At 38.9% G+C, this 72,089-nt stretch overlaps 2 protein-coding genes and 2 non-coding genes across 4 annotated transcripts; 1 reads left to right on the forward strand and 3 right to left on the reverse strand.

Annotated features, from left to right (window-relative positions):
* The first annotated feature begins 8,284 nt into the window (after positions 1–8,284).
* LOC141650156 (small nucleolar RNA R71) lies at positions 8,285–8,391 on the forward strand. Its single transcript, XR_012546209.1, has one exon. It is a non-coding gene; the product is annotated as a small nucleolar RNA R71 (small nucleolar RNA).
* Positions 8,392–20,947: 12,556 nt separating this feature from the next.
* LOC141650646 (small nucleolar RNA R71) lies at positions 20,948–21,054 on the reverse strand. Its single transcript, XR_012546667.1, has one exon. It is a non-coding gene; the product is annotated as a small nucleolar RNA R71 (small nucleolar RNA).
* Positions 21,055–42,821: 21,767 nt separating this feature from the next.
* On the reverse strand, positions 42,822–43,295 carry LOC141649106 (putative mitochondrial protein AtMg00310). Its single transcript, XM_074457804.1, has one exon. It carries the CDS (start codon positions 43,293–43,295, stop codon positions 42,822–42,824), a length of 474 nt encoding a protein of 157 aa, XP_074313905.1.
* Positions 43,296–60,100: 16,805 nt separating this feature from the next.
* On the reverse strand, positions 60,101–61,809 carry LOC141647658 (large ribosomal subunit protein eL42-like). The gene is made up of 4 exons (XM_074455942.1): positions 61,682–61,809; positions 60,733–60,912; positions 60,565–60,639; positions 60,101–60,372 (listed from the first exon to the last, which is right to left on the reverse strand). Exons 1-4 carry the CDS (start codon positions 61,784–61,786, stop codon positions 60,313–60,315), a joined length of 420 nt encoding a protein of 139 aa, XP_074312043.1. The 5' UTR covers positions 61,787–61,809; the 3' UTR covers positions 60,101–60,312.
* Positions 61,810–72,089: the final 10,280 nt, after the last annotated feature.

The following is a 72,089-nucleotide window of genomic DNA, read 5'->3' on the forward strand; positions in this document are numbered from 1 at the left end:
TTCTTTGTTTTTAATCGATTAGAACCATATAAAGTGTGAGATTTTATGAAAAATTTGGTGTATGCTCATGCTTGTTTATAATTGTTGGAAATTGGTATAATTGCTTTAATTTGTTGATTATTGATGCTAGAAAAGGGAAAATCAAATTAATATGGGGGTATATATGTGGGAACCGAAATTTCTAGGGTTTGGGATTCAAATTGAATTTTTGGTTGTCTTTTGCATATGGAAGGGGGGAAATTGAGTAATGTTGGTCGGACTTATCGTGTGTTCGGTTACTTGTCATTAGGAGTACCTAGACCAAAACAATATTTATAACTTCACAAACTAATCTACTATTAGTAAAGAGGTAAGTAAAGGTCGGATCCCAAGGGACGGGTATTGATGTAGGATTTTCGATTGCAAATGGTCGTGTCTAAGGGTGTCACAATTTGGGTTGAGATAAGAGATCACTAAACTAAATAACAAGGTAAATAGTCAAGCAAGATGATTAAAATGAGATGTAAACAATTGATTAAAAGCACTAAGGTGTCATGAGTTCATAGGGGATTCATGGGATTTGATCATACAAACATGTTTTCTACTAGATGCAAGCAATTATTGTTGTGATGGGATCGAGTTAGTGTATATCTTACAATCCCTAGGAAGGTTCGAGTCCCGGAACCGAATCGATTAGATTGTACAACACCTACAAGTCGACTTAATCCTCCCTATCCAACTATATGCATGGTCTAATGAGACTCGAGTTGGTTTATGTCTTACAAGTCTCATTGAATAGATAAGTGATGGGTAAAAAATGCAAGGATTCATAGGCTCGCATTTCATCAAACATAACATGTGCATAATTTGAAATTACAACAAGCAAGCAAATTAATTATGAAAGCATATTAGATTAAGCATGAATCAATCCCCATGTTGGTTTCCCCTAATTCCCCATTAACCCTAGTTAAGGTAACTACTCACTCATTATCAAGTTTAACATGCTAACAAGAATGTCAATCATACTAGCAAGACAAAACATGATGAATAAATGAAGATGATTAACAATAATTAAAAAGGGATTAAGAGAATTATACCTAAAGATGATTCCAAAATAATAAGCAAAGAATAATAGAAGTACTTGATGATTGATGGAAGGTTGTCAATCCTCCAAAATAAACCCCAAATAATCTTCAATTACCCAAAATAAATGATGAACAATAGAGAAATTAAGGAAATGAGATTTGTATTAATGCTTAATTAAGAGTTGATTACAAGATTAAGATGAGATTAAAATTGGATTAAAAGAACATAAAAAGGACCTCCTCATCTAATTAGTACAATGGGGTAATTATACTAAGGATTAGGTACATAAATTAGGGTTACTAAGGGTTTAAATGACGATTAAGACCCTTAAGAAAAGTTAAGGAAGTGCTCCTCTCGAAGGAGATGCTCATCTCCGCTTTTCTAGTCTTCTTGGAATATGCTCATCCCGAGCGGCTTGGCTGAGGGACGGTCTGTACTGGAGAGGAATCCGAGCGGATTGGGGAGGGCGACGCTCAGATTGTTATTGGCCAGGACGAGCGTCTTAACCACGGGACGCTCGGATTGTGGCAGGTCAGGACGCTCGTCCCGTGCACTGCGACGCACGGATCAGCAGCCAGTCACATCTTCTTCTTTTCTTTCTCCAACAATCCTCAAGGATCTTGTTGGAGATGCAAGGATCTTTTCATCATTGCCCATTTACTTCATTATTTACATAGGCCTTCTAGTCTTGTCTTCCCTTTGATGCTTGGTCATTAGATTCGATCAATTTAGCTCCATTTTGCCATGAAAATGCAAGGTTCTTACTCCTTTCTTACCAAGGGATCAAAATCTCAAAGAATATGCAAAACGAAAGACTAAAGATAGTAAATGACCCAATTATGCACTAAAAATCATAGGAACGAGGCTAATTCGGGGACTAAATATGCTCTAAAATGAGTCACATCAAATATTCCCAAACCGAACCTTTGCTCGTCCCGAGTAAAGAGGTGACAAAACTAGGACCCTTATTCAAACTAACCTACTAATATAGCCGATATGAAACAATTAGCAGGTCTCACTCCGCCTCTTCAACTCACAACAAGACAACCATGAGGTAGGATGCCTTCTTGCAAGGCAAGGTGAGGCTTGCCAAAATGGCGATACATCCAAGGATTAAAGCACACAAAATCAAGTAATGGATGCATCTACAAAAGAATAGCCACTTTCCTCATCTAAGTGGCGGAAATTATCTAAAGGGAAAGCAATCTAAGGGTACACATTCCATTATAGATATGGTTTCTTCAAACTACTAAGCCTAGAAGGATACCAATAAATCACCTCCAAGTTGTGTCAAGCTAGGGTTCCTTTGTCCTCAATCGTTAAATGCTTTTGTCAAGAGTAGACTCCCTATGCTTTTGTGCCCATTCCCTTTGATGACAAAATGTGGTAGAACATGGATGATGGATAGTTGCATGGTTTCAAGGGTCACCTTGGAATAAACGGTAGCCAAGGAGTTATCACACCACAAGGTACTCTTGACTAGACCTTAATCCATGGGTCAAAGGATACTAGCATGACACATCCTAGGGTGTTTTACAAGTATTCTAACAAGCAAAGTTTTAAGAAAAAAAAGTATCTACAAGGGCCTATATACACTTGTCAAGCTTCCCAAATAGACGGTTTCACAAAATTTTTCTCCTAAATGCAACTATATGCCATGATGCAACTAACATTTATACAACCTAATGCATATGATTCTACCAACTAGTATGCCAAATAATCTAAATGCAATCCTAATTTCACATTGTTTATACCACATCAATCAAAATAGAGCCACATAGTCATTAACATAAAGAGGAAAAAGGAGATCGGAAAGATCATACCATGCGGTTTTCAATATCCTTATGTCTTGGATGTGGCGTAGTCGATCAATGTGCGAAAGGATGGACAAGCACAATATATACAAAATAATATATACAAGACTACACTACAAAGGAAATGAACATGTTTTTGGGTTATTTTTTCAATTTTTCAAATTTTTAAGTATTTTTCAAAAAATTTCAATTTTTTTTGATTTTTGTTTAAAAAGTCAAGTTAGAATTTCCCATCCCCACACTAGTATGGGCATTGTCCTCAATGGCCAATACGATAGGAAATTATGCAATTTATATGAAAATGCATGATTTCTAAGCTAAATGCAAACTAAACTACATGATGCATGGGTTTTTGTTATGGTGGAGAGCATAATTTAGATTAGCTCCCAATGCATATGCATAAACTTCCCCAAACCAAAATAGACACTATTTCTAATGTCAAAATGTTTGGGGGAGTTCATGCATAGAAATGCTATGCATGAAACTAGAATTTGTCATTTTGGATTTTGAAAATGGGAACAATAAAGTGAACACCTCAATGGAACCGAGGTGTGAGTCCTCTAGACGATGCTAGGACTCCAAACTATGATCAAGATGCAAATTATATGAAAAACAAGAGAAGTAGACAAACCATAAAGGAGGTGTAGGAATGTAGGATCCTCCCAAGAGTTTTCTAGTCCTCAATCTTCGCCCATGGCGTCATCATCGTCATCATCATCAACCTCCTCACTTGAGGCATCATCAACCTCCATGGATGTGGAGTCATCACCACTCTCACTTGCACTTCCCTTTTCTTCCTCTTCACCTTCTTGCCCACCACTCTCAACAACAACCGTCTCCTCTTCACCCGATCTACCACCTCTAGAAGTGCTAGGAAAGAAGACCTCCTTATCCGCCCAACTAGGCAAAGGACAAGATGGATCGAGAAGTCCTTGCCTAGCAAGATGTAGGAGGGGCAGATATTGTGCTTTGTAAGCATCGACTCTATCTTCATAAGCTTGTTTGTGCATTTCTTTCATCAAGAGAGTCAAGTAGTCATCTCCCGCCTTAACATTTTCGGGTTGAAATTCGTGGTAGAGAAATGGGTAAGGTGGGATGATAATGGAGGATGAGGGCTCGGCAACTTCTTCCCCTTGGTGTTGAATAATAAATTCGGCTTCTTCGGAGAGTGGGTGAAGGTAGTTTGGCCTATGAACATTCAATCGGCAAATCTTGCTTGGCAATGTGAAGGATTTAGCATCGTTTGTCAACCACCCAAATTTGTTATCAAGAGTATCATTCTTGACCCTTTTGAACTTTTGAACCATGGTGTGCAAATCAATGATATGGCCTCCCTTTACCGGTTTATATGTATCATCCTTGTTGAAATCCCGGTTAAAGTGCTTAGCCAAATAAGTCACTAATCCTTCATTGACAATAAAGGCCGTGCCTTCTTTGCCATAATCAACATTGAGCCACCTCTCAATCAAAAGTCGGAGAGCATTGTACCTCTTGGTGAACTCTCTTCCAATGTTCAAAGTCGACTCGAGAAGAAAAAAGTCAAGTTCGGTGAGATGATTTGTACCTTTCCTAGCTATCAAGGTATGCCCAATAACCTTGTGCCATACTCTTATGCCCGGATGATGGACTAAGAGAGCACGACAATCATGGTAAGATGTGAATTCTTTTCCGGAAATGGCCTTCCATAAAGGCGGGGCCATTCTTAGTAGGCTTCTTTGTGTAAGTCGGGCCATCACTAAGGCCAAATATTTTACTAAACTCTCCATAAGACAAACATCTATCAACATTCTCGAGACGAAACTCAATATTGGTTCGGGTCTCCACCTTGGTGACTTTCAAAGAGCTCAAAAACTTTAAGGTGAGGGAAGAGTAGGTCAATTCTTGCATTTCAAACAATGTACTCAATCCCATAGACTCGAAAAAGGTCTTTGTTTGCTCTAGGACACCCAATTTCGACAAAGTATCTTGACAAATGAACTTAGTGGGCAAGATAGTTTTCTTAGCAAAGGAAATAAATTTCTTCCTATGAGAGTCGGAAGTGAAAATTACCTCCGGATAATCGTCTAGTTGTTCAACAACCGGAGTAGTAGAAGTAGTAGCTTCCATAGGAGGATTTTGCTCTTGAATTTCCAACCTTGTATTATGAACTAACAATGCCTTTGATGCTTGAATAGCTTGAAGAGCTTGTTGTCTTTTAGAAAGGTTCTTCTTTTGGGTTGCCTTACTTCCACCTTTTGTTCTTGCCATGCTCCTTTATGTAGTAACACCAAAGATAAGCTTGATTTCTTCAATTTCAAATAAGACCCAAATCAATTTAGGATAGTTGAATGTTGCCTTGTATCCCAAAAATCGACTTAAACTTTGAAGATGTTTGTGTTTTAATCACTTGTTATTGGTAAAGGAGTGATTTAATTGAGTTTTTAGGAAGTTTGGATTTGATTTGGGTGATTTTGGTTGAGAAATTTGATGTTGGTTGATGGAGAGGATGAGGGTTTTGGGTAGTGTTTATATTTGAATGAATGAAAAGAATTGGGGAAGTTGGGTTTTAAAACACGTTGGATTTGAAAATCAGAGGGGGAGACGAGCGGATAGGCGTCGGGACGAGCGGATTTTGCTGCTTTTGGCTTCAGGAAAAGACGCGCTGGGGACGAGTGTCTTATAGGGAAGACGAGCGTCTTTGTGTAATGGGACGAGCGTCCTAAGTTGGAGACGCTCGGATTCCTTTCCAGGGAGAAATCCCAAAATTTGCCAGTGAAAAGACGAGCGGATTTTCTCTGGGACGAGCGTCCTGACTGAGACGAGCGGATTCTTCAGTGGGACGCTCGGATTCTTAGTCAGACCCAAAAATTATTTTTCCCAGCTTCACAGGACGAGCGTCTTTGACCCTGGACGCTCGGGTTTTCTTTAGGACGAGCGGATCCTCGTCGGGTCGCTCGAATTGTCCCTCTGCCACACGGATTCAGGTCCATCCGTGGGTGCTTCGTAACCCGTGTAATTCATTCTTCATTTCTTGTGGTCTTCATTGTGGGGGCACTACAAAGGCTTGGATAGCCTAGGCAATTGCTATCCCCACACTAAGGCAAAACACTACACATCAAAAAACAATTGAGTCCCTCCCTCACTTCTCTCAAAATGATGAAAATCTTGATCAAGGCATAAAAATGTAAATCTAAAATTGACAAAAATGCAATACAATAATTAAAATACAAGTTAGGGAGTTAGAATATTTATAAGTGGTGGTTTAGGGAGGACTCCACCAAACTCTCATCCAATAATGAGATGTCAAAGGGGCATGTTCAAGGTGTTATTGATGTTGCTCAACACCTTGAAGAAGTAGTCGAAAGCTTGTTCATTGTCATGATAAAGATCTTCAATAGACCTTTGCACTTGTTGTTCTTCATGGTGGTCTTGGGCCATAGCATTACCGATATAGGGATTGAATATCCCTTCAAACTCATCATCCCAAAGACCGCATACTTCGTCTACTTGATCCCTTAAAATGTCATGAGTTGATGAAGACAACTCTCCTTCTTTCTTGTCTTGGCCAATGAGGCCTTCTTCTTCACTTGTCATGGGTGATCTTTTCAAGCTCTCTTTGTTGCAATTTCCTTGCTCTTTGGATGGAGCATCATCCACTTTCTTCTTCCATTGAAATGCCAACTTCTTTCTATCATCTTACCGGCTATAGTGATCAACCATAAAACATGGCTCATGTAATCGTGGAGCTCTCATTATTTTGTCAAGATTGAAAGTGATGGTTTCATCTCCCACTTCAAGGGTGAGCTCTCCATGTTTCACATCGATCACCGCTCCCGCGGTATACAAGAATGGTCTTCCTAAGATAATAGGAATGTTAGAATCTTCCTCCATGTCAACAATAACGAAATTTACCGGGATGAAGAATTTGCCAATTCTTACGGGCACATCTTCCCATACCCCTAAAGGTGTCTTTGTTGATCTATCCGCCATTTGAAACGTGATATTGGTGAACTTGAGCTCTCCCATTCCTAGCCTCTTGCTTACCGAATATGGCATGACACTAACACTTGCCCCAAGGTCACATAAAGCTTTATTGATTGTAGTGTCACCAATAGTGCATGGAATGGAGAAACTTCCCGGATCCTTGAGCTTTGGAGGTGAAGTTCCTTGAAGAATAGCACTACTCACTTTAGTGAAAGCAATAGTCTCAAGCTTCCGGATGGATTTCTTCTTTGTAAGAATATCTTTCATGTATTTTGCATAGGCCGGAACATGATTGATTAATTCCGTAAATGGAATTGAGACTTCTAAATTCTTCAAAATCTCCATGAATTTTCCAAGTTGGTCATCAAACTTAGGCTTAGCTTGACGACTCGGGAATGGAAGTCTAATAACAATAGGCTCATTCTCTTTGGCCTTTTTTTCATTCTTCTTTGAAACTTCTTGAATGGTGGGTTCTTCTTCTCTAGAGTTTTTCACAACTCTTTCCTTATCACTAGTGTCCATAATGTCATCCTCAATTTGCTTCTTTGGCCCTTCATAGCTTGTACCATTCCTCAAGTGGATGGCACTCACCGATTCATGTCTTGGGGGATTACTTTGAGGTGGTAATTGCCCCTTTTGTCTTTGAGAGCTAGAATATGCTAATTGAATCATTTGGGTTTCCAACATTTTGGTGTGGGCTAGGATGTTGTTGATGGTGATGTCTTTTTCTTGGCTATCTTTTTGCATTTGAGTGAAAAATTCTTGTTGGTTCTTTTGCATTTGGAGGACCGCTTTTTGAACATCAAAACCTTGGTCATTTGATTGATTGTATGGAGTTTGATTTTGGTAACCTTGGTTTTGGTTGTAAAAGGGTCTTTGGTTTTGGTTTCTCATTGGAGGTGGAGTGTATGTTGTTTGAGGATTTTGAACATTTTGGCTTTTGTATGAGAGATTTGGATTGGAATTTGGTGTTTTTATTGTAATAATTGGAATAAGGGGTACCACTCTTGTATGCTTAGAAAGCATTCACTTGTTCACTTGTTCCCCTACATTCACTTTGGTCATGTCCCAAAGTTCCACAATTCTCACATACTCCACTTGGAATTGATGAAGATGCCACCATGGCATTAACATGTTGCTTAGGTGATTTGGAGGCTTCTTCAAGTTTAGCCATAGCCTTCTCAAACTTCAAGTTAATGGTGTCGATATGAGCACTAAGTTGAGCACCCAATTGAGTAATAGAGTCCACTTCATGCTTTCCTCCTCTAGTAGCCTTCCGAGGTCTACTATATTGTGAGTTATGGACCGCCATTTTCTCAATATTGTTCCATGTTTGATTATCGTCAACTTTGGTGAACATACCATTTGATCCCATGTTGAGAATATTTCGGGAGACTTCATAAAGACCATTCCAAAATTGTTGTACCAAGAACCACTCGCTAAGTCCGTGATGAGGATATGAGCCGCAAGTTCCTTTGAATCGCTCCCAAGCTTCATACAAATATTCTTCGTCCCTTTGTTTGAACCCCGTGATTTGGGCTCTTAACATGTTAGTCTTTTCCGGAGGATAGAACTTTTTGTAGAAAGCAAGTGCCAATTTCTTCCAAGAGTCAATACCAAGAGTAACTTTATCAAGGCTCTTTAACCATTGTTTCGCGGTACCAATCAAAGAAAAAGGAAATAAGACCCATCGAATTTGGTCTTGAGTCACTCCGGTTTGTGAAATCGCATCACAATAGTCACAAAAAGTCTCCATGTGAGAATGAGGGTCTTCACAAGGCATCCCCCCCAAATTGGCTTCTTTCTACTAATTGGATAAATGCAGATTTTGCAATGAAATTACCGGTCAAATGTTGTGGTATGGGAGTACCATTTGGTAGGTTCTCCTCGGTTGGTACGGAATGTAAAATTAGGCATTGTGGGTTGATTTTGTGTTAGGTTATCTTCTCCTTCTCTTGCAAAAGGATTGATGAACTCAATAGTATTTGATTGAATATCCACAACCTCACCAATACCTCTCAAAGTATTTCTAGAAAGTCTTCTATTGTTGGTCAAAGTTCTTTCGATTTCAAGATCAATGGGTAACAAGTTACCTTGTGATCTTCTAGACATGCAAAATATCAAACAACTCGAAAAAAATTAGAACAAACCTTGAGGAGTTTTACTTCCCCAAGGCAAAGAAAGACACAACTAAGAACAATCAAAGAAAATCAAATCAAGTTAACACCGTCCCCGGCAACGGCGCCATTTTTGGTCGGACTTATCGTGTGTTCGGTTACTTGTCGTTAGGAGTACCTAGACCAAAACAATATTTATAACTTCACAAACTACTCTACTATTAGTAAAGAGGTAAGCAAAGGTCGGATCCCAAGGGACGGGTATTGATGTAGGATTTTCGATTGCAAATGGTCGTGTCTAAGGGTGTCACAATTTGGGTTGAGATAAGAGATCACTAAACTAAATAACAATGTAAACAGTCAAGCAAGATGATTAAACTGAGATGTAAACAATTGATTAAAAGCACTAGGGTGTCATGGGTTCATAGGGGATTCATGGGATTTGATCATACAAACATGTTTTCTACTAGATGCAAGCAATTATTGTTGTGATGGGATCGAGTTAGTGTATATCTTACAATCCCAAAGAAGGTTTGGGTTCCGGAGCCGAATCGATTAGATTGTACAACACCTACAAGTCGACTTAATCCTCCCTATCCAACTATATGCATGGTCTAATGAGACTCGAGTTGGTTTATGTCTTACAAGTCTCATTGAATAGATAAGTGATGGGTAAAAAATGCAAGGATTCATAGGCTCGCATTTCATCAAACATAACATGTGCATAAGTTGAAATTACAACAAGCAAGCAAATTAATTATGAAAGCATATTAGATTAAGCATGAATCAATCCCCATGTTGGTTTCCCCTAATTCCCTATTAACCTTAGTTAAGGTAACTACTCACTCACTATCAAGTTTAACATGCTAACAAGATTGTCAATCATACTAGCAAGACAAAACATGATGAATAAATGAAGATGATTAACAATAATTAAAAAGGGATTAAGAGAATTATACCTAAAGATGATTCCAAAATAATAAGCAAAGAATAATATAAGTACTTGATGATTGATGGAAGGTTGTCAATCCTCCAAAATAAACCCCAAATAATCTTCAATTACCCAAAATAAATGATGAACAATAGAGAAATTAAGGAAATGAGATTTTTATATGCTTAATTAAGAGTTGATTACAAGATTAAGATGAGATTAAAATTGGATTAAAAGAACATAAAAAGGACCTCCTCATCTAATTAGTACAATGGGGTATTTATACTAAGGATTAGGTACATAACTTAGGGTTACTAAGGGCTTAATTGATGATTAAGACCCTTAAGAAAAGTTGAGGAAGTGCTCCTCTCGAAGGAGATGCTCATCTCCGCTTTGCTAGTCTTCTTGGAATATGCTCATCCCTAGCGGCTTGGCTGAGGGACGGTCTGCACTGGAGAGGAATTCGAGCGGATTGGGGAGGTCGACGCTCGGATTGTTATGGGCCAGGACGAGCGTCTTGACCACGGGACGCTCGGATTGTGGCAGGACAGGACGCTCGTCCCGTGCACTGCGACGCACGGATCAGCAGCCAGTCACATCTTCTTCTTTTCTTTCTCCAACAATCCTCAAGGATCTTGTTGGAGATTCAAGGATCTTTTCATCATTGCCCATTTACTTCATTATTTATATAGGCCTTCTAGTCTTGTCTTCCCTTTGATGCTTGGTCATTAGATTCGATCAATTTAGCTCCATTTTGCCATGAAAATGCAAGGTTCTTACTCCTTTCCTACCAAGGGATCAAAATCTCAAAGAATATGCAAAACGAAAGACTAAAGATAATAAATGACTCAATTATGTACTAAAAAGCATAGAAATGAGGCTAATTCGGGGACTAAATATGCTCTAAAATGAGTCACATCAAATGTATGTTATGGGTATCATGTTTAGTGTTGATTTTGACTAGTTTTACCCAAAATTTTGTCTTAAAGCTCCATCTTAAAAGTGCCCCAAACTGAAATTCGCCCCAATTCTTTTCATGAATATCTATTTGTGGAACTCTTTTGAAAAGATTAATGCCTTAATTTCGCAATTGGTTTGTTAATTGATGTTACAATTTTCATATTTTGATAGCTATAAAGACCGTCTGTTATTGAATTTTTGAAGTAGCGTGTTTAAAACTTTTGGATTGTTTGGTGAAAGTGTGTATATAGTTGTTTCTTCTTCCATGAGAATGCGTGAAAATTTTATTTTTTATCTTCAAGTAAGTGTTGTTCGTGTGCCTAAAGACATGTGTTGAAACAGATGCCGAGACCTGCAGTTGGTACCCGTCAGAGTAAGAGGGGGAGGGCTTCTGAGCCTGAGATCTGTGAGGGGAGTCAGGGACCCACGGTCCCACCTGTGCCTGAGTACCCTATCATCGTCTTTGCTGATTTCAAGCAAAGAGATGCTTTTGTCGAGTTACAGAAACGTCGCATGAAACCAACCCGTTGTATCGACACCACAATCTTAGAGGACCTAGGGGTGGAGACGGATGTGAGGCATATATTTGAGACTTTGGGGTTGACCAGTTTATATCGTCTTAGGAAACATTCCTATGCCTTGTTAACCTTGAGTTCATGAGCTCTTTTCTCTATGATGCGGCGGCTAAGACCGTCCAATTTCGTCTCATAAACACTTATTTCATCTTGACCATGGACTTGTTTGCTAGCCACCTTGGCCTTGACCGACCGGAGAAGGGAGCCCTTAGGGATATCCCGACTGAGTATGGAGCCAGTAGTTACATGCCTTGCGTTACCGGTAAGCACGCCCCCACCTCTAGCAACATGTTGATAAATGATGTGCAACACATCACTTTGAAGATGTTTCTTCGTGCTTTGACTTGTCTACTCTATGATCGGAAGGATGTGAGTAAGATTAACTCACATGAGGTGATGTTGCTTGTTGCCTACCTTAACCCCACCCGAGCCCCAAGAGTTTCCTACAGTGCCCCGACCATAGTTTGTGCTAGCTTAGCTTTGATGGCCACCTCTGGGACCCGATACTTGAGTTGTGGCGCCATTTCCACACGGTTGGCGGAGCATTTGACTACCTTTGAGGCTTCCTCGGCCCTTACACCTTTGGCCCCGTCTGTGCCTACCTTGGATCGAGACTACTTCCTCGACTAGAAATGGTTGAGAACTTTGGAGGGTGGTGGTTTGGCTTGGAGAGTATGGGGGATGAGTTGGATGAGGATACCTGACCCTGAGCACCTTCCTGCGACTGAGCCCTTGACGACGGCGGTAGTGGCAGCGAACTCTGATGATGAGGAGGAGGCTCCTGCGCATCAGTATTACCTCATTGATGATGATCTTTTGGAGGTGATGCAAGAGCCGAATAAGAAGGAGCAGGCTAGACCCGAGGATAGGCAGCCTAGAGTGGGAAGAGGACCGAGACGGGTGAGGTAGAGGGTTGCTGAGACCCAGCCAGAGCAGCACTTGCCTCCACAGTATCAGGTTTCCAGCTACTCTGCGTTCTTTAGTCCTGAGATGAGGGTGAGTGAGCTCACGGAGAGAGTGTATGCCACTTTGACACTCCGGAACCTCCATTAGATGACTTATGTTCAGGGCATTGGGACCAAGGCGGCCCAGCCGGTGTGGTGGAGAGGTGTTGGAGATGACAGCGGGGTCTTTCACTCCTTTGGCGTGGCTCGGACTACTTGGGAGGGCCTCCGAGTTACCCCTACGGTTTCTTGGCACCATGGCGAGTGGGAGCAGATTCCAGCATTAGTGCCGCGGGTGAAGGTGCAGCTGGAGCAGGCACATCCGGAGGAGGTGGTGGCGATGAGGAGATGGAGGAGCCGACCGTGGAGTTATGCTTGTTTCTTTGGTCTTGTTTTATATATACTCATTCCCGTGGATTTGTCATAGTTAGTACTTGGTTTGATGGTTTGTTGGTACTTGGTTTTTTAGTACTTTTGTTACACTTTCGGTTTGTATTTGGCCATAAGGCCGTATTTTGGATGTTTTTAGGACTCGTTATGCAGGTGGTTGGTGTCGGAATTGAAATTCCGACTTATATAAGTTTCTTTGGTTCGGCAAAGTAATCATTTGGAGAATTTCGACCTGTGGCTACTCGATCGAGTGCCCCTCACTCGATCGAGTAACTGCAGGGGTGATTTGGAATTGCATTCTGATCTCGACGTACTCGATCGAGTAGCTGATGAACTCGATCGAGTAACGTCAACTCGATCGAGTATCTTCCAAGCTCGATCGAGTGCCCCTGTAAGATGTTTATTTGGTTTCAAAACTTGTTTGGATCGTCAAGCTTGTGGTTCTTGTGATAAATGTTCCTTGTTTTGGGTGAGTAATAACATCGTCGTGTCTCAAGTGTGGTTTATGAGGTTGTACATACATATGTGGTTTAAACAATTTGAGCATGGTTTATACAATTTGCATACTAGATCGAATTACCTCAAGTAACATGTCGTATGGTGGTTATAACTCTTGTTGCATAATTTTTTGTATGGTTGCCTAAGCAATTATTTGATGTCATGTATGATAGTGGATGACAGAATGCGCAACTGTATTGTTCTCTATTCTAATGGTTTTCACATAAATGAATCATATCTATGTAATGTCATGGGAGTATCATGGTCGTTGTGAGTCTCAATGTATAATATGATTTGTTCGTAATGTCAATATGGAATACAAATTTATCGCCTTGCGTAATAGTTACAGTGGTTTGATGGTGAACTTCGGGGACGAAGTTCCTTTTAAGAGGGGAAGAGTAATGTCGCATGGAAAATGACTTAATTATGACAGTTTTATAGAATTTTAAGTAGTTGTTTGAGTAATTAGCAGTGGTTATTGTATAATTGTTGGCAATTGATTATTAAATTATCATATTGTTGTGTTTCGTTTCTAAGTAATTGTTCACAAAGTTGTTATATAGTTGAATGATAGTTGTTAAATAACCGAATTGTTGTTGCATGATTGATTAATAGAAATGACTTAAAGGAATTAATATAAAGGAATGATATGTTGTTGTGTGTCAGTAATCAATAATCTATTGCTTTTGGGTGTTTGATGAATGGTTGATTGGTGACAAATAATTGACGGAGTAATAAACAAATAGTCGTATTGGTTTATATTTGAGCAATGACATGAGATAAGTACAAGTTATGGTAGTCGAGTTGGTTGTTCTTTTATATAATGTAAGTTTGGTGATTTGATAAGAAGTTTAGTGATTTGATAGGAAGTCGTGTTGTGTAATGTGTGCTAAGGTAGATGATGATGATCGTTGATGAACATTCATATCGGGGTGGTATTCATGAACGGTTGTGGTGGCCCGTATCGGGATGGATAGTGGTAGGTTGCCTTGGTTTCTTTTTGCCTTATGTCATGGGGGGAAGGATGAGTTGAACTTCGGGGACGAAGTTCTTTTTAAGGGGGGAAGACTGTAATACTCGTCCATTTAGAGACCCGTTGACCGTCGTTGACTGACCTTAGACACCTATCTAAACCTTCGGAAACCTTACGAGTTAGCCTTGTGACGTTATAACACTTTGGAGTTGTTGTTACTCGATCTAGCGGAGGCTACTCGATCGAGTAGCCTAGTCACTCGATCGAGTAGAGGCCACTCGATCAAGTAAGTTGCCTACTCGATCGAGTAACGTGTTTTCAGCGGGGAATTATATATCGTGAAACCGTGAAACCCCAAATCATTTCTCCTTTATTCCTAAACCTATATGCCGCCATTTCACTTCTCCTTCACCCTGGTTCATCTCCTTGAGGCCTTTGAGAGTGGTTACACCATAGAGATGGGATGCTTGAGTCGGATAGCGGTCTTGACGCCGGATTGCTTTTCTTAGGTTTGTTGCCATCATCATCATCATCGTCTCCCTTGATTTCAGTCATGATTATAGTAGTAGTAATAGATGGTTATGCTGGTTGTTATAGGTGGTTTTGGTGGTTGCTTGTTATCTTATGATCGTGCGCGAAATCGCTGCGGTTGCTAAAGGTAGGTTTTCCTACTCAGTACTATTGGTTGTCTAGAGTGTCTGTTGTTGTTGTATAGTTGGCTTAGTGTCATTGTAACATTAAAATATTTTCAAAACCTTTAGTTCAAAAATTTTTTATAATAAGGGTAATAACTCCATTAGCTATAGATAAGCTCACGGTCATTGATCCAAGAACGCAACAATTATTAAATGACAATCAACAAACAGGTTAGTACCTAACAAAGAGCAAACACAAAGAGACTACAACATAAGGTCCTAAGTCTACCCATCTTACCCATCTCTCAAGTTTATTATTTTAAGGTCAAGTTATTTATATTGGGGTGCACAAACGTGCATCGGGAGCAAATATGCTCTGATACCAACTGTGACACCCTCATTTATCGCGGAAAAAGTAAACACGTAATTCTAGAATAAAACTGCATGGATATGTTTGTAATAGGTTCATTTGGGTAAAAACCTGTAATTTTTAAAACCATAACCTGTTTTTTTTAAAGACTTGAAAATTTATTGTAACACCCCGTATTTTATTAAGTTGGATAAAATTCTTTTGATTGTAACACCCCGTATTTTATTAAGTTGGATAAAATTCTTTTAATTGCTATTTTGAATATAGACTTCTTTATCATGGTTTTGAGTTGCTAAACCTGAGATTTTTGTAAATTTTATCCAATTTCTATTCACTTTGATCTAATTATGATGCTTTTGTCAAAGTTTAATATTATATTTTCAGGAATTTGATTCCCCTTTGAGTTTAAAGGTGAAACCTTTATTTCTATTTTGGCTTTTTGCAAAAGAAAATTTGAGTAGATTACCTTTCTCTTATTTTGATTTTAACGTTGATCGGATGTTAGAACTAGTTATTGGAAACGTTTGATAACTTGTTCTACGCTTGTCGGCGAATAGTTTTTGTTTTAAATTTGTCTCTGACTTGGAAAGTTAGCGTTCTTGTGTGCACGACAAGAGCAATTTCGTTCCATGAATGAGACTTATACTTTTGAAAACTCTTCATTAATATTTTTGTAAGTATTTTGATTTTTGATTTATACAAATGATTTGCCTTTGACCTTATCTTGGATTTGGAATGTGATGTTCTTGAATGCGCAACGAGAACACTTCCGTTCCTCTGATGAGAGTCTGGTTCTGTCGGAAAATTTTAGTTGAAGTTCTTGAAAGAATTTTGATTCTTACGATAAGTGACCTTTTAAATGTTTTGGTTACCTATTCCCATTCCAGTTTTATTTTTATAACCTTTCATTTATACTTTCAAGTTTCGAGGACGAAACTTTTTAAAAGATGGGGTGATAAATTTGGAAGAAAACCCATTTTTAGATGTTAACAATCCCGTATAGATTGGGGATGTGATTTGATGTTAGTTGTTCCTTGAGAAGTCTTTGTCAATTGATTCTTTGGTTTTTAAAACATTGAGGTTGTGTCGAGTGCTTGAGATAAAGAGATGCTTTTATACTTGAGTGGTAGATTTACTTTAGGGAAATCCTAATATGTGATAAGATAGGTGGAAGAAGTATCTAACCAATTTATCACCCCTTAAGCGAGCGTTTATTTTACCTTGACCCTTGTTTTGGGATTTGGTCGTTTTCTTATAAAGGTACAATACCCTAATAGGCGTGACCTTGTTAGAGAGAACCTTAAGTTTTAGGAAGCGTATGGATTAAGCCTTAAAATCTTCTTTCGTACCATCAATCGTTTTTCCCCCTTTCGTTCATACATTGGTTGGATTTGATTCTTAAGTATAAAAGTTTACTCGATTATTTCCTTGTCTTGAATACCTCCCTAATTCTAATATCTCTTACTGGTTGTTAACTAGTTATCTTTATGATTCGACTCTTTTAGTCTCACATCTTGACATGTTCATATATCTTTTTTTTTAAATTTCCTATCATTTCCTGACCTGGTTATTACCCTTTGTTTCCTTAGTGGAGTGATGACATTGTTGTTTGAGATTTGAGTATCTGACATTTCCTTGTTGTCTAATTTCCCTTTATCCTTGACCATAAGCGTTACCGTTCATACCTCATTTCCTCGCTTCATCTTGCTCCTCCTTTAAGTTTGACACTCGTATCTTGTGAAACTCTATCTTTGACATCCTTGTAATTTTGACTTCAATTCTTATCCCTAGGAAGTTCATCATACCTCTTTTGTTGGTTAAACTTGAACCCTCTTAGCATACTTGTATCTATGATGTCTAACTTACTTTTCATTTCGCACAATTTCTAAATATTTCAAGCTACCATTTTTGGTTTGTTGTTAAAAATTTTATGTTACTATTACAAAATTTTCCCTACTTGTAAAGATTTGGAAAATGAAAATTCGATTTAATTCTCTAATTGCTCTTTGAGTATCGACTTCTTTATCATGGTTTTGAGTTGCTAAACCTGAGATTTTTGTAAATTTTATCCAATTTCTATTCACTTTGATCTAATTATGATGCTTTTGTCAAAGTTTAATATTATATTTTCAGGAATTTGATTCCCCTTTGAGTTTAAAGGTGAAACCTTTATTTCTATTTTGGCTTTTTGCAAAAGAAAATTTGAGTAGATTACCTTTCTCTTATTTTGATTTTAACGTTGATCGGATGTTAGAACTAGTTATTGGAAACGTTTGATAACTTGTTCTACGCTTGTCGGCGAATAGTTTTTGTTTTAAATTTGTCTCTGACTTGGAAAGTTAGCGTTCTTGTGTGCACGACAAGAGCAATTTCGTTCCATGAATGAGACTTATACTTTTGAAAACTCTTCATTAATGTTTTTGAAAGTATTTTGATTTTTGATTTATACAAATGATTTGCCTTTGACCTTATCTTGGATTTGGAATGTGATGTTCTTGAATGCACAACGAGAACACTTCCGTTCCTCTGATGAGAGTCTGGTTCTGTCGGATAATTTTAGTTGAAGTTCTTGAAAGAATTTTGATTCTTACGATAAGTGACCTTTTAAATGTTTTGGTTACCGATTCCCATTCCAGTTTTATTTTTATAACCTTTCATTTATACTTTCAAGTTTCGAGGACGAAACTTTTTAAAAGATGGGGTGAACTGTGACACCCTCACTTATCGCGGAAAAAGTAAACACGTAATTCTAGAATAAAACTGCATGGATATGTTTGTAATAGGTTCATTTGGGTAAAAACCTGTAATTTTTAAAACCTGAACCTGTTATAAAGATATCCAAATTGGAAGGTGTCAAACATACAAGGTCTAACTAGAAGTTTCATAACATAACCATCGCTAAAGTCGCGAATAGCAAATTATACAACCAAATGTAAAGAGGGAGACATATGTCCCTAAAATGTATGTGACATAAAAATATTTAAGGGTCACAATAAAATAAAACCAATCTAGGTCCCAAGGTTACTTTGCTCGCTAGCTCGTCCATGTACCCCATATATGCATCACCTACCTGTCATTCGCATTTTATACAAATACGAAAGCCACAGTCAGTGGGGAGTAACTCCGAGTTCTCCCAGCCACGAAATGTCATAATTAATATAACATGTAAACATAAGAATATGAATACGAATCACACATAGCCTTAGCATATAGATGCTAGACAATCGTGCTTATCATGTGAACATGATGTGACCATAATTAGCGCATATTTAGCCCCCGAATTAGCCTTGTTCCCATGCTTTTTAGTGCCTATTTGGGTCATTTCTTATCTTTAGTTCTTTGTTTTGCATATTCTTTGAGATTTTGATCCCTTGGTAGGAAAGGAGTAAGAATCTTGCATTTTCATGGCAAAACGAGGCTAAATTGATTGTATTCAATGACCAAGCATCAAGAAGAGACAAGACTAGAAGGCCTTTGTACATATCATAGTAGAAGAACAATGTTGAGAAAGGATCCTTGCGTCCCCAAGGAAATCCCCAAGGAATTTATGAAGAAAAGGGAAGAAAAGAAGAAGAATTGACGCTGACCAACAATCCGAACGGATTGCAGACAATCCGCCCGTCCAGCCAGAACAATCCGAGCGTCCCTCCTTGGAATCCGCTCGGATTCCCCCTCAACAATCCGAGCGTCCCTCTCCTGAATCCGCTCGGATTGCACCGCCCAAATCCGGCCGTCCCGACCCTAATCCGCCCGGATTCCTGCACAAAGACGGATTTCATTCTTCAAGCTACGAAAAGAGAAGCCCTTCTCTCAGAAAATACCGGGTCCTCCTTGCTCAACTTAAAAAGTGTAATTACTAGTTTAGCCCTTAGTTAACCCTAATGCATCCTCCCTAATTTTCACTATAAATACCCCATTAGTCTAATTAGAGGAGCATGTTCTTCTTATCAATATTTAGAGTAGTTAATATCAATCAAATCTCTCTTCAATATTGTAATCAAGTATTAATCAAGTTTTAATCCAAGTTTTAGTTCTTTAATCTCTCTCTTGTTCTTCCTTTATTTTGGGTAATTAGAAGATTATTGGGTTTATTGGGAGATTGACAACCTTCCATCAATCATCAAGTTCTTCTATTATTCTTTGCATTATTATTTTGGAATCATTAGTAGGTATAATCTCTTAATCCCTTTTTAATTATTGCTAATTACTTTCATTTATTCATCATGTTTAGCTTTGTTAGTATGATTGACAACCTTTCTAGCATGTTAAACTTGACCATGAGTGAGTAGTCTCTTAGCTAGGGTTTAATGGGTGATTAGGGGAAACCATCATGGGGATGATTCATGCTTAAATCAATATGCTTTCATATCTTATTTGCTTGCTTGTTTTGATCTTAATACATGCACATGTTATATTTGATGAAATGCTAAGCCTATGAATCCTTGCATTTACTATCATCTACTATCCTTTCAACAAGACTTGTAAGACATAACCCAACTCGAGTCTTGTTAGACCATGCATGTGTTGAGTAGGAAAGATTAAGTCGACTTGTAGGTGTTGTACAATCTAATCGATTCGGCTCCGAGACCCAAACTTTCCTAGGATTGTAAGATATAACCCAACTCAATCCATCACAACAATAATTGCTTGCTTATAATTTGAGAACATGTTTGTATGATCATATCCCATGATTCCCCTATGATCCCATGACACCCTAGTGCTTTTAATCAATTGTTTACACCCCTTATTTTATTCATCTTGCTAGTTTATTTTCATTGTTATTTTAGTTTAGTGACCTTCTACACCAACTCAATTTGTGACACCCCTAGACACTACTAGTTGCAATAGAATTCTCATTTCAATACCCGTCCCTTGGGATCCGACCTTTACTTGCCTCTTTACTAATTGTAGAATTGTTTGTGAAGTATAAATTGTGTTTTGTATCGACCATTGACCAACGACCACATATACTTAATTGTGAACACGAAATGGCCTCGATCAAAAATGGCGGCCGTTCTTGGGGACGGTGTTTAATTGATTTAAGATTTCTTTTTATTGCTATTAGTTGTGTCTTTCTACACCTTGGGGAAGTAAAACTCCTCAAGGTTTGTTCTAATTGTTTTTGAGTTGTTTGATATTTTGCATGTCTAGAAGGTTACAAGGTGATTTGTTACCTTTTGACCGTGAAATCGAAAGAACCTTGACGAATAATAGGAGACTTGTTAGGAGGAATTTGAGAGGTGTTGGTGAAGTTGTTCAACCCACTAGTGAGTTTGTCAATCCTTTCGCAATAGAAGGAGAAGAGAACCCATTAAACAATACCACACAAAATCCACCTACAATGCCTAAATTCTCGTCACACTCTATACCCACCGAGGAGAATCTACCAAATGGTACTCCTACACCACAACATCTAACCGGAAATTTTATTGCCAAGTCCGCCTTCATCCAATTAGTTGAGAGGAGCCAATTTGGGGGATGCCTAGTGAAGACCCTCATTCTCATATGGAAACCTTTTGCGACTATTGTGATGCTATCTCTCAAACGGGCGTGACTCAAGACCAAATTAGATGGGTCTTATTTCCTTTTTCCTTAATCGGCACCGCAAAGCAATGGTTGAAGGGCCTTGATAAGGCCACCCTTGGAATAGATTCTTGGAAGAAGTTAGCTCTAGCTTTTTACAAAAAATTCTACCCACCGGAAAAGACTAACATGCTAAGAGCTCAAATTACGGGTTTTAAGCAAAGGGATGAAGAATCTTTGTATGAAGCTTGGGAGCGGTTCAAAGGTACTTGTCGCTCATGTCCTCACCATGGACTTAGCGAATGGTTTTTGGTACAACAATTTTGGAACGGTTTATATGAAGATTCAAGGAACATTCTCAATATGGGATCAAATGGAATGTTCACCGAAGTTGATGACAATCAAACATGGAACAAGATTGAGGAAATGGCGGTCCATAATTCACAATATAGTAGACCTCGCAAGGCTACTAGAGGAGGAAAGCATGAAGTGGACTCCGTTACTCAATTGGGTGCTCAACTTAGTGCTCACATTGACACAATCAACTTGAAGTTTGAACAAGCTATGGCTAGACTTGAGGAAAACTCAAAATCATCGAAGCATCATGTCAATGCCATGACGGCATCCTCATCAATCCCAAGTGGGATATGTGAGAATTGTGGAACTTTGGGTCATGACCCAAGTGAGTGTAGGGGAACAACCGAACAAGTTAATGCTTTCCAAGCTTACAAAAGTGGTACCCCTTATTCAAATTTTTACAATGAAAACACCAAGTTCCATCCAAATCTCTCATACAAAAGCCAAAATGTTCAAAACCCTCAAACAACATACACTCCACCACCCATGAGAAATCAAAATCAAAGACCCTTTTACAATCAAAACCAAGGTTACCAAAATCAAAATCCATACAATCACCAAAATGACCAAGGTTTTGATGTCCAAAAAACGGTCCTCCAAATGCAAAAGAATCAACAAGAATTTTTCACTCAAATGCAAAAAGATAGCCAAGCAAAGGACACCACCATCAACAACATTCTAGCTCACACCAAGATGTTGGAAACACAATTGACTCAACTAGCATCTTCAAGCTCACAAAGACAAAAGGGGCAATTACCACCTCAAAGTAATCCCCCTAGACATGAACCGGTTAGTGCCATTCACTTGAGAAGTGGTACAAGGTATGAGGCACCGAAGAAGCAAGTTGAGGATGAAGTTGTGGAAGCTAGTGAAAAGGAAGAAATTGTGCAAAACTCCAAAGAAGGGGAATCATCAAAAGAAGAAAGTTCAAAGAAAAATGAAGACAAGGCCAAAGAGAAGGAGCCCATTGTGATTAGACTTCCTTTTCCAAGTCGTCAAGCCAAGCCCAAATTTGATGATCAACTTGGAAAGTTCATGGAAATTGTGAAGAATTTAGAAGTCTCAATTCCTTTCACGGAATTAATCAACCACGTTCCGGCCTATGCAAAGTATATGAAAGATATCCTCACAAAGAAGAAGTCGATCCGGAAACTTGAGACTATCGCCTTCACTAAGGTGAGTAGTGCAATACTTCAAGGGAGTTCACCTCCAAAGTTAAAGGATCCGGGAAGCTTCTCAATACCGTGTACCATTGGCGACACGACGATCAACAAAGTCTTATGTGATCTAGGGGCTAGTGTGAGTGTCATGCCGTACTCGGTGAGTAAAAGGTTGGGGATGGGAGAGCTTAAATGCACCAATATCACACTCCAAATGGCCGATAGATCGACGAAGACACCATTAGGGATATGGGAAGATGTCCCCGTGCGAATTGGGAAGTTTTTCATCCCGGTGGACTTTGTCATTGTTGATATGGAGGAAGATTCCAACATTCCAATCATCTTAGGAAGACCTTTCCTACACACCGCGGGTGCGGTGATTGATGTGAAACATGGAGAGCTCACTCTAGAAGTGGGAGATGAAAGCATAACTTTTAATCTTGACAAAACCATGAGAGCTCCTCGTTTGCATGAGCCATGTTTCATGATTGATCATTATAGCCGGAAGGATGAAAGGAAGAAATCGGAACTCCAATGGAAGAAGAAAGATGAAGATGCTCCATTCAAAGAGCAAGTGAATTGTGACAAGGAGAGCTTGCAAAGCTCATCAAAATCAACCAAGGAAGAAGAGGATGGCCTCATTGGCCAAGAGAAGAAATTGGGAGAGTTGTCTCCATCTAAGCAAGAGATTTTCAATGATCAACTCAATGAAGTTTGTGGTCTTTGGGACGACGAATTTGAAGGGATTTTTAATCCCTACATTGGGCATGCCATCGATCATGATCACCAACAAGGGGCACGGTCTATTGAGGACCTCTACCATAATAATGAACAAGCTTTTGATTACTTTTTCAAGGTGTTGAGCAACATCAACAACACCTTGAACATGCCCCCTTGACATCTCATCAAGAATGAGAGTTTGGTGGAGTCCTCCCTAAACCACCACTTGTAAATATTTCTAACTCCCTAAATTACATTTCAATTCTTGTATTACATTTTTGTCATTTTTGGATTTTTATTTACTTTGATCAAAATAATTGTCATGTAAGAGAGAAGTGAGGGAGGGACTAACGACTTCAATTGATGTGTAGTGCTTTACCTTAGTGTGGGGATGGCAATTGCCTAGGCTATTCATGCCTTAGTAGTGCCCCCACAATGAAGAACACAAGATTTGAAAGAAGAATGGAAGAATGGTAAAGGGAATGCGTTTGTGCACGGGTGGGAGCGAATCCGTGTACAACGAGGGAAGAATCCGAGCGGATTCCGAGAATCCGCCCGTCTTCAACAATCCGAGCGTCCCGCCGAGAAGACGCCGTCCCGAGCCGAGCTGAAATTGAAAATTTCTTGATCGTTGAAAAATCCGAGCGGATTTACGGAAAGACGCCCGTCTCATAGAATCCGTCCGTCTTGTGAAGAAGACGCCCGTCTTTTTGGTGAAGAAAACAAAGAAATTTCTCGGGATGAAATCCGTCCGTCTGTGCAAAGCAAATCCACTTTGTCCCAACACGGAAGAATCCGAGCGGATTCCCAGAATCCGCCCGTCTTTAGGCGAGCTTCTGAAAATTTTGAAGCTGCAGAATCCGCATGGATTGGGCCTAATCCGCACGGATTGCCCCTGCGTTTTCGAAAATTTCGACTTCTTTAAATACCCTCCCACCTTCATTCCTTCATTCATTCATTCATTCATTCATAAACACTACCCACAACATCAAAACCCTCATCCTCTCCATCACAAAAACAAAAACCCTCAACAAAATCCACCAAAATCAAATCAAACCATCCTTCAAACAACAAATCAATCACTCCATCTTCAATAAAAATCAAAACCAAGAACAAAATCTTCAACCTTTGAGTCGATTTTTGATTTCATAAAGGCAAAGCCTTTCACCTTCAAATCGATTTGGGCATCCTACAAATTGAAGATTTTTGATTCTTTTCTTGGTTAGTTCATCAAATGGCAAGGACAAAGGGAGCAACAAAGGCACCAAAGGCAAAGGCTCTCTCTCAAAGGCAAAAAAGCTCTCCAAACAAAGAAAGCTTTGGCTATGGTGGTGGCAACACCAAACTTGGAAGTGCAACAACAACAAACTTCTATGGGAGCATCACCTTCTACTCCGGTAATCGATCAACTCTTGCATTATCCGGAGGTAACTTTTATTTCCGATACCCATAGAAATACATTTGTCAAGTTTGCTATGAAATCAATTCAATCCACCAAATTCATATGTAAAGATGCCTTGGAGAAATTGGGTGTTCTTGAACAAACAAAAGCCTTTTTCAATGCCATGGGTTTGAAGAAATTGTTTGAAACAAAGGAATCGACATACCCCTCCCTTGTCTTGGAATTTTTAAGTTCTTTGAAAGTCACCAAAGTTGAGGATAGGGAAAATCTTGAGTTTCGTCTAGCTAACATTAGTAGACGCATTACCTTTAAGGAATTAGGTGAAATTTTGGGTCTTAGCGATGAATCGAGATATCTTAAGCATTATGGAAAGTATGACCCCGAGCCTCTTTGGGAGGCAATCTCCGGGAAGAAATTTGATGATTTTCATGCTTGTCGTGCTCTTTTGGTCCATCATCCGGGCATAAGAGTATGGCACAAAGTTGTGGGAAATACCATAATTGCTAGGAAAGACACCAATCATTTCACAAGACTTGATTTTATTCTCCTTGAATCGGCTTTGAATGTCGGAAGAATCCATACCAAGCCTTTCAATTCTTTGAGGCTATTGGTTGATAGATGGCTCAATGTTGATAGTGGGAAGAAGGGTACAACCGTTATTGTTAATGGCGGCCTAGTCACGGTCCTAGCCAAGCACTTTGATCCTAATTTCAATAAGGATAGCAAGTACAAGGCAAAGGAAGGTGGCCATCTTATTGATATGCCTACCATGATTAACAAGTTCAAGTGGGTTGCTCAAAACCCCCTTGACACCAAGTGTGGATGGCTTACTAGTGAGGCTCGATCATTCACTTTACCCGCGAAGATTTGTCGTCTAAGTGTCCACCGGACCAACTATCTACTTCCCCTATCCGAAGAAGCCGAGTACATCATTCAACAACAAAAGGGTGATCATGAAACCCCCTCCTCTTCCATTGTTATACCGCCTTACCCCTTTGTGTATGAAGAGTTCAAACCGGAAGGAGTTGAAATTGGGAAAGACTATGTCACTCTTCTTATGCAAGCAATGCACAAGCAAGCTTATGAAGATCGGAAGAATGCATATTTGGCTCAATATCCTCCCCTCCTACATTTAGCTAGGCAAGGACTCCTTGATCCATCTTGTCCTTTGCCTAGTTGGGCGGATAAAGAAGCCTTGTTTCCGGGTGCATCTAGGGACGTGGTGGGAGATAATGAGGTTGTTGGAAATGGTGAAGAAATTGATGATAATATTGAGGAAGAAGCAAGTGGAGATGGAGAAGGAGATGGAGAAAGAGATGGTGAAGATGATGATGAACAAGATGATGGAGAAAGTGAAGAAGAAAGTGACAAGGAAAGTGGCAATGTGACCACTTCTCATGAGGGAAGTGGTGATGATGATAGCATGATGGAAGACTAGCAAGCCTTGGAGACTCCTACACTCCCATGGTTTGTCTATATCTCTTTGTATTTTATTTCATTTTGATCATTGTTGGTTTAGTCCTAGCAACATCAAAGGACTCACACCTCGGTTCCATTGAGGTGTTCTTCTTTTATTGTTCCCATTTGTAAAATCCAAAATGACAATCTAGTTTCATGCATAGCATAGTGTGTGCATGAACTATACCCATCCTTGAACATTAGCAATAGTGTCTCACTCGGTTTGGGAAAGTTAATGCATACACAACGGGAGGTAATCTAAATTATCCTCTCCGTCATAACAAAAACCATGCATCATGTAGTGTAGCTTAGTATAGAATTGCATTTAGTATAGAAATCATGCATCATCTTTGCATAATTTCCATCATTTTGGCCATTTAGGACAATGCCCATATTAGTGTGGGGATGGGAATTCTAACACTTAACTTCTATTCAAAAACCATAAAAATTGAAAAATTTCAAAAATCATAAAAATTGAAAAAATTGAAAAATCCAAAAACAAGTTCATTTCCTTTGTATATATTGTGTTTGTTCATCCTTGTTCACATTGATTGACTACGCCACATCCGAGACATGAGGATATTGAAGACCGCATGGTATGATCTTTCCAATCTCCTTTTTCCTCTTTATGTTAATGACTATGTGGCTTTATTTTGATTGATGCGGTAAAAACAATGTGAACTTAGGATTGCATTTAGTTTATATGGCATATTAGTTGGTAGAATCATTTGCATTAGGATGTGTATATGTTAGTTGCATCATGGCATGTAGTTTGCATGTTAGAAAAATTTTGCGAAACCGTCTATTTGGGAAGCTTGACAAGTGTATATAGGCCCTAGTAGATGCTTTTTATTCTTAAGACTTTGCTTGTTAGAATGCTTGTAAAACACCCTAGGATGTGTCATGCTAGTATCCTTTGACCCATGGTTTAAGGCCTAGTCAAGAGTACCTTGTGGTGTGATAACTCCTTGGCTACCGTTTATTCCAAGGTGACCCTTGAAACCATGCAACCATCATTCATCCATGTTCTACCATATATTTTTGTCATCAAAGGGAATGGGCACAAAAAGAAATTATTCAAATTTGAGTTCAATGAAATGAAAAGTGAAAGAAAGTTTGCAAAAATGCATCAAAAGAAAAGAGGAGCAAAAATAGAACTCCTAAAAGCTTCAAATACAAGGCACCCTCGTTACTAATTGGGGTGACTTTGAAAATGTTCAAAAAGAAATGCAAAAAGTTGTCAAGTATTGAAATGCCAAAAATCAAAAAGAAATGGCAAAGAAAGTGTTCTCAAATGTTATATGCCACAAGAAATTGGGGGGAAAAACAAAAACAAAAGCAAACTCCCAAAGTGAAACTCAAATATCTATTGATCCCTTTATCGATAATATCCATTTTTGTGCATGGTAGAGAGGGGACGACCCTTCTTCTTGTCTAGGCAAGAGGGGGAATTCCGCGATCCTCCAGTGTTTCTAACACCATAGGGAGCCTACTCTTGACAAAAGCATTTAACGATTGAGGACAAAGGTACCCTAGCTTGACACATTTTGGAGGTGATTTATTGGTATCCTTCTAGGCTTAGTAGTTTGAACAAATTGCATCTATGAAGGATTGTGTACCCTTGAATTGCTTCCCTTGTAGATAATTTCCGCCACTTGATGAGGGAGTGGCTATTCTTTTTGTAGATGCATCCATTATGTGATTTTATGTGCTTTAATGTTTGGATGTGTCGCCATTTTGGCAAGACCCACCTTGCCTTGCAAGAAGGCATCCTATCTCATGGTTGTCTTGTTGTGAGTTGAAGGGGCGGAGTGAGACCCGCTAATTGTCTCATATCGGCTATTATTATTAGGATAGGTTAGTTTTGGTCCTAGTCTTTGTCACCTCTTTACTCGGGACGAGCAAAGGTTCGGTTTGGGGATATTTGATGTGACCATAATTAGCGCATATTTAGCCCCGAATTAGCCTTGTTCCCATGCTTTTTAGTGCCTATTTGGGTCATTTCTTATCTTTAGTTCTTTGTTTTGCATATTCTTTGAGATTTTGATCCCTTGGTAGGAAAGGAGTAAGAATCTTGCATTTTCATGGCAAAACGAGGCTAAATTGATTGTATTCAATGACCAAGCATCAAGAAGAGACAAGACTAGAAGGCCTTTGTACATATCATAGTAGAAGAACAATGTTGAGAAAGGATCCTTGCGTCCCCAAGGAAATCCCCAAGGAATTTATGAAGAAAAGGGAAGAAAAGAAGAAGAATTGACGCTGACCAACAATCCGAACGGATTGCGGACAATCCGCCCGTCCAGCCGAACAATCCGAGCGTCCCTCCTTGGAATCCGCTCGGATTCCCCTTCAACAATCCGAGCGTCCCTCTCCTGAATCCGCTCGGATTGCACCGCCTAAATCCGGCCGTCCCGACCTTAATCCGCCCCGGATTCCGCACAAAGACGGATTTCATTCTTCAAGCTACGAAAAGAGAAGCCCTTCTCTTAGAAAATACCGGGTCCTCCTTGCTCAACTTAAAAAGTGTAATTACTAGTTTAGCCCTTAGTTAACCCTAATGCATCCTCCCTAATTTTCACTATAAATACCCCATTAGTCTAATTAGAGGAGCATGTTCTTCTTATCAATATTTAGAGTAGTTAATATCAATCAAATCTCTCTTCAATATTGTAATCAAGTATTAATCAAGTTTTAATCCAAGTTTTAGTTCTTTAATCTCTCTCTTGTTCTTCCTTTATTTTGGGTAATTAGAAGATTATTGGGTTTATTGGGAGATTGACAACCTTCCATCAATCATCAAGTTCTTCTATTATTCTTTGCATTATTATTTTGGAATCATTAGTAGGTATAATCTCTTAATCCCTTTTTAATTATTGCTAATTACTTTCATTTATTCATCATGTTTAGCTTTGTTAGTATGATTGACAACCTTTCTAGCATGTTAAACTTGACCATGAGTGAGTAGTCTCTTAGCTAGGGTTTAATGGGTGATTAGGGGAAACCATCATGGGGATGATTCATGCTTAAATCAATATGCTTTCATATCTTATTTGCTTGCTTGTTTTGATCTTAATACATGCACATGTTATATTTGATGAAATGCTAAGCCTATGAATCCTTGCATTTACTATCATCTACTATCCTTTCAACAAGACTTGTAAGACATAACCCAACTCGAGTCTTGTTAGACCATGCATGTGTTGAGTAGGAAAGATTAAGTCGACTTGTAGGTGTTGTACAATCTAATCGATTCGGCTCCGAGACCCAAACTTTCCTAGGATTGTAAGATATAACCCAACTCAATCCATCACAACAATAATTGCTTGCTTATAATTTGAGAACATGTTTGTATGATCATATCCCATGATTCCCCTATGATCCCATGACACCCTAGTGCTTTTAATCAATTGTTTACACCCCTTATTTTATTCATCTTGCTAGTTTATTTTCATTGTTATTTTAGTTTAGTGACCTTCTACACCAACTCAATTTGTGACACCCCTAGACACTACTAGTTGCAATAGAATTCTCATTTCAATACCCGTCCCTTGGGATCCGACCTTTACTTGCCTCTTTACTAATTGTAGAGTTGTTTGTGAAGTATAAATTGTGTTTTGTATCGACCATTGACCAACGACCACATATACTTAATTGTGAAAACGAAATGGCCTCGATCAGAACAACAATATAACAACACATAGTCCTAGCATGCGAATACTAGACCGACTCATACTACACTATCATGTGAATCACATAACATCCAGGAATCCAAACTCTATCAACCATAGCCGGCTTGCATCTCACCTTCTATGATTCATAGAATCATCAAACAAGAAAGGACAATATATCAAAGATAGGCATAAGTTCTTAGCACGGTCAATAGTCACTTTGTAACTCGAGTCTATACCACGAGGTAGGGAAGGTAATCGAACCGGTATCCTGGCTCAGAGGTTCTATAAAAACATGGCCAAGACACAACACAACCCTAGTCCTAAATCTGCGCAGACCTAGACATGCGGATACACACCACCGCACCCAAGACCCACAATTTTATAAAACCATGTGAGTACCCTAAGGAGTCCACCAAAGGGTTGGCTAGTACTTAAGCTGACCACTTACTCTCAAAATAAGTAATGAGGTCATGCCCCAACTTGGATATAAACCCACCAAGTCAGGAACACAAAGGCTATTGAGCAGTGAACATACACTCGTCAAAGATTATAATGGCCTATCTATGATGAAGGCCGAAATACTCACCTAGGACCTAGTCCCAGCTTGAATATTTTAGCCCACACCACACAAGACAAGTAGGACACCCAATTAACCATAAAAGGGGCAAATAGTCCAAACTTGTACACACAAAAGATCATACACACCCTAGTATATGAAAGGCTACGCAAGAGCATATTCAGCTGACAATCCAACAATATCTTTAATATCAATAATAACCCAAATTCTAGCTAACCGTTAATCTCATAATTCATGAGAACAAGCTAAAATGGCAACAAGACAAGAAGACTGAAGTATAAGCAAACCAATTCATCCAACAACCAACATGTGAAATGATAGTCACAAATGTTAAGGCATTAACGTAAAACATCCAATAACCAATCTCACCTCAAAGACAAACCCTCGACCCGAGTCCCGCGACGGGTCATCGGTCAAATCGAGGCTGACCGGTTTAAACCTAGTTTGACCAAACTCGTTCGGTCAACTGCCCACTCGTAGTCTTGGCCTACTTTGGCCCAAATCACAAAATTTATCGCAATATTATTCTCATGCTATTTCCAATTTCTATCATGTGAAAAACGAAAGTAACACATTATCAATCACCTAACTACTTAACAAACAACAAACACAACATCAACTACTAATGTGACATTAATTCGTCGAGTAACTCGGAATAGTTACCTTAAGCTAGAAAAAGGCAAATAACCCTTGAGAAAGCTCCTAAAACCCAAAATTACTCTTCATCTTCAACCACATATGAGCCACCTAAAATAATTATGTGAAAGGACGATATTAACGAATTATCGTTATATAAAATATGAGACGGAAATTAATTTAATTATATTTTAAATAAACCAAACTAGCGTCAAAACAATTTATAGACACGGCTCAAAAGTTATTATGACAACCTCAAACTCGGCCTAACCACCAACTACACATGGCCTCAAACTCGTGACTTAGCTAGGCCACTGCCTAGGCCACGGCCAAGCTACAGCCAGGCCACTGCCAGGCCACAGCTAGGCCACGGTTCAACCTCAGGACTAGGGCCATAACTGGCCAGTCGTAGCCACGGTCCATGGTCGCAGGCAACCCCTGACCAGGCCTCAGGTAGGCCCAGCTCAGGCCGCAACTGTCACCAACGCTCCACCTAAACAACTACCCATCTCAGCCACTAAAACCCATGCTTGACTGTTCTAAAATCAGCCCACTCAATCACGTTAAAATAGTCCCAAAACAATCCCTACATGTCAGTATACACCGTCTCAACTATAAAAGACAACAATAAGCACCCAAAACAATCCATACATATCAGCACACACCGTCTTAAAATATACCACTCACTAGCTAGCATCTCAATTGATCCCTATATATAATTATACACCGTCTCAATTATAAAACAGACTAACCAGCATTCGAAATAAACATATTTTACAAGTAATATCGAGTAACCTATCATTGTTACCTTTTTCCGATTGAACTAATCATTTATGACTAACAAATCTTATACAAGACCGTCTATCTTAGCATCTACAACCGTCTTATAATAAATAAAGCTGAAAGTATAAATTGCGTTTGTAAAAATACATGACGAAAATGAATTTTACTTACAACGGATTGACGAGAACGACGAGAGGAGCGCTATAGAACAAAAATAGTTGAAAACGGATGACAAACGGAGCACCAGGACGGATTATAGACAAAAGTTGAAGAAGGAACAAACAGAAGGAAAAAGAAGGACGAAGAAGAAGAAAAGAGACGTGGGAAAATGAGACAGCAGCCTGCTAGCCTGCTATTTATTATACGTATCTTTCTTCATCGTTAAGTAATTTCGCTCGTTTTTTTTAAACCGTCTCGAGTTAATAAAATCGGTTTTAGTAAAAGTTTCAGTAATAAAACGGAATCAATAATAAATAAATTTAATGAGTGAAAATAAAATAAACTCAGCCAGCTAACGGAAATAATAGGAATTCGATTCGAATCGGAGTTATTAACGATTTTTACTAAATTAGCGGAGTTTAACGAAATTTGATAATTTAGCAAAATAACTCAAAATAGCTAATTGGATGACTTTTCCTAAATCCGTTTTGAATCCACTAAGGGCCGACTTTCATAAAGGACTCGTAAAAGGATCGGAAATTATTAAATAAATAAACTCGAACTAACTTCAATAAACTCGAACTAACTTTAAATAAACTTATTAATGATTATTAAAATTAACGTATCGAATTATGATGAAATTAATTAATTAGCTAAGCATATATATATAAATCGTTAAATGATGTAATTAAATTCAAAATAGCAATTAAAAGAATTTTATCCAACTTAATAAAATACGGGGTGTTACAGTCATTGTTGATGGTTGGTTGTGGTTGCATGTTGGAATTGATAGTTGGTGATTGTCTTGTATAGTGTGGTTGGTTATGTTTGATTGTCTGTGGTTCTCGAGGTGCGTCCTCGGCTGAGTGGAGAGATAGGACAAGAGTTGGTCGTCACACATCCAATCAAACACATTTATAATACTCGACAAACAACTAGTTAGTGGTAAGTGGAGGTCGATCCATGGGACGGTGTGCTTTGGGTTCTAAGTCTATCTATCTCAATTTATGCTAGTGTCACGATTGATTTGGGTTTGTAGTTGTGTCTAAACTAATGCAAGCGATAAAGTAAAGCCAGCAATAAAGCAAATAAGGGTGTAAACAAGTAATAAAGAGTGCTAGGATGTCATGGGGTCATAGGGGATTTATGGTGTTGATCCGACAAACATGTTTACAAAGTTGCAAGCAATTAATGTTGTAAAGGAACCGAGTTGGTTTATGTCTTACGGTTCTTAGGAAGAGTTGGGTCCCGGAGCCGAATCGATTAGATTGTACAACACCTACAAGTCGACTTACTTTCCTCCTATTCAACTTCTATGCATGGTCTAACAAGACTCGAGTTGGTTTATATCTTACAAGTCAAGTTGAGTAGATAAGAGATGGGTATAAATGCAAGGATTCATAGGCTTAGCATTTCATCAAACATAACATGTGCATAGGTTGAGATCACAACAAGCAAGCAATTTAATTATGAAAATATATTAGATTAAGCATGACTAATCACATGTTGGTTTCCCCTAATTACCCACTAATCCTAGCTAAAAGACTACTCGCTCATTATCATGGGAAACATGTCATTAATGGTGTCAATCATCACAACAAGTATAAACATGATAATAGAATGAAGAAATAAACAATAAAGAGTAAAGGGTAAAAGAATTTTACCAACTTAAGATGATCCAAATAATAAAGCAAAGAATAATAGAAGAAACTTGATTGATTGATGAAGGGTTGTCAATCCTCCAATAATAACCCAATAATCTTCAATTACCCAAAAGTAACAAACTTGAACAATAATTAAGGAGAGATTAATGTGCAATTTGTGGAAAGATTAAAGAGTAATCTATTCTAATCTACTCCTAATCTAATCTAAGAGAGTTTTCTAATGTGGAAGCCCCCCCTTTGATTATCATCAAAATGGGGTATTTATAGTAGTGCTTCATTAGGTTAACTAAGGCTAAACTAGTAATTAACATTTGTAAGTTCTAAGCAGGGAATCGCTAGTCTTTCTTAGATATGGGCATCTTAGCTGAGGACGCCACGATCCGCTCGTCCAGGAGGGGAATCCGCTTGGATTGTTGCAGGGGTGGACGAGCGTCTTCAAGGCTTGGACGCTCGGATTCAGGGCTTCTTGGACGGACGTCTTGTCTCCTTGGACGCTCGGATTCTTTTTCAGAATCCTTCTCTTCACTTACTCATCATTCTTGTGAGGTTAATCTTTAGTTCTTGACTTTTCTTCAATACTCGTTCAACCAAGATCGTCAATGTCCTTCCAAATAAGCTCAAGAGACGGGAATTTCCGCCTAATTGTCTCCTTTACTACAAATCAAACACAAAGCAATAGGAAAGCAAAATAGGAAGCATTTGACGGGTAAAACGGCTATGAGACGCTATAATAATGTGCAAAATAGGCTCAAGTCGGGGACTAAATGTGTGCAAATAATGTTCACATCAAATATCCCCAAACCGAACCTTTACTCGTCCCGAGTAAAGAGGTGATAAAAACTAGACCTTTATTTAAACTATCCTAATAATATAGCCGATGTGAGACAATTAGCGGGTCTCACTCCGCCTCTTCAACTCACAACAAGACAACCATGAGGTAGGATGCCTTCTTGCAAGGCAAGGTGGGTCTTTCCAAAATGGCGATACATCCAAGCATTAAAGCACACAAAATCAAGTAATGGATGCATCTACAAAAGAATAGCCACTTTCCTCATCTAAGTGGCGGAAATTATCTAAAGGGGAAGCAATTCAAGGGTACACACTCCTTCATAGATATGGTTTCTTCAAACTACTAAGCCTAGAAGGATACCAATAAATCACCTCCAAGTTGTGTCAAGCTAGGGTACCTTTGTCCTCAATCGTTAAATGCTTTCGTAAAGAGTAGACTCCCTATGGTGTTAGAAACACTGGAGGATCGCGGAATTCCCCTTCTTGCCTAGACAAGAAGAAGGGTCGTCCTCTCTCTACCATGCACAAAAGTGGATAGGATGGATAAAGGGATCAATAAAATTTGAGTTTTATTTGGGAGTTTGCTTTTGTTGTTTGTTTTTCCCCCCTATTTCTTGTGGCATATAACATTTGAGAACTCTTTCTTTGCCATTTCTTTTGATTTTTGGCATTTCAACACTTGACAACTTTTCAACTTTTTGCATTTCTTTTTTTGAACATTTTCAAAGTCACCCCAATTAGTAACGAGGGTGCCTTATATTTGAAGGATAGGAGTTTTCATTTTTGTTACTCCTCTTTTCTTTTGATGCATTTTGCAAACTTTTTGAACTTTTCATTTCATTTCTTGAACTCAAATTTTTGAACATTTTTTGTGCCCATTCCCTTTGATGACAAAATGTGGTAGAATATGGATGATAGAAGGCTGCATGGTTTCAAGGGTCATCTTGGAATAAACGGTAGCCAAGGAGTTATCACACCACAAGGTACTCTTGACTAGGCCTTAATCCATGGGTCAAAGGATACTAGCATGACACATCCTAGGGTGTTTTATACAAGTATTCTAACAAGCAAAGTCTTAAGAAGAAAAAGTATCTACAAGGGTCTATATATACTTGTCAAGCTTCCCAAGTAGACGGTTTCACAAAATTTTTCTAACATGCAAACTACATGCCATGATGCAACTAACATTTATACATCCTAATGCATATGATTCTACCAACTAGTATGTCAAATAATCTAAATGCAATCCTAAATTCACATTATTTTTACCGCATCAATCAAAATAAAGCCACATAGTCATTAACATAAAGAGGAAAAAGGAGATTGGAAAGATCATACCATGCGGTCTTCAATATCCTCATGTCTCGGATGTGGCGTAGTCAATCAATGTGAAAAAGGATAGACAAACACAATATATACAAAACAATATATACAAGACTACACTAAAAAGGAAATGAACATGTTTTTGATTTTTTTCAATTTTTCAATTTTTATGGTTTTTGATTTTATGAAATAAAATGACATGTTTTTTGGGATTTTTCAAAAATTTTCAATTTTTTATCATTTTTGGAATATAAATTCCCATCCCCCACTTTATTTTGGACATTGTCCTCAATGTACGTGTAGGAGTAGGAATAAAAAGGAAATACATGTTTTTGAATTTTTTTTGATTTTTTGAAATAAAGTACAAATACAATGATATGATATGAATGCATGCTCTAACTAAATGCAATTCTATATGACATATATAACAAATGAATGCAATCTAAACTATATTATATGATGCATGTTTTAAACTATGGTCACTTATGATCAAACCTCCCCAAACCGATTTAAACACTATTTCTAGTGTAGAAAAGAATAGGATTGGTCATTAGTGACTATGCATGAATTCTAGTCTATATGCAACTATCTACATGAATCATGTGAGATATATTACAATGCAACTATACTATATGACCTAACTAATGTAAATGCAATATGAAATATAATACAAATGTGCAAGTGAAAGCTAAACTAAATGCAATGTATATACAAAAGAGAGAGGGAGAGAAAAGTATCATACAAATGGAGGTGATGAGGTAGGCATCTTTCACTCGTCATCCTCATCTTGGGGGTAGCCATACCGTTGAGAAATTCCTCCTTGGTCATACCCTCCTCCTTGACTAGAGTGCCCTCCGCCTTGGCCACCAAAATTCCTGGCTTGGTCCCCTTGATTAGGGAACAAAAGGTGTGGTTGGGCCCAAGAGGGCCGAGGGCCATTAGGGTCGATATACCCTTGTTGTGCCATTTGATAGTACTGGGGATAAAGGGCCATGTAGTTATCGACCCTCCCTTCATGCACCCCGAGATCAACTCTATTCATAAGGTTCATCAGGTCATGAATACCCGGGGTATTGGGGATTTGTGGTTCGAATTGCGTATAAGGAGTAGGGTACGGTGGGATAGGCACATAGGAAGGTGGGGGAATGGGCCTTATCGGTATCCCACGAGGTTGTGGTGGTTGGCGAGGTTCTTCTTCCCTTTGAGGGGGGTTGCCGATGATTTGGATGTCGAGAAGGTAGCTCGGCCTAGGCAAATACGGGCTCAATCTTGGGTCGGTACCCGGTATATTTCACCCCGAAAGAATAATGGAGGAGCACCCTTTTGTGAACCATTCTACACTCCCGCCTTGAGTGTAGGCACACCACCGGTGGTGATTGAAGACGGCGTCCTCATCAATCAAAGTACTCCCCTCAAGAGGGGCATAAGTCCCACGGGCGTTGAACCCGGGGCAAAGGAAGTTAGCCAAGATAGTTATTAGACCTCCCATCACGAAGGTCTTGAGTTAGGTGTTCCCTTGAGAAAAGTCATAGAACCTTGTAAGCACCTCAAGGGGGGCATTGAAGTTGTATCGTCTCGTCCCCCGAACGTTTAGATAGGACTCAAGGAATGTTAAATCAATGAGAATGCACCTATCTTGTTCATATCTCCCATTGATGGTGCCGGCTACGAAACGTTCGGTGATCCAAATCACCGGATGCTGGATAGCAAAGGTATAGCATTGTTTTTTGTGAATGAAATCCCTCCCGGAAATAGCCTTCCAAATTAGGTCCACGTCGAAATCGGCGGGTTTGTCGGTATAGTCGGTTGGTACAATAAGACCGAAAATGTGAGCAAATTGATCAAGTGTGAGGCTATGTTCTAGGTTGCACAACCGGAACTCCATGCTCACGTTGGTTCAAGTGTTCGTGACAATACGGAGGCTACTCAAAAATTCCAGGGTGAGACTAAGGTACGTCTCCTCATGGGCATGGAATAATTTCCCAATCCCTAAGCCATCAAAGAACATTTCGGTGTGGTACCTTATCCCAAGGACTTCTAACACCTTAGTATCAATAAACTGAGTGGGTTCATAGTGCTTACCTAGCAACTTGACGAACTTTTTACGGTGGACATCGGAGGTGAAGAGTACCTCTGGGAAGTACTCAAGTTGCTCTATCCCTCCTCTTATGATGGGGCGGAAGTTCCTTGGCGGCATCATTTCTTGTGGGGATGAAGAGGATGAGCCCTTGCGTTTCCTAGCGGCGGATTCAACAAGTTTCTTAGCCTTGCCCTTGAGATTCATCATCTTGAATTGGGAAGATTGGGGTTTTGTTGGCTTTTATTGTGAGGGGAGTGTTTTGGGGATGAAGATGAGTGATTTAGGGTTAGATAAGGTGAGGAAATGAGGGAGAAAGGGGGCCTTTTTATAGAAAAGAGGGGTCAGACGAGCGGATTCGGGTGGGGGCTGGGCGGATAATCCGAGAAAAACGCAAGAATCCGAGTGTCGTCCTCGTCGGGACGAGCGTCTTGTCTCAGTGGTCCGAGCGTCTTACAGAAAATCCGCTCGGATTTCGTTACAGGGACTTTGGTTGTTCTGAGGTAGACAAAAGACGAGCGTCTTATTACCTAGACGAGCGTCTGAATTTGGACGAGCGGCTTTTATAGAATCCGCTCGGATTCTGGTACAGTCCCAAAATTTCCTTCAGGTGTCTTTCAGGACGAGCGTCTAGAGGAGAATACGAGCGTCTTTTTCGTGGACGAGCGTCTTTGGCCAAATCCGCTCGGATTTCAATACAGTGCTGAACAGTTCCCTGAGGAGGGCTTTGGACGAGCGTCCAGCCCTCGGGACGAGCGTCTTTTCGCTGTTTCTCTTTCTTTTCTTTCTTTCCTTTGCAATGTCACACCCTTGCACCCAATTGTTATTCCTCATTATCTTTTTCTGAAATTTTGCTCAATAAAAAATGTAAGAAAACTCTCTCTCTCACTACTCTAATGTAAGAAATTAAACAAAAATGCGAAAATGTACAATATTATAAAAAGTAGAGTTTCAGGAAATATCTTACAAATGGTAGTTTGAGATAGAACTCCACCAAACTAGTTCAAATTGTAGAAATTCTTGTCCATAGAGCTCAAGGCTCTTAATAGAAGATCAAAAGCTTGTGAACAAGCTCCAAATAAGCACAAGTATGGTTTGCTTAACTTCAAGATGAAGCTTGGCCAAAGGAATTTGTCATTCGTTATTGTTTCCTTCCCCTTCTTGGCACTTGAATACTTGCAATGCTTGAAACCAATTAGCCCATGATTCTTGTCATTATAAGGTAAGAAGTATGGTTCATGGTTGTTCGAAGACTTCCACTCACTACCTTCTTTTTCCTCTTTGGTGACGATGATAGCGTTTGAATTTATCAATCCTTCAAGAGTAGAAGGAGAATTCTCATGACCTTGATGACCGAGTCCCTTAGAAGTTGACATTGTGGGTGCCAGATTTCCACAAGTAGCTTCACGTGCAAGTTTCTCTTTGAGCTTTTCCACCAAGTAGCTTTTGTATGATGCTTTGACCTTTTGAAGAAGGTCCACCATATCCTCTTCAACAATCATTGGCTTCATGGTAGGCGCCGAGTAGTCTTCATGGGAAATAGGGAAAGGACATTCATCTTCATGATAGGATATCTCAAATGTCTCAAGGATAGGTTCCTCAAGCAAGGTGATATTACAAGTCCATTCCTCTCGGTCCTTGTAAGACACATATTCTTCATAAGCCTCTTTTATGGTCTTGTCATCATCGCTATCTTCATATGAATCATAAGTGGGCGCTTCAAGCAATTCTTTCTCCATCATCACCATGTTCACATCAAAAGACACACCCTCATACTCACAAAGGCTAAGAGTACTTGGCTTACTCAACTTCATATCTTCTTCATCAAACATCACACTTTCATACTCATAAGAGCTCAAGGAGGTCGGCTCTTCCCACTTTTCATTTTCCATGTCAAAAGTTACTACTTCTAATTCACATTCATGATCAATGTTCAAAGAACGGTGGAGATTGATTTCTTGGTATTCTTTCATTTTGGCAATTTGAATCTCCAATTCCTCACCTTGGGTAACAATGCCTTGAAGAACATTGTCCCTCTTTTGGCTTTCCTCTAGCATTTGTTTGAAGAAGTTTTGTTGATCTCCCATCATTTGGAGAATCACATTTTGAATGGGTACATCATTTTGTTGTGGGCATGTGTGAAAGTGGTTGTATTGTGGCAATTGAAAGTCATTATGAAGTGGGCTTTGGGTGGGTGGTTGTTGTGGATATTGGATGTGGTGATTTTTGTGGGAAAATTAGGGTATTAGTTAGGATTTTCATTGTATGAATAGTGAGGTAGGTTTGTGTTGACTTGCTCCTCAAACTCCCCATACCCATAGTCATACTCAAAAGATCCACCACATACTCCATAAACTAAGTCTTGAGCCATCATAGCTAAGACAAGGAAACAACTACAAGCACGGAAACTTCACAAAAACGGTAAGAACAATCCTTGAGGAATAAGTTCCTCAAGGTGAAAGCAAAATCGAAATAGACAAACAAGTAAGAACTTAATCACATAGCACCATCCCCGGCAACGGCGCCATTTTGATAGGACAAGACTTGGTCGTCACACATCCAATCAAACACATTTATAATACTCAACAAACAACTAGTTAGTGGTAAGTCGAGGTCGATCCATGGGACGGTGTGCTTTGGGTTCTAAGTCTATCTATCTCAATTTAGGCTAGTGTCACGATTGATTTGGGTTTGTAGTTGTGTCTAAACTAATGCAAGCGATAAAGTAAAGCAAGCAATAAAGCAAATAAGGGTGTAAACAAGTAATAAAGAGTGCTAGGATGTCATGGGGTCATAGGGGATTTATGGTGTTGATCATACAAACATGTTTACAAAGTTGCAAGCAATTAATATTGTAAAGGAACCGAGTTGGTTTATGTCTTACGGTTCTTAGGAAGAGTTGGGTCCCGGAGCCGAATCGATTAGATTGTACAACACCTACATGTCGACTTACTTTCCTCCTATTCAACTTCTATGCATGGTCTAACAAGACTCGAGTTGGTTTATATCTTACAAGTCAAGTTGAGTAGATAAGAGATGGGTATAAATGCAAGGATTCATAGGCTTAGCATTTCATCAAACATAACATGTGCATAGGTTGAGATCACAACAAGCAAGCAATTTAATTATGAAAACATATTAGATTAAGCATGACTAATCCCATGTTGGTTTCCCCTAATTACCCACTAATCCTAGCTAAAAGACTACTCACTCATTATCATGGGAAACATGTCATTAATGGTGTCAATCATCACAACAAGTATAAACATGATAATAGAATAAAGAAATAAACAATAAAGAGTAAAGGGTAAAAGAATTTTACCAACTTAAGATGATCCAAATAATAAAGCAAAGAATAATAGAAGAAACTTGATTGATTGATGAAGGGTTATCAATCCTCCAATAATAACCCAATAATCTTCAATTACCCAAAAGTAACAAACTTGAACAATAATTAAGGAGAGATTAATGTGCAATTTGTGGAAAGATTAGAGAGTAATCTATTCTAATCTACTCCTAATCTAATCTAAGAGAGTTTTCTAATGTGGAAGCCCCCCCTTTGATTATCATCAAAATGGGGTATTTATAGTAGTGCTTCATTAGGTTAACTAAGGCTAAACTAGTAATTAACATTAGTAAGTTCTAAGCAGAGAATCGCTAGTCTTTCGGAGAGATGGGCATCATAACTGAGGACGCCACGATCCACTCGTCCAGGAGGGGAATCAGCTCGGATTGTTGCAGGGGTGGACGAGCGTCTTCAAGGCTTGGACGCTCGGATTCAGGGCTTCTTGGACGGGAGTCTTGTCTTCTTGGACGCTCGGATTTTTCTTCCGAATCCTTCTCTTCACTTACTCATCATTCTTGTGAGGTTAATCTTTAGTTCTTGCCTTTCCTTCAATACTCGTTCAACCAAGATCGTCAATGTCTTTCCAAATAAGCTCAAGAGACGGGAATTTCCGCCTAATTGTCTCCTTTCCTACAAATCAAACACAAAGCAATAGGAAAGCAAAATAGGAAGCATTTGACGGATAAAACGGCTATGAGACGCTATAATAATGTGCAAAATAGGCTCAAGTCGAGGACTAAATGTGCGCAAATAATGTTCACATCATGGAGTCACTTGCAGGATTGGCTTCACGCCCTTGATTCGCCCTCTGTGGAACCCGCCACAGAGGGGATGTGCACATTAAGGAACATGCGTTATCGCTCGGAATGATGAGCGGAGCTTAGGTGGGAACGGCTGCGGTCCCCTACTGGCAGGACTGGACCTTCGGGCAGTCAGAGATGTGTGGTTGGATGCAGGAGGTGGTGTGTGTGTATTATTGTATTTCGTTGTGTCTGCTTTTCTATCAGTTACCTCAGTTACTGACCTTGTGTGGTGTTGTTGTGTTGTCTTCTTGTGTTGTGTCTGCCGTGATCCACTATGGTGAGCAGTCAGTCTTAGCAGGTTGGTGTATGGATCTTAGCTGGGTGCTTGGAGGGGCAAGGTTACCACGAGTCTTGGCAGAGATAGTTTCACCTAGTTTATAGTTATCACGAGTTGTATCTTTGTATCGTTTGTTTGGTTTAAATCACTTGTAGTTAATATAATTGTTCTTTTATCGACATTTGATTATTACTGACCTCGGGCAACTGAGATGGTAACGCCCTTATCTGCTTGGGAAGGTCTTGTTAAGGCTCCTTGGTAGATGGGGGTGTTACAATACCCATAACCACCAGGCCATGATTTGGGATCTCCTTCTCAAATGTGCGGATATTTCGTATGTACCATATTGCCCATGCTGTGGCGAGAAAACGATTAATGGCACCATGGTCAAGCTTAGACATCATCCAAAAAACTCGGCTCGCACATGACCCACTAGGGGGTGTCATTTAACAGCCCATTAAACTCACTCGCCTCCCATACAGCCTTCGCACATTCACGTTCGAACAAAGCTTGAGTGACGGTCTCAATACCATTGTTACATAAGCCACACATCGAGTTTGTACCACAATGTCTAATGGCTAGATTATTCTTGACTCCTAGTATGTTTGCACAGGCTCTCCACACAAACTGGAGTAACTTTGGTGGGGCTTTCAACTTCCAAATCATCCTTCACAGCAGCTCAACTCCCTCCTCCTCATTCATTTTTGCCAAAGGCGACACCACCCGCTTTCCAAGCCAATACCCCGATCTCACCGAATATTCTCCATCTTTATTAGGCCACCAAAACATTTGATCCGCCCCTCCACGTCGACTAAGAGGTAAACTCAGCGCCAACTCCGCGTCCCTGTGGTTAAGAAACTACCTTACCATCTCCTCCTTCCACATAGCAGTCATTGGGTCGATAAAATCCGCAACCCTCATAGATGGATCAGCCTCCATATTTGGTGAAGAGACCCCATTTGACTCCTTGCTGGGCAGCCAAGCACATTCCCAAACACCAATATCATTTCCGTTCCCCACCCTCCATCTAATCTCATCTAATAATAACGGTTTAGCATTCCACGGGCTTCTCCACGTATAACTTGGATCATGATCCCTTCTCGCCTCAAAGATTGTGTCATTCTTAAAATACCTGGCTTGAAGTATCCGTCCTACCAAATAATTCGGTTTCGTAATAAGGCGCCATAATTGTTTAGATAGGCGGTAATGATTAAACACCCTAAGATCTCGAAAACCCATTCCACCCAAACTCTTAGGCTGACACAATTTATCCCATGACCACCAATGCAATTTACGCTCTGTCTTCGTCGAACCCCACCAAAACCTTGCCATGATTGAGTGTAGCTCATCAATAATACTGTTCGACAAAATAAATAAGCTCATCATATATGTTGGTATAGCTTGAGCCACTGCTTTGATATGTACTTCCTTCCCTGGTTTTGACAAAATTCGTTCTTTCCATCCTTGTAGCTTTTTCCATACTCGGTCTTTGATGCCAGCAAAAATAGATTTTTTCGATCTTCCAATTATGCTAGGGAGGCCCAAATACTTCTCGTACTTATCCACCTCTATGACCCCAAGTTCACTAAGAATTGCCACTTTTGTGTTGTTTGTACCTTCTTGCTGAAGACGACTTCAGATTTATCATAATTAATTTTCTGGCCAGATGCTCCTTCATACAAGTTGATAATAGCAGCAACTTTAGAGCACTCTCGTATATTCCCCTTCGCAAAAATAATACAATCATCTACAAAGAATAAATGGGACACTCTAGGTGCCTCACGACAAACCCGCATTCCGTGAACCAGGCCCTTCTCCGCGGCATCTTGAAGCAAGTATGAAAAAACACCTACACACAAAAGGAAAAGATATGGGGATATCGGGTCACCTTGTCTAAGACCCCGGCTAGGAAGCACCACTCCAGAGGCTTTCCCATTCACGAGAAAAGAGTGTGAGACAAGAGTGTGAAAGCAATGTTTAATTATCACTTCATCAAAGAACTCAAAAACTAACTTTACATCCTTGATAATACTACAGATTCAGTTGATAACACAAAAATTATCACCTTCCACAATTAACTTTGAGATTCCTAAGTATTTAGCTGCTAAAATGCCTTCTTTTAAAACGAGAGCTTCCGCAACGAGAATACTATTAGATCCGCACTTTTTTACTCTGATAAGTCCATTTTATATACACTTTAACCCCATATTTTAGCTCTATTTTACATGCTAATTTGCACTAAACTTAGTGTTATTGAGCTAATATTGCATTCTAGTTGTATTTGCATGGTTTGTCATATTTTGTAGGTATTTGAGCGTTTAAGAGCATAATTCTGCATATTTTGCAAACACTAGAAGCAAGGCTAAATAGAAGAGCATGATGGACCAACCAAGAGATGTTGCATGGATTTACATGGTAAAAGTTATGGATTAAAATGAAGAAATGCAAAACAAAGCCAAGTGAAAGTCAAGCCCATAATGCAAAAGTCCACAAATGCTACTTAGGATGCTCTTTGGAAGGTCTTAAGGTGTTAATTATCACATTTAACCGGAGATTAGAGAGGCACGGAATTGAATTAGACTAAGCATGTGTAGTAGGACGACCTAGTCATAAACGAGAGTTTCTCTAGAACCCGGTCTATGGTTGACACTAATATCGATAGGTAGGTGTCTCTAAGCCTAAACAATTTATCATTATCAATGCATTTCTAAATTAACATGACTAATTAGTAATTTGCATGTGCTACCCGATTTCCCTAGATACTTTCTTTATTATTGTTTTCATTTTATTTACATAACCAACCAACCAACAACCGATAAACCAATCTCGATAGAATTCAATCCATTGCAACTTGTTTAGCAAACTCCCGTCTCCTTGTGGTTCGACCCCTATTACTACATTTATTTGTGTTTAGGGAATTTATCTTTGTTAGGTACACGACAAGTCTATCAAATTTTGGCGTCGTTGCCGGGGAGACGATTTTGTTTGCTAATTAGTTGTTGAATTTTATCTTATTTTATTTTGTCTCAAGGAACACTTAATCCTTGAGATCTTCTCACGGTTTCTTTGTACTTTTAGTGCCTATTTTGTAGGTAATAAAACTTGGCCTTTCATAATGAGTTATGAATTCATCCCACAACTCTAAGATGAGCCTTTTCCTGAATATCTTGACCGATTCTACTACTTTTGCGATGATCTCATCTCCCTTGGACATGTCCTTGATAGGGATTACTTGGGTCATTTCGTGCTTGGTGGCATGGATTCTGAGACCCATGGATTGGCTCTAAAGTTGAATAATAGGAGTCTCTACAACATGATTGGGTCGGAAATTTTGAATTTCTTAGATTTCATGGCTTCCGAATATCGAGAATCAACACGCTAATTCCATTATTGGTGCATCAAAGAGGAGCTTAAAGTGTTACAGGCTCGTTTGGAAAAAAAATTCTCAAGAGAAACCGAGACCACGTGAGCCTATCTTTTCTCATTTTGCTTTTCTACCTCCCCAATGTAAGTCTTTTCAATCTAATGATTTTGAATTATTGGATGATGATGACGATGATCCGACTCTTTTTTTTAAAATTCCCCTTAATGTCATCTCAATGGAAAATTTAGAGACTGATGTTGAAGAAAATGACCTTGTAGTAGATGAGACACTCACCATGGATGATGTTGGGCCCAAATATAATGAAAAGGATGAGGTTTTACCCGAGACCTTAGACTCCTTTGAGAATCCTTTTGTGGTGGATGTAGTTGACCCTTTTGAGGTTGATGGAGGACTTAGTGACGCATACGTAAAAGTTAAGAGGGATACACCCCCCATTTTTATGAGTCCTACCACTTAGAGTTTTCATACCACCAATTTCAGACCGATTATGATTATAATTTGTGCACTAACGGTTATTTTTATGGTCTTAAGCATGATGCTCCTTCTCTTGCTAACGAGGGGAGTACGGTGGTTCTATTTGAAATCTCTCATGGGCAATTTGATAAGATTAATCCTTTCTTGCCTTTGATCTTTCATGCTTATATCTTATCAATTGCTTACATATGCTTTTGCATTGCCCATGCACAGGTATATGATCGGCTTCTAAGGGCTTTGACTTATTTTTTAAGGATGACGACGGCCACAACGCTCGAAAAAATAGGAGTTTAGCAAGACTTAAAATTTGTGCTTCTTGGGAGGCAACCCAAGCTTTTATTTATTTTAGTTTTTCATTTTCCGCAATTTAATATTTTCGTAGAATTAGAAATAAAATTACTAGACTTGACGGTGTTTATTTTTGTGTTTTGTAGGTGAAAAATGAAGAAAATGAGTCTCAATGAGGTTATGCACGCTTCCCCATGCACAAAACCTCGTTCAGGGTCGTAACTTTCATCAACAGGACGGAATAAAGAATTACGGAGAAAAGTCAAAATAGGCCTAAACTTGGTCAACCCCGATCGGGGACGCAACTTTTTCCGAAAAAATTGTCAAATCACTTGCAAACATTATTCTTTCATCAAACATTCAATTTTTGGCCCTTTTCTTGAATTATTGATGAATGGAAGAGTCCCCCGTATACGTTCTAGCTTGAGGGGAGGCTAGCTAGTCTAGTAAGTGTTCTTTACTTTGCATTTTAGTTTATTTTCTCGCAACCCATTAAATATGACCCCTTGTCCTTCTTGTTTATGTGCTTTGAGCCATTTTTATGGTTTAGTTGGGTGATTTACATATTGGCACATTGAGGACAATGTTGTGTTTAGCTTGGGGGGAGATTGCATTTGCATGTAGTGTAGTTTGAATGTAGAAAATTTGAAAATTTCGAGAGAAATTTGTGTGTTTTTGCTTGCTTTGGGCCTACTTTCCTTCTTGCTTATCCTAATGATAGCTTATATCTAATGATTTATTCTTATTTGATGGATAATTGCTACATGGGGATGTCGTGACATAGTAGCACTACAAGAAAAACTAATACATGCGACTGATTTTTAGCGACTGATCCGGGTAGTCGCCAAATTGGCGACTGATATCAGAATTAGCGACTGAAATCAGTCGCTAATTTGGCGACTGTTTTTTTTTTAAAAAGGAATCTTATTTAGCGACCGACTTTCAGATTTAGCGACTGAAGTCGGTCGCTAAATTGCTTTATAGAAAACCCGCAGCAATTCTTCCCCTCTCTCCTGCTTTACTCTTTCGAACACAAAAAAAAAAGGAAAGGCGACACCACCAAGAACGACGACACCACCACCTATTCTAGCCGTGTCCACCGTCCTCACCGCCTCCACCACTCCTATTTAATTAGGTTAGTTTTTTTTTTTTTTGTTTAATTTCAGTTTAATTGGTTTAATTTGTTAGATTAATTTATAGTTAGTTGGATTAATTTGTGGTTAGTTTGTTAGATTCATTTGTAGTTAGTAGGTTAGATTAATTTGTAGTTAGATTTTAGTTTAATTTGTGTTTGAATTAAAAGGGAATGATTAAAGGGGTTTGTGTTTAGGTTTAGGGTTATGGGTGGGGGTTTGGTCGGCCGTGGGTGGCGGTTGGTCGGCCGTGGTGGGCCGTGGCAGTGGTGGGTCATGGGGTGGCCTTGGGTGGGTCGTGGGTGGTGTTTGGTGTTGGGTAGCTAAGTGAAACCGTCTTATTATTATTAGTATTAATTTGTGTTTGAATTAAAAGATTGATGCATGTCCTGAAGGATGTATGCTATTTTGGAAAGATGATGCTTTTCTTGACAAATGCAAATATTGTGGGGCGGATAGATATGAGACAAGTGAGGGAGATACAGTTTTGGTGTTGAAAAAAGGCAAGGGTAGTAAGAGGGCCAAAAAGAGTAAGAAACCAATAGCATGTAACCAATTGTTTTACTTTCCTCTCGCTCCAAGACTTCAAAGAATCTATGCCACCAAAAACATTGCCGAACAAATGAGTTATGATTCATATGTGTAATTGCAGGTGAGAAGTTTGAAGGCCTAATAAAACATACTAAAACCGAAGCTTTTCAGAAAAGGTCTAAACAAGCATCCCTCAACAAAAAAGGAGGACAGAAAGATGCCGTGGTCGAGCCTACTCATTACGGGGGATCCCGATCGTTCTGGGATCGTGTATTGGGTGTAAGTTTGTCTATTATTTTAGACTTTTTTTGGTTTTCAACATGTTTTATGTTAGATTTTTTGTTGATTTTCTAACATGTATGTTTTTTTTTCATTCAAAAAGGAAAGAAGAAGTCAAACCCGGTTATGACGGCACCGGAACTGTTTCTTGACACGCATTCCAGGGTTGACCACAAAGGGATAAGGAGTTGGACTAAGCCAAAAGACAAGGAATTATATGTAAGTTTTCCGTAACACTTAATTTTTGTTAATTTACTCTTTTTTAATGTCTTATTTTGGTTACCATATTAACTTATAATGATTTGTTTAATATTGTAGGATACATTTGAACATACAAAAGCCGCCAATCCAGAAAAGGCGGATAATGACATATGGTTTGAGTTGGTGAAAGGCTTCAAGAAAGGAAACGTGTATGGTACCGGAAGTTCAACACCGGCTTTCTATGACAACACGCGTAGGAGATCGACTTCAACAATTCCCAGCAACACATATCAACCGAGAGTTATTAGTCAATTTCAAACTCAACTAAGAGAGCGTGATGAACGTGACAGAAAATGTGATGAAGAACTCCGCCAAATGAAGGAAAAAATGGCAATGTTTGAGAATTGGTGGCAAAGTTGTAACCCCGGACCTAGACCCGACTACGATCCTATGGATCCGCATGGTCCACAAGGGGGGAGTGGAGTCGGTGTTGGCTTCCAAATAGTTAAGTAAGTTTAATTTAGCATGTAAGACTTGAACTTTAGAATATGTTAGCTTGTAAACCTTTCATTTTCAATATATGAAATGAAGTTTGGGAAAATGTGTGTTTGAATTGTGTGGTGTTGGGTTGAAATTTGAAATGTATGGTGTTGTGTGTGTTGAAGTTTGGGATGTATGGCGTTGTTGAATGTCGGTTTGTATGCAGGTTGTAAATATTTGGCTAGCAATGAAAACGAAAAAAACCACGAAAATAGTCAGTAGCTTTAGCGACTGATTTGCAGTTTTGCGACCACAAATCAGTCGCTAAAGAGCTTCCCTGATTTTGGTTGGGTAACCTAAAATAGCGACTGAAAAGCCATTTAGAGACCGAAAGTCAGTCGCTAATTTGGCGACTACTCCCTGTCGGTCGCCAAATTGGCGACTACCATTTCAGTCGCTATTTTCTTCATTTAGCGACTAATATTGCAGTCGCTAAATTTAGCTACTGACTTTGGTCGCTAAAATCAGAAAAAGCGACCAAGGTCTGCGACTAGTATTTGGCAACTGATGTCAGTCGCTAAATTGAGTTTAGCGACTGACTTCAGTCGCCAAAATCGGTCGCCTGTTTTATTTCTTTTTGTAGTGTACGTGGGAGATGGAAAATGAACCGAATAGGCTTGATCTTGACTATTGGCAAGCTACAAAATTGGTAAGGTAGAACCTCTTTAGACCGATGCATCCATATCCGGTCTCTCTTATGTGAGTGTAGGTCTCCTTATGGTGTATATTTCATCAAAACGCACAAGTATGGTCTTGATTTTATCTCTTTATAAGCATGCATTCATATGTTGTTAGCATTTTTGAGCCATTCACATGATTAAATTTGTCTTTTTGAACCCCTTCACAAAATTGATCTCTAGCTACATATACAAATTGCCTACCTTGTTGAGCTAGTAGCTTTGATTAGTTATGTTTGGGTGCTCATTTGGGATTTGTTTTATTTTGAAATATCATTGTGAGCTTGGTCTTAATGCTCTTGAAGAAGAAATGAGAAAAAGAGAAAAAAAAATGAAAAGGAAAGAATTGAAAAAAAAATGAAAAATGATGAGAAAGAAAAGAAAAGATGAAAGAAAAAGAAAAGAAAAGAAAAGAAAAGAAAAGAAAAGCATGAAATGAAAAAAGAAGTATGATTTGAATTGAAAGAAGAAGAAGAGGTTGGTGTAAGAAAACTGTCATGTCTTATTCATATATTTTGGAGAGAATTCTTATGATTTCTATCGGAATTATTGGGTTAGTTTTGGGATTGAGCATCCTTTCATTTTGGATAGTTGCTAGCTTAACATTAAGCTCCACATTTCCATAATTCATTTGTTCCTCTTTCTACCCATGTCTTTTATCATTCTTCTTACCCATTTGACTTCTTTTTCATGCTTGCATATGATTGTTTTTGGCTTGTAGTTTTGAAATGAATACCATATTAGATTGCAGGCACATTCTCATGAGTCGGGGATAAGTGAGTGTTTTCACACAAAAGTGTTCTTTCACATACAAATGAGTTTGAGTGCATCGTGAGAGTCCATTTGACAAAAGATCATGTAAGAGCTTAAAGGTTCATTCAAAGTCTTTCGTGCTACGCCGTCATTTAAATCTCATCCATGTTTTTGCATTATTCCTTATGCCCATGTTGTCTCGGGTTTTGAATCATTGTGCTTAGCTTGTTTTCGGATATTGCATTGGATGGGATATGGTTTCTTGTTTGGGGACAAGCAATAGTTTAGCTTGGGGGAGTTTGATAAGTCCATTTTATATACACTTTAACCCCATATTTTAGCTCTATTTTACATGCTAATTTGCACTAATCTTAGTGTTATTGAGCTAATATTGCATTCTAGTTGTATTTGCATGGTTTGTCATATTTTGTAGGTATTTGAGCTTTTAGGAGCATAATTCTACATATTTTACAAACACTAGAAGTAAGGCTAAATAGAAGAGCATGATGGACCAACCAAGAGATGTTGCATGGATTTTCATGGTAAAAGTTATGGATTAAAATGAAGAAATGCAAAAGAAAGTCAAGTGAAAGTCAAGCCCATAATGCAAAAGTCCACAAATGCTACTTAGGATGCTTAACTTAGGATGCTCTTTGGAAGGTCTTAAGATGCTAATTATTACATTTAACCGGATATTAGAGAGGCACGGAATTGAATTAGACTAAGCATGTGTAGTAGGACGACCTAGTCATAAACGAGAGTTTCTCTAGGACCCGGTCTATGGTTGACACTAATATCGATAGGTAGGTGTCTCTAAGCCTAAACAATTTATCATTATCAATGCATTTCAAATTAACATGACTAATTAGTAATTTGCATTTGCGACCCGATTTCCCTAGACGCTTTCTTTATTATAGTTTTCATTTTATTTGCATAACCAACCAACCAACCAACCAACCAACAACCGATAAACCGACCTCGATAGAATTCAATCCATAGCAACTTGTTTAGCAAACTCCCGTCTCCTTGTGGTTCGACCCCTATTACAACATTTATTTGTGTTTAGGGAATTTATATTTGTTAGGTACACGACAAGCCTATCATGCTCCTAGCAAAATGACTTTACCGTTATGATCTCTTATAAAATATCCTAGAGCAGCTTTATTACCATTTATTTTCGATCATCAAAATTAGAAACCCATTTTTAGGTTTCTCCCACCAAATTTCTTCCTTACTAATAGTATTTCTAACTGGCATGTCTTTATTAGGATTGTTAACATCCTTATGTCAAGTCTCCTTCCAAATCTTAATGCTATAATTACATAAAAGAATAAGTTTGCTGATATTGAAATGAACATCATTAAAAATAATGTCATTTCTATGGAACCATGCATTCTACCAAATAAATACAATCTTAATGAAATCGTCTTTTGGAATTAAAATTTTAAGATGATTAAGTTTCGCTATAAATCTTTGAGTTGCAATATTATCATATATTGCCAAAAATTTGTTAAAGTTAATGATATTCATGTCTATCTCATTAGTTGCTTTATTTAAGAAAGAGATAGATTTGTTTACCCCGCCAGTCACTCTCTATTTCCCTTCAACAATGAATGCCTAAGAATATTAGATTGATCCTTTAATGTATAACCAACATATTTCATCATTTTGAATGAATGAGGTGAGTTGAAGCCACCGTTTTCAAAGTTGAAGCCACCTCGAAAAAGTTGGGCATGAATGTCCAATAGAAGTCATAAAGTCAGCAACCTTGTTAATTTTATGAAAGTAATGTTTAATTATCACTTCATCGAAGAAATGCCGATGGTGCAAATGGTATAATATTTTTCGCAAATACTTTTGTAAGGCCGTTTGGAAAATGCGGTTTTTAGATAAATATTTCTACTCACTAATAGGATTATACTTAGATCCGTTATATATAACTATATTAGTGTAAAACATATATAGTTTTAAATTCGAAACAATGAAGATTGTTGTATCGCGTACAAGTGTACAACAAAAGCCAAGAAACAGTGTTCAAATATTTTATACTCCCTATGTCCCGGTCATTTGTTATCCTTTTCCATATTGGGGTGTCTCAGTGAGTTGTTATCCTTTCTATTTTAAGAATGAACTTGATGAGCTGTTCTTTCTATTTTAAGAATGAACTTGATGAGCAATTTGATCATTCACATTCAATTTGTTCCACTTGTCATTTAGTAATTGGCCCATTTTTCTTTCCTTGGTCTTCAAATGACCGGGACGGAGGGAGTAAGTATTAATATTTGTTTATAGTTGGTTGCACCGCGCGCTTCGCGCACGGTCCCTCAAGATATTTTGATCATTAACGTTGAATGTATGTCAGCGTATCTTTATTTTGTTCGATTGTCTTGTCAGTACATGATGAGTATCAATCACAATGAAACTATTGTTATATTATTTTGATTGTTGAATCGCTTGCAATCAAAATTACAACAATTCGTAAATATATCGTATTTAACTTTGTTGGAGCATGAATATCCGAGTATGACTACCCATTTGGCTTATATGGTTATTTGTTAAAGAACACAATTACATTGAACACATAAGACATTAGTTTTATGTTATAGCTTGCGAAATAACGTAAACATCTCTCCTCCTCCTCGTCCCCTTCCTCATACTAATCGCGCTTCTCTCCTGAGCCCTTCTAACTTCTCCTCCTCCTCCTTTTCCCCCACCTTCCTCACCCTCTCTCTCTCTCCTCCTCCTCCTCTTCAACCTCGTGGTACTCCTTCTTCCCTTTCCCATTCCTCCTACCATATACCTTCTATGTTCCTCTATCCTCCTTTTATGTGTCCTTCATTACCCCTCCTCCTCCACTTACTCTCATATTACGCCTCCCATTTTTCCTAGTACTACTCCTCCATCTCTTCCCCTTTCTCCTCCCTCTTCCTTCCTCTTTTCCTTTCCTCTTATCGTTCACATCTTTCCATTTCCCTCTCTCTACCCCCTCTTCACCCTTACTCTCTTTCTCGACCTTCATTCCTTTCCCATTCCTCCTCCCTTATACCTTCTATTTCCTCTCCTCCTCCTCCTACACTTTCATTGCTCTCATATTATTACTCCTCCGATTTTCCCTCGTACTACTCCTCCATATACTACCCTTTCTACTCACCCTCCCTCCATCTTGTTCTTTCCTGCTATTGTTCACATTCTTCAATTTTCCATTCCCTACCTACTATTCTTTCCCTCTCCCTACCTCCTATTCTTACCTATGTTCTCTTTCTCGACCTCCACCTCTTTCCTCTTCCCCTTTGCCTCCTTCCCCTTATCCTACTACTATTTGTCCTACTCCCCTTAGTCCGGACACCTTCTCTTCCCCTCGTTCTCTTCTTTCTCCCTCTTTTTTCTCTTTAACGTTGCAGCCTTCTCATCCTCATCCTCATCCCTCTTCTAATCCTCCTTGTCCCCTTTCCTATTTCTCCTCCCCCTTCTATTTTCATGTCTCCCTACCTCCTTTTATGTCTAGTCTTTCATGCTTATTCGAAGAAAATGACGTTCTGATTACGATTGCCTCTATTCACGCATGTATCCCAAGGTAATTATATCCCTGAAGATGAATTAGTTGAATTTCTTGAGCGTAACTCACCAAAGTCACTATATAAGAAACACACTCAATTAAGACATGTTTTTTTTATATCCTAGAACAATCTTAAAATAAGGGGACAAAAGTCAAAATGGGCCAAAATAATATTATTTGCGAATTGTTTGCTAAGCGAAAAAAAAAATGCATTTAAACATGCGCACTTTCAAAAGCCTTTTTACTTCAGAGGATATTTGCGTACATTACATTCCATGTGACCCATTCCAAGAATGTTCAAACGGCTTTGTCACTTCTTCCCCAAATTTGACCATGTACATGTTCTCGCCTTTCGATCAGATAAAAAATCAAGCAAAAAGGGGGGAAAACAGAGCGCGTTATAGAAGGCAGCTATCATACATCAGATTCGGTTTCATGATACAGTAAATTTTACTCCTTTGTCAGTCCCCTTGATTTAGTTACCTTTTTTTATTTGTGAGAGACATTTTAATCAAAGGTAAACAAATGACTGTGACAAAGGGAGTATTTATTTTTCTTTGCAACAAGGCCAACTACAAGGTATACAGTTACTACAGACTACAGTAGCCATTATAACATTACTGTGTTGTGGCCTTCAATATCCCACAAGTCTTCAAGCATCTGTTCTAATGACGCGTTGTCAGTACAATTTCTGGTTCAAGTAGAGTCTTGAAGGTACTGATGTAAACAACTTGGCCAGTATTCAGCGCAGACAAGAAAAGTTCCAGGTAAACTAAGAATAGCTCAGTAAGATTGTCACACGCTGTAGACTATCTTAGTATGTTACTCAGATGTAAACAAACCATGGTGTGTCCAAGTGTCAGGCTCAACTATTGAATTAAAGACTCTCATGTTTCAGCTTAAAATGAAGTGTCTAAAAGTCATTAACCTTATCAGAGTGTCGAGCCTTAGATACGATAATACGAATACATGAGGACGATGAGGTAATATGAAAAGTCGTAAAAACCTGACAGTCTTATGTCAGACTATACGTATTCAAGGACAAGAACAGATGCGCCACCACCGTCATTGCAAATACCAGCATCACCAATTCTTCTTTTCTGTTTCCTTACAACCTGTAAGGTTGGGCCATCTCATCATTGCCAAGAGTCAAAATTCTGATATTAACCTGGTAAACAATACGCTCTTTCGTTCCCTTTCCTGCCTAGAGAAAAAAGAACTTAATCCCAACAGCATCTACATTTTTCCTTTTTTCAGAAGTCCGGTAATCTATTAGTTCAATGGATAACCTAAAGGCAACAAACTACAAACAAATCACACATTACATTCTAAATCATTTGACATAATGGAATGATTACTGGAATATAAGTTAGCCATTTAATAGAATTCAGAGGCAGGCAACTTGAATTTTAAAAAAAGCACATTTTTTAAGCCCTTCAAAACACTCAACAGATTGACTTAAGTTTAAACAAAGAAAAAGATGGTGTACTTGCTAGCCTAATATGTTGCAGTATTCGAGGGCAAACTACGATCCTAATTTTTGGTAGGTTTGGATGGGTTCATCTCCTAATGGGGTCATTTTCGAGCTAAGTCAACTCATACTTAGATTTACTAACAGTTCTGCTTGAGTTATGTCAAAATAATAATCAAAGGTGAATTGATACACAAACGTATCCTGTATAAACCTAAGACGCGTATTTTGAATAGAGACAAAGTGTTCATTTTCGATCGAGATATTCCATATTTGGATGAACTTCAGGTCGTTCAGTGTATCGGTTCAGAAAAGTGGGAAATGAAAGAGGGGGCGGACCGTTGAACCAATATGATGCTGCACTGTGTTAACCATCTATTCCTTGACGCTCGAATTCATGATGTAACCAAAAGGATTCTGCACCCGTGTTAGAAATCTCTTCGACATGACGGGAATTTTAGCTTAATCCCCTCCCATAACACCACCTAGCTTAGAGCTGTAACAGCTAGCAGCACAACAGCCGCAAAGACATGTATGTAAGCTTAGGAAGACCGACTGGACACAAGACACAAATGAGAGTACGAGACCTAAGCAGAATAATTCGAGAATGAACATATATTGCAATTGACTCAAACTAAATTGTTGTTGTCCTGAACTTTGTTAGACTCAGTGTTGCCCATTCCAGAATGGATCAGCTCAAAAATAAACAGATCAAAACTACCCGAAGACACCCAAATTTTCCGAAATGAAAAAGTTGAAATAAAGTAATAAACACTCCAGAGGTAACACAACATTACGGCTAAGAACCGAAATAACCAGATAATAGCAGACACGAAATAAGACCTACCTAGACCTGGCAAAACGAGTCAACGGGTCGGGTTCGGGTTTCTCATTGATTTCGGGTTAACTCGGGTCGGGACGGGTCACTTCGGGTTTCGGGTCTGTTTCGGGTTTGTTGTCGGGTCAGTTCCGGGTCAAGCGGGTCGGGTTGTTTCGGGTCGGGTCATTTTCGGGTCAATGAATAATAGACAAATTGTCATTTCAAGTCTTTTCGGTTCAATTAAATTTATATTTTATCGGGTCATTTTCGGGTTTGGTGGTTACGGATCGGGTCATTTTCGAGTCAGTCCAGTTCGGGTCAAGAAAGCTCGGGTCATGTTCGGGTCAGGTCGGGTCAATTCGGGTTTTCGGGTCACATTCGGGTGATGTAGTTCGGGTCACTTCGGGTCTCGGGTCAGCTTTTTCGGGTCGGGTCAATCGGGTCGGGTTGCTTTTGCCAGGTCTAGACCTACCAAACTGTCATACCCGAATGATAATAGCAATGGATGAGCCAACCTCAACGGATTCAAACTTGGTCATTTTATCCACCTGTTAGAATAGGGACAAAAAAATGATTTAGACTGCCAATAAATACTGATTCAAGAAACACGTAGTTGTTATAATGATCTTACCGATTTGCCAACCGTCTCAGTCAAGTAATTAGTTTTATCGTTATCAGTCCCAAATTGTCCACGTGCATAGCGAACCTAAGTTCCCAAATTGATATTCAGTCAAGTAGAACATAAGCTTAATAAATTAAGAGCTTAGGCATCTCATTGGATAAGGTCTACAATATTTTTGTAGACTTGTATACCCGGTGGACCATAGAATTTATAATAGTAAAAAATACCGGAGGTGCACCTTTTCCTTAATTAGCTCTAACAACTCTCGATGCTCGTCTTTCTTTTCGTTAAACCTCTGAATAGTCTGCAACCAATCTTTATTTTCTTTCTGCATACCAAATACACCAAAGCGAAATGATAAATATAACTCATATCACTCAAGACATTAATACTAATAATTACATAAATCACATCGGTGGACATAGTCAAAGAATTAATTACAAACATCATCTCGAGTTGGACACGTTGCCAAGGGGAATAATGATTAAGCTAGCATAAGAGAAGATAGAACAATATGTACAAAAGCAATAGACGGGCCAACCTCAAAAGCTGACATGTAAAGCTTAAGAGCATCAGAGTCAGAGATAGAGAGCCCCTGAAATTTAGCATTAAAAAACTCTGAGCATTGTTGTCGCTAAATCATAATCATTCAATACGATACATAATTACATAAATTAATTAAATTAAAGCATTATTTTGCATTGACAATATTGTTGTAGGCTTGTAGCATTATTTTACATTGACCGTAATGATGTGTAAGCGATCCTACTGATAACGGAGTACCTTATCGTTTTTATGGGTTGTTTACGTATTTACAAACATCTTCTCAAGTTGGACGTGATTTAGCATCAGAGAATATACAACAATTACGTTTGAAGGTAATGGATGGGCCAACCTCAAGAGCTTCATTGGGGCTCTTCAAATTTTCTGTAAAACTGTCTATTGCATCTGCCATGTTACGCTTGATTCCCTGAAATTTAGCATAAAAAACTCTGAGCATTGTCGCTGTGAAACTCCAAAAATATAAAACTAAGTAGACACGCCGCAAAATAGTAAAAATGTGCAACGTGCACCTCATTCAAAATCAGCTGTGCCATCTCTTCCTGCTCATCTATCTTTCCGTCACGATTCTGAATCCTTTGCAACAGCAGCTTCTCTGTTTTCTACAGACCAAAATACACAACAATTATGTTCAATAGCAATTGCCAAAAGGTGATTAGCGAAATTTAGCATCATAGAATATACATCATGTTGAATAGCAATGGATGGGCCAACCGCAAGAGCTTCATTGAAACTCTGCACATTTTCTTTAAGACTGGCTACTGCAGCTGCCATGTTACTCATGGTGATAAGATCCGCCCTGAAATGTAACATCAAAAAACTCTGAGCTTCAAAACTTTTACCCCACTGTCGCGAATTGAAGGCTCCGGCCTAGGGCAACAAGCTTTGCCGCCAGAAGTATAATTTAAATCAACGTTGAACAAATGATTCAGACCGTGGATTAGCATTATCTTGAATTGATTGTAGTGGTATATATAGTTTTCACATATTCTTGTGTAAGACGGCATTACACAAGAATTTAGAAGGGATCTAACTGATAACGGAGTAGCTTATGGTTATTATGGGTTGTTTACATGTTAGTGGAATCCGTTTTACACAACATTAGTGTAAAACTACATTGAACTATTGAAGACATCAATGAGGACGGAGTAAATCAATAGTTGGACTTTCGACTATCATCTCGGAACAAAGACCTTGGATAATATGTAAATAGTTAGATAATATGCAAAGTTAAGATGTTAATCCAAGTTAGTAGCATTAAAAGAGGACAAATCAATTATAAAACAAGCATCAGTAAAAGCGAAAGAGGGCGAATCAATTGTCAATCAAACACATCATTCGACGAAAATATTAATTGTAAGCCCCATAAAACTAAAGAGCGTATAAAGGAAACTCATGAAATTTGCATAGTCCCGTACAATCGATTACAATACACTTTGATCAACCTATAATAGCCATGCCGTAGTTGAATTTCGGAAAATGTGCCCAAATGAACTATGACCATATCGGTAAATCAATAATAATAATGAATCGACTATAAATCAATAAACAATCGTCACGAAGAGTGCTACGATTTCAAAACCAAAACCATCAAAAAGCATACCGTCAATAATAAGGACTTTCTTAGTATAAAAATCGACCGGGTAAGATGAGTATAAGGAAGGAATTGAAAGTAGTAAATGGAAAATTGATAAGGGGAAATTGGTGTTGGAGAGGAAAGAAGGAGATTGAGCGGTTGGAGAGAAAAGGAAACAAAAGGCTGGAATGGGGATAAACTGCAAACCTGGTCTTTGATACAATTGATAGTGATGATCTTGATTCTCCTTCCTCCGCCACCATTCGCCATTGTTGTTGATTATCCGAGTTCATCGCCAGTATTCTCCTTCATCCGTCGGCCTTTTGTCAATTTGTCGAAGCCTATAAAAGCGAGGGTTACAAAAAATTTTTTAAAAAAAATAGAGAAATGAAGACGACTTACCTCAAGTCAAACGAAAAGTGTCTTGGTGATGGTAGTTTGAGAAGCGAAGATGAAGAACGAAGGTTATGGTGAGATGAGTTGGTGAAGGAAAATGCAGATGATGAATCAGTTGGAGGAGGTGTAGAGAGAGTAAGGAAGAGATATGAGAGGTCGAGGATGGGAGACGTGGACAAAGTAAAAACCAAGCAGCAGTAAACAAAGGTAGAGAAAAGGCCCAAGCATTGTGTTTACTTGTAGTACCCCAAAAGTCCAAAATCAAGGCAGCCCACCCAAAAGCAATCCCCCACAAATCAAACCCGAATCACACCCAATTGCCAAGGAAACCCGTTTAGGTGGTACTATTCATTTGGCAAGTTACTATTCATTGATGAATAGTAACATGGGTGCTCTCACATTTTATAAAGGTGTTAGATTAGATTAGATATATAATCAACACTTTAAAGGCAATCCGAGTTAAGGCTAGTATCCTACAAAGAAATGTTCCTTGATGTGCCATGGCTTCATTAAGGTGTTGTCAGGTTGGGTAATGATCTTACAAATCAACAAAAGGCATTTCGAGTGCACTTTAACCTCTGTAAATCTGAAACATAGAGAAAGAGAAGCCACCACTCCCAACATTCAAGAACCATGATTTCAGTTTGGCTACCGTACTCTAAGAAGATTCTGACAGTGACAGTGGCAGTCTGTTCATATCTGTTGCATTATGGCCATCGTGGCTGGCTCCAATCTATTATGGTCGTAGCGATGGCAGTGTTGTGGCTGGCCCCAATCTATTATGGTCGTAGCGATGGCAGTGTTGGGGGTGATCAACATGCATATCACTGGATAATCACATGTGACTGAGATGATTGCTCAGATATCCACTTAATAAATCAAAACAACTCCTCATTTTGAATGTAGTCTCCACACTGCAAAAAGGTGAGGGGAATACACAAGTCCCGGGATCTCAGAAAACTACATGAGGCAACTCAAAATACCCATTGAATGGTTAACAAGTCTTGCCATTATACAATAACTAAATTAAATGGTTCAAGCTTGAAACAATGGGACAGAACCCAAAAACTATAGCTTTCTGCGCAACTAAAAGAGAGAAGTTCCCTTCCCCTTCTTGTCTCCACCAATCTCAAAGTGCTTGCATCTCTGCCAAAGCAACATCAATACAAGACATTAGATCACCCAACAAGAAGATAACTACGACGCAAAATAATAGCAGTGCCTTTTTTTATATACGACAGGCGCATGTGTGAGACCAGATGAGACTGCCTCATTTAAGTTTTCCTTTAAAATAACAATGTCATCCATCATATAGGAGGAGTTGAAGATGACACGAACCTTAATGGGGTGTTGGGAAACATGCTTGCATGACTGACATTGTAGCCTCAACACGATTTTCTTGGTTGTCTTAGCCTGTTCAGTTAAAAAACCACAATATTAAAAGAGCACTACAGAAAAGCTCAAACGAGAGTCGAGAGGGAAGAAATAAAAGAATCAACGGTGCACCTTCTTGTGGAAGACAGGCTTGGTCTGACCACCATAACCGGACTGCTTGCGGTCATAACGCCTCTTTCCCTGAGCTGCCAAACTGTCCTTACCCTTCTTGTATTGGGTGACCTTGTGCTGGGTGTGCTTCCTGCATTCCTTGTTTTTGCAGTAGGTCTTCTTCAACTTTGGTACATTCACCTGATACATCATGCTTATCATCAGATCAGTTCAAATATCTCAGTTAAACATGGACTACGACAAGCTATCATGCGTACTTAGAACAAAGTACTCATTGTGTCTCTGAATAAGCTCCGCGTTTTCTTTTTTACACATCTGACGATAAGGTTAACGCTGTATTATTTTACAGTAACAATTACGCTCACTTGCACATCCGTAGTCACTATTTTAGTATTTTACAAGAAATGTCTCCCATATTTCCTCTAATTCACACCAAAATGTCTCATTATTTATTTCCGAGGGTGGTTGTTTAACAAGCAATAAGCAAACATCCCCATAAAGAGTTGCAATCACAGTTTCATGGGAATGATAAACAAAACTCAGGAAAGGGTAATCAGCATGAGCATTGCCATCTCTTGTAACAAATTCTATAGTTTCTACTCAAATCCTTGATTACCGTGTCAGACATAGAGATAACCTAGGCTACAATTAGGAGCATTGACATCTCTTAGTTAAACTTAATTACGACTTAATCTAGCCAGCCATACAGAAAAATACAAATGTAAATGATGAACTAAACAGATTAAAATCATACGAATTGTCGACAAGGCTAAAGAATACAACAATTAAACTACATATTTCAGCTGGAAAAATGAAATTTAAATAGATTCAACAAATAATCAATTAAACAAATAATCAGATGAAGATAATCCAAATAACAGTGAATCAATTAAACAAATAATCCAAATAAAATTACAAATTACAAATTTAGATGAAAAGAAGAGAGTACCATTATGAGGAATGAGCGGCGGGAGAATGGGAGATGATCAGATGAAGATGAGGAAACCCTAGCAGTAGTGACTAATAAAAATGACGAGGATTTTGTTTGTAGCATTAAGTGTTAAACTGTTGGGCCCAACAATTTGGAACGTACCCACCCTTGTTGGTCCAAGACTTGAACGTACTCCAAATAGTCTAAAACCCAATTTCCAAATTTTCCGATCCGAATCTTGGTTGATTGATGTTCACCCGACCGATGGTTGACTTGATTCAAAATGATTAGATTAACCCAAAAACCAAGGAGTTAAGAGATGACCGACCATTTATGGTGATTCCTAAATCCTAATGGATGTAAGTGGACAATAATTAGACCTGTTAAACCGGTCGAGTCACGATTCAGGATATAAGGGCCGCGTCAGAATACTAGGCAAATCAAATACGGGTCGGGTCTCGGGTCAGGTTAGGCTCATGATATGGGTCACCAAAAGTTTATGACGTCTTTTTATTTTACTATTTTTTTAACTGAAAAACATCTTTTTTAAGATTAAATCATGCAGTATGTAATACTAATAATATAATTATATTCATAATGTATCGTATTTATATTAAGAGATTTATAAAAATAACATTACTTTAATAAATTATTTTATTATTAAATGATATAAAAGTTATATAAATTTGATTTTTAAATTAATTTTTTTATTTAAAATATTAAAATATTTATTTTTTATTTATTATACGGAGTATCAAATAAAATATACAAATATTAATATTTTAATAATATCATTGATTTATCTTTAATCCATCGGGTCAAACGAGTCGGGTCGATTTTGACCCTAAAATAACGGGTCATTTCATGTTCACGTCATTTCGGGTCGCGAGTTAAGACTTACAGGTCTTTGACCCTAAAAAAAGCGGGTCTGGTCGAGTCAAGTTTTGACAGGTCTAACAATAATGGACGTGGAAGATCAAATTACCTATTAGAAGCATTCATAGTATATTATGAAAAGGTAAATAAATGAATGAGATACTGATACGAAGAAAGTACATTTCTGACAACATACAATATAAAAAGGAAATTAAATAGAGAAATAAAATAACAATTCAATCCACGTTTTGTCCATGCATTTTATTTGGGGGTGAGGGTAAGGGAATATAAGTTAGGGTTTTTTTAAAATGTGGGTTATTTCATATGAATAATCCATTCTATGAGTTGTGGACACATCCACCCGCGCCGCGCGCACTCTTGCGTTGGTTTCGAGGCGGCGACACTTCTCCCACAGAACCCCGGCGAAAGGCCAAAGCACGTCATGTGCCGTTACCGATTTGTAAGGCATTGAAACTGGTGAAAGGTTTGACAAGCATGTATTTGTGGAGTTGCCACCAATTTTTATGGAAAATTGGAATCATTCGAATACTTCATGCCATGTCAAGACACAAAGTAGTGACATGAACACTAAGAAATTCGTTACCCTTAGCATTCTTTGTCTAGAATGACTCTCGCGATGCCAATGAACACGGATGCTCAGGGGTGAGGGTACGTATTAGGAAGCTCTTTATTTGAACACCTAATCCCGCCCGCCTCGATAGCGGCCTCTACTAATGATCAAGGAAGTTATTTATATTTGATATGTTGTCAATTGTATGCATGCAATGAAACATCCATAGATTATTCCTAGCATGTGAAATTAGACTATATCGGTTGACAAACAATTTAGCACTCAATTGGGTCGAAGTAGGAATGTAGGTTGATTACATGTGAATGTGCCAAGTAAATAAATTATACAAGAACAATATGAAAAATAAAGAATTACATGATATAAATTACAACGGATTACTTGAATTTACGTCATAAATACGCTCAAAAGGAAGGATTTGAAAAGAAAATAAAAGAAGAAAAAGAAAAGAAATTAAAATATGAAAATACTTCAAATTAAAGGTGATAATATGAATAATAGTCGATTAGAAGCCTAATTAGAAAGCCTACGTTAAGACGAGAAAGAGTTCAAAGACAAAAACCAACCCAGAACAGGCGCAGCAATTGGTGCGTCTTCTGCAAGAGGCGCATCAGACCTTGCGTCAGTTCTTGAGCTGGGTTCTGACTGTGAAAGTCAGACCCGCGGATTAGTTATTGTTCGTTGGTTAATTTACATTGATTATTGATATACGACTCAAGTGGAAGTGATTTAGCATGTTTATGCACTGAAAATCGTCATAAGTCAGATTAAGGAACGAGTTAAAGCAAGATTTTACATTGGATTACACAGTTACAACTATACGATGTCGGTTTTACAAAGATTGAAACTTTGAACTCTAAAGGAAGTGAAAATTGAAACTGGAAAATAAAGAAAAACATGTACGAAAAGACGAATTCTAAGGACTCGAATGGGAGAATCGAACCTTTAAAATCGGGGTTTGAATAAGATGACGAAAACCCGCAAATATTAGTTATAAGGGATTTAAGTCGTAAATTATTAAAAAGGATTTTATAAAATAAATTAAGAAACAGAAACTCAAAAAGGTTTGGAAAAATAAAGAAGAAAAAACGAAAAAAAGAAAAGACGAAACAACAGAGAGTCGAGGAAGAAGAAGAAGAGCATCAGCTGATAAGCAGCCCCTGGAAGAGGCGCTGCAGATGCTGCGACTATTCCAGAAGGCGCATCAGTTGATGCGTTTCTTCTCGACGTCGTATCGCTGCTATTTTCATCAAAACGGTTTAAAGCTTAACTTTTGAAAATGGTTTGAGCGTATCTATGATATAAGTTCGTACATTAATTGAATACAGAAAATAAAATACAAGATTAAATAGGTTTTACACCCTCAGACTTACATGTTTGACGAAACGAGATTTACTAAGTTGTCGTTTAGTGATCGCTCGACTCGATGTATGCAAATATGAAAGTGCCTTTGAAAAAGGATTTAAAACGATTGATTTAGTTGATTAAGTGGATTTGATCAAGTGGGTCAGCCTATGCAACGTGACTGGTACTCAGAATGATTTCATCTTACATGGCCGCGTAGAGCAAGCACGTAGGCGTCGAAAAGCAAGAGCGCGGTCTTAGAATGAAAAGGGAGAATAGAAGGGCAGACACTCGCGTGAGAAATATGTGAGGCGAAGGCCTTTATTTACACTAATCACGAGAAAGAATTTACGAAAAGGTCGGATTAGGAAAGAAATCCCGAAAGATTCGGGAAATTGGGGAAAACGCAGCCTAGGAAGAGGCGCAGCAGGAACTGCGACCCTTCCAAGAGGCGCAGCTTCTGCTGCGTTTTCTCTTGGGTGGTTTCCTCCTCAGCAAGAAAGATTTCAGCGGTTTAAAATAGGAATTAGGGAAGATGTATGCTTCCTTATTCCGTAAAGAAGATATTTTCCGTGTTTAATCATAAAAGATAAAAATTTTAAACTCTAGAATATTCCGACCTGGCTTAAGACGGTATTTAGAAAATGGAAACGATTTTTGACCCGAACTCCAAATGTACTCTAATTACTATCAAATGACCGTATCGGCGCGTAGATGACGACCATGAGGTTGACTAGACTGTTTGAGCTATCACGTGTCAACGAACTTACGAAATGTCATAAATCGCTCCGTGTGATAAACATGCGGCCCAATCATCACTGGGTGGTTGGCGGAAGGTGTAGAAACGAGGTGTCTACAGAGCACCCACTTTGACTGAGGCTTGGACAACGCAAAAGTCAAAGTATAGCCCTCAGGTCAATCGAAGATTACAACCTGGAGACTATTGCGATGCGAGGCGGATCAAGGGGACTGAGCTAAGAACCTGTCATCGGGAACATTTTAGTCTGTCGACTATCGGGGAGGGTTGTTTAAAGTCCATTAGACTACGTAAGGAAGCTCGCCAGCCATAAGAAGAAATCATACCTGAGGTGTAGGAGAATTGGAACTTCATGAGGAACCATGTGAGGATCAGCAGGATGTTATGGGCAACGCTGGGACAAAGGCAGAGCGTTATGGGCACCGCTGGGAATAATGAAGAAAATGGCAGGAACGTTATGGGCACTGCCAAGAGAACAATTTGCTGCGACAAGACTTTATGTGGAACCGCCAATAAAAATAATAATTAACTCTGTAAATAGCTGGACGTTATGGGCACTGCTGGAGAACAAGGTAGGAACGTTATGGGCACCACCTAAAGAATTCACTTGAGACGACGCAAATTCTTTAGGCGGTGCCCATAACGATCCTGTCTCCTCCAGCAATGCCCATATCGTCCTGCTATTTACCCAGAACAGGCGCAGCAATTGGTGCGTCCTCTGGAAGAGGCGCATCAGACCTTGCGTCTGTTCTTGAGCTGGGTTCTGACCGTGAAAGTCAGACCTGCGGATTAGTTATTGTTCGTTAGTTAATTTACATTGATTACCGATATACGACTCAAGTGGAAGTGATTTAGCATGTTTATGCACTGAAAATCGTCATAAGTCAGAATAAGGAACGAGTTAAAGCAAGATTTTACATTAGATTACACGGTTACAGTTATACGATGTCGGGTTAACAAAGATTGAAACTTTGAACTCTAAAGGAAGTGAAAGTTAAAACTGGAAAATAAAGAGAAACATGTACCAAAAGATGAATTCTAAGGACTCGAATGAGAGAATCGAACCTTTAAAATCAGGGTTTGAATAAGATGACGAAAACCCGCAAATATTAGTTATAAGGGATTTAAGTCGTAAATTATTAAAAAGGATTTTATAAAATAAATTAAGAAACAAAAACTCAAAAAGGTTTGGAAAAATAAAGAAGAAAAAACGAAAGAAGGAAAAGACGAAACAACAGAGACCCGAGGAAGAAGAAGAAGAGCATCAACTGATAAGTAGCCCCTGGAAGAGGCGCAGCAGATGCTGCGACTATTCCAGAAGGCGCATCAGTTGATGCGTTTCTTCTCGACATCGTATCGCTGCTGTTTTCATCAAAACGGTTTAAAGCTTAACTTTTGAAAACGGTTTAAGCATATCTATGATATAAGTTCATACATTAATTGAATACAGAAAATAAAATACAAGATTAAATAAGTTTTACACCCTCAGACTTACATGTTTGACGAAACCAGATTTACTAAGTTGTCGTTTAGTGATTGCTCGACTCGATATATGCAAATATGAAAGTGCCTTTGAAAAAGGATTTAAACGATTGATTTAGTTGATTAAGTGGATTTGGTCAAGTGGGTCGGCCTATGAAATGTGACTGGTACTCAGAATGATCTGATCTTAGGTGGCCGCGTAGAGCAATCACGTAGGCGTCGAAGAGAAAAAGCGCGGTCTTAGAATGCAAAGGGAGAAGAGAAGGGCAAACACTCGCGTGAGTAATATGTGAGGCGGAGGATTCTATTTATACTAATCACGAGAAAGAATTTAGGAAAAGGCCAGATTAGGAAAGAAATCCTGGAAGATTCGGGAAATTGGGTAAAAAGAAGCCCAGGAAGAGGCGCAGCGGGAACTGCGACCCTTCCAAGAGGCGCAGCTCATGCTGCGTTTTCTCTTGAGTGGTTTCCTCCTCAGCAAGAAAGATTTCCGCGGTTTAAAATAGAAATTACGGAAGATGTATGCTACCTTATTCCGTCAAGAATATATTTTCCGTGTTTAATCATAAAAGATAAAAATTTTAGGAATAAAACTCTAGAACATTCCGACCTGGCTTAAGACGGTATTTAGAAAATGGAAACGGTTTTTGACCCGAACTCCAAATGTACACTAATTACTGTCAAATGACCGTATCGGCGTGTAGATGACGACCATGAGGTTGACTCGACTATTTGAGCTATCACGTGTCAACAAACTTACAAAATGTCATAAATCGCTCCGTATGATAAACATGCGGCCCAATCATCACTGGGTGGTTGGCGGAAGGTGTAGAAACGAGTTGTCTACAGAGCACCCACTTTGACTGAGGCTTGGACAACGCAAAAGTCAAAGTATAGCCCTCAGGTCAATCGAAAATTACAACCTGGAGACTATTGCGATGTGAGGCTGATCAAGGGGACTAAGCTAAGAACTTGTCATCGGGAACATTTTAGAGTCTCTCGACTATTGGGGAGGGTCGTTTAAAGTCCATTAGACTACGTAAGGAAGCTCGCCAGCCATAAGAAGAAATCATACCTGAGGTGTAGGAGAGTTGGAACTTCATGAGGAACCATGTGAGGATCAGCAGGATGTTATGGGCAACGCTGGGACAAAGGCAGAGCGTCATGGGCACCGCTGGGAATAATGAAGAAAATGGCAGGAACGTTATGGGCACTGCCAAGAGAACAATTTGCTGCGACAGGACTTTATGTGGAACCGCCGGTAAAAATAATAATCAACTCTGTAAATAGCAGGACGTTATGGGCACTGCTGCAGAATAAGGCAGGAACGTTATGGGCACCGCCTAAAGAATTCACTTGAGACGACGCAAATTCTTTAGGCGGTGCCTATAACGATCCTGTCTCCTCCAGCAATGCCCATAACATCCTGCTATTTACCCAGAACAGGCGCAGCAATTGGTGCGTCCTCTGGAAGAGGCGCATCAGACCTTGCGTCTGTTCTTGAGCTGGGTTCTGACTGTGAAAGTCAGGCCTGCGGATTAGTTATTGTTCATTAGTTAATTTAAATTGATTACTGATATATGACTCAAGTGGAAGTGATTTAGCATGTTATGCACTAAAAATCGTCATAAGTCAGATTAAGGAACGAGTTAAAGCAAGATTTTACATTAGATTACACGGTTACAGTTATATGATGTCGGGTTTACAAAGATTGAAACTTTGAACTCTAAAGGAAGTGAAAGTTGAAACTGGAAAATAAAGAGAAACATGTACCAAAAGACGAATTCTAAGGACTCGAATGAGAGAATCGAACCTTTAAAATCGGAGTTTGAATAAGATGACAAAAATCCGCAAATATTAGTTATAAGGGATTTAAGTCGTAAATTATTAAAAAGGATTTTATAAAATAAATTAAGAAACAGAAACTCAAAAAGGTTTTGAAAAATAAAGAAGAAAAAACGAAAGAAGGAAAAGACGAAACAATAGAGACCCGAGGAAGAAGAAGAAGAGCATCAACTAATAAGTAGTCCCTGGAAGAGGCGCAGCAGATGCTGCGACTATTCCAGAAGGCGCATCAGTTGATGCGTTTCTTCTCGACGTCGTATCGCTGCTGTTTTCATCAAAACGGTTTAAAGCTTAACTTTTGAAAACGGTTTGAGCATATCTATGATATAAGTTCGTACATTAATTGAATACAGAAAATAAAATACAAGATTAAATAGGTTTTACACCCTCAGACTTACATGTTTGACGAAACGAGATTTACTAAGTTGTCGTTTAGTGATTGCTCGACTCGATATATGCAAATATGAAAGTGCCTTTGAAAAAGGATTTAAACGATTGATTTAGTTGATTAAGTGGATTTGGTCAAGTGGGTCGGCCTATGCAACGTGACTGGTACTCAGAATGATCTGATCTTACATGGCCACGTAGAGTAAGCACGTAGGCGTCGAAAAGCAAGAGCGCGGTCTTAGAATTCAAAGGGGGAAGAGAAGGGCAAACACTCGCGTGAGAAATATGTGAGGCGGAGGCCTCTATTTATACTAATCACGAGAAAGAATTTAGGAAAAGGCCGGATTAGGAAAGAAATCCGGAAAGATTCGGGAAATTGGGGAAAAAGCAGCCCAGGAAAAGGTGCGCGGGAACTGCGACCCTTCCAAGAGGTGCAGCTCATGCTGCGTTTTCTCTTGGGTGGTTTCCTCCTCAGCAAGAAAGATTTCCGCAGTTTAAAATAGGAATTACGGAAGATGTATGCTTCCTTATTCCGTAAAGAATATATTTTCCGTGTTTAATCATAAAAGATAAAAATTTTAGGAATAAAACTCTAGAACATTCCGACCTGGCTTAAGACGGTATCTAGAAAATGGAAACGGTTTTGACCCGAACTCCAAATGTGCTCTAATTACTGTCAAATGACCGTATCGGCGTGTAAATGATGACCATGAGGTTGACTCGACTATTTGAGCTATCACGTGTCAACAAACTTACGAAATGTCATAAATCGCTCCGTATGATAAACATGTGGCCCAATCATCACTGGGTGGTTGGCGGAAGGTGTAGAAACGAGATGTCTACAGAGCACCCACTTTGATTGAGGCTTGGACAACGCAAAAGTCAAAGTATAGCCCTCAGGTCAATCGAAGATTACAACCTGAAGACTATTGCGACGCGAGGCGGATCAAGGGGACTGAGCTAAGAACTTGTCATCTGGAACATTTTATAGTCTGTCGACTATCGGGGAGGGTTGTTTAAAGTCCAATAGACTACGTAAGGAAGCTCGCCAGCCATAAGAAGAAATCATACCTGAGGTGTAAGAGAATTGGAACTTCATGAGGAACCATGTGAGGATCAGCAGGATGTTATGGGCAACGCTGGGATAAAGGCAGAGCGTCATGGGCACCGCTGGGAATAATGAAGAAAATGGCAGGAACGTTATGGGCACTGCCAAGAGAAAAATTTACTGCGACAAGAATTTATGTGGAACCGCCGATAAAAATAATAATCAACTCTTTAAATAGCAGGACGTTATGAGCACTGCTGGCGAACAAGGCAGGAACGTTATGGGCACCGCCTAAACAATTCACTTGAGACGACGCAAATTCTTTAGGCGGTGCCCATAACGATCCTGTCTCCTCCAGCAATGCCCATAACGCCCTGCTATTAACCCAGAACAGGCGCAGCAATTGGTGCGTCCTCTGGAAGAGGCGCATCAGACCTTGCGTCTGTTCTTGAGCTGGGTTCTGACTGTGAAAGTCGGACCCGCGGATTAGTTATTGTTCGTTAGTTAATTTACATTGATTACTGATATACGACTCAAGTGGAATTGATTTAGCATGTTTATGCACTGAAAATCGTCATAAGTCAGATTAAGGAACGAGTTAAAGCAAGATTTTACATTAGATTACACGGTTACAGTTATATGATGTCGGGTTTACAAAGATTGAAACTTTGAACGCTAAAGGAAGTGAAAGTTGAAACTGGAAAATAAAGAAAAACATGTAACAAAAGACGAATTCTAAGGACTCGAATGAGAGAATCGAACCTTTAAAATCGGGGTTTGAATAAGATGAGGAAATCCCGCAAATATTAGTTATAAGGGATTTAAGTCGTAAATTATTAAAAAGGATTTTATAAAATAAATTAAGAAACAGAAACTCAAAAAGGTTTGGAAAAATAAAGAAGAAAAAACGAAATAAGGAAAAGACGAAACAACAGAGACCCGAGGAAGAAGAAGAAGAAGAGCATCAACTGATAAGTAGCCCCTGGAAGAGGCGCAGCAGATGCTGTGACTATTCTAGAAGGCGCATCAGTTGATGCGTTTCTTCTCGACGTCGTATCGCTGCTGTTTTCATCAAAACGGTTTAAAGCTTAACTTTTGAAAACGGTTTGAGCATATCTATGATATAAGTTCGTACATTAATTTAATACAGAAAATTAAATACAAGATTAAATAGGTTTTACACTGTCAGACTTACATGTTTGACGAAACGAGATTTACTAAGTTGTCGTTTAGTGATTGCTCGACTCGATATATGCAAATATGAAAGTGCCTTTGAAAAAGGATTTAAACAATTGATTTAGTTGATTAAGTGGATTTGGTCAAGTGGGTCGGCCTATGCAACGTGACTGGTACTCATAATGATCTGATCTTACGTGGCCGCGTAGAGCAAGCACGTAGGCGTCGAAAAGCAAGAGCGCGGTCTTAGAATGCAAAGGGGGAAGAGAAGGGCAAACACTCGCGTGAGAAATATGTGAGGCGAGGCCTCTATTTATACTAATCACGAGAAAGAATTTACGAAAAGACCGGATTAGGAAAGAAATCCGGAAAGATTCGGGAAATTGGGGAAAAAGCAGCCCAGGAAGAGGCGCAGCAGGAACTGCGACCCTTCCAAGAGGCGCAGCTCATGCTGCGTTTTCTCTTGGGTGGTTTCCTTCTCAGCAAGAAAGATTTCCGCGGTTTAAAATAAGAATTAGGGAAGATGTATGCTTCCTTATTCCGTAAAGAACATATTTTCCGTGTTTAATCATAAAAGATAAAAATTTTAGGAATAAAACTCTAGATCATTCCGACCTGGCTTAAGACGGTATTTAGAAAATGGAAACGGTTTTTGACCCGAACTCCAAATGTACTCTAATTACTGTCAAATGACCGTATCAGCGCGTAGATGACGACCATGAGGTTGACTCGACTGTTTGAGCTATCACGTTTCAACGAACTTACGAAATGTCATAAATCATTCCGTGTGATAAACATGCGGCCCAATCATCACTGGGTGGTTGGCGGAAGGTGTAGAAACGAGGTGTCTACAGAGCACCCACTTTGACTGAGGCTTGGTCAACGCAAAAGTCAAAGTATAGCCCTCAGGTCAATCAAATAT

The sequence above is a fragment of the Silene latifolia genome, chromosome 3, assembly GCF_048544455.1.
Source record: "Silene latifolia isolate original U9 population chromosome 3, ASM4854445v1, whole genome shotgun sequence".
NCBI classification, from domain to species: domain Eukaryota; kingdom Viridiplantae; phylum Streptophyta; class Magnoliopsida; order Caryophyllales; family Caryophyllaceae; genus Silene; species Silene latifolia.

What these genes read in the sequence shown, in the direction of transcription:
- LOC141649106 (XM_074457804.1), bottom strand. Translation starts at nt 43,295, where the DNA reads ATGGCAAGGTTTTGGTGGGGTTCGACGAAGACAGAGCGTAAATTGCAT.
- LOC141647658 (XM_074455942.1), bottom strand. Translation starts at nt 61,786, where the DNA reads ATGCTACAAACAAAATCCTCGTCATTTTTATTAGTCACTACTGCTAGG. An exon ending in GCCGCTCATTCCTCATAATG is followed by an intron (nt 60,913 to 61,681) that starts GTACTCTCTTCT and finishes ATGATGTATCAG; the next exon opens with GTGAATGTACCAAAGTTGAA. An exon ending in AGCCTGTCTTCCACAAGAAG is followed by an intron (nt 60,640 to 60,732) that starts GTGCACCGTTGA and finishes TTAACTGAACAG; the next exon opens with GCTAAGACAACCAAGAAAAT.